Source organism: Mauremys reevesii, unplaced genomic scaffold (genome assembly GCF_016161935.1).
Source record: "Mauremys reevesii isolate NIE-2019 unplaced genomic scaffold, ASM1616193v1 Contig115, whole genome shotgun sequence".
NCBI lineage: Eukaryota > Metazoa > Chordata > Testudines > Geoemydidae > Mauremys > Mauremys reevesii.
Window position 1 is genome coordinate 161014 of NW_024100733.1, and position 72089 is coordinate 233102.

A 72089-nucleotide genomic window follows, 5' to 3' on the forward strand; every position below is an offset into this window, starting at 1 on the left:
CGGAGCCTTGAAGATTGAGTTTTGCTGACCACATCCTCCTCCTTAATTCAGATTGGTATTGGGCTTGAGGGTGGGAAAGGATCCTGAAAGTATGTGGTTCTGAGTGAAAGTGCCTTTTGCTTTGCATTGCATGAGACTCACAGATGCAGACCACACTACTGTTTTTCATTAGCTGATGAACATTATGAATATATTTATTAGGGAGCTCTCCACTGATATTCTATGCACCTTAGCTAATAAAAATAGCAGACTTCAAGGCAGAACAACGCAACAATACACTGTATTGCAGGACTTCAGAAAAAAATAGCATTCTTAGAAGCAACTCTTTTATGGAAAAGTCCTTTAGAATTTAATAGAAATAACCTTTCTAGGCTTTTTGAACTATCCCAAAGTTGCTGAATAAAAAATTCTCTCTCTGGTGTATATTTCTATGGGATGTTAATAAGAAAAAATCTATAGAAAAACATTCTGTTAAATTCCATAGGATTTTTCTATGAAAGAGGATAGGATTGTATAGAATTTCTCTTTGAAAGTTTAACTTGATCATCATATGGCAATAGAAGACATTAATTTTTTTTTAAATTAGGTCCAGTTTTCCATTACTCCTTTGACTAGTTAAAAATAATACCTTGTGTTCATTGTTAGAGGCCTGATCCTGCTCTCACTGAGATTAGGAAACTAGGTTTTTGTCATAGTTTGTCATGTACTAATTATGCCGGTCAGTTGTGTAATCAGAGCTATAAAATATACTGCAATTAAACAAGTGCAATGTTACCGTGTCTGGGAGTGGGAAACGCACTTTAGTCTGCTCTTACAGTTGGTACATGAAAAGCTGCCTTGTGTCACTAAATGAGCTGTTGTAGTTGTTTTTTGAGTTTTAATAGCTAGAAAGTGATTAATGATTTTAAACTACAGGAGAGCAAATATAGAGATCTTGTGTATAAAAGAATCTGAATCCTCCCCACTAACTCAAAAATAACTGATTTGTAATAATTCCTAGCCAATAGCATAGATTAAAGTCTTTGAATTTTAGTTGTTTAGGCCCAGCTTCTGCAAACACACATGAGGTTAACTTTCAGCATGTGAGCTATCCCACTGTGGGACTACTTGTGTTCAAAGTTGAACACATGAATAAGCGCACGCAGGATCAGAGCCTTAGTAAGAGCATCCTGTGAATCTGAGGCCAAAGTTTGTAGGTTGGGGAATAAAGGGGCCAAATTCTGATGGTATTTTCAGGAGTGAAGATGAAAATGGGAGAGAACACAGCTGATTCCTTCATCCTGAACTGATATTAAGGCCCCAGTCCTGCAATCAGATCAGCATGGGGAGACCCTTGAAGTCAAGGTGCTCCATGTGGGCCCAGTACCCTGTCTACATGGATGTGAATAGAAGCTACTAGTTCCAGTGTAACCATGTTGCTCAGGTAATTCTATCTGTCAATCACCATAGTATGTAAATATCTTCCACATACAATCAATAGCAATGTGCCTCATGGACTTCATGGAACATCTGGCATTTCTCTGGTTTTGGCATCAAAACTTGGGTCAGAGTAGGGGGGTTGTTTTGGTATTTTAGATTTTATTAAATAACTATTTTTAAAAGTTGATTTCATAGAATTGTAGGACTGGGAGGGACCTCGAGAGGTCATCTAGTCCAGTCCCCTACACTCATGGCAAGGCTAAGTATTATCTAGACCAGGGGTGTCCAAACTACGGCCCGCGGGCCAACTGCGGCCCGCGGGTCAGTTTTTATTGGCCCGCAGCAAATTCTGAAAATATAATTGAATATGGCCCGCACATGGCGCTTGAGCTCAACTCTGTTGCACTTCTCAGTTTCAACACTAGATGGAGCCAGTCACAGAAAAGGTGCTTCTCCACTAAACAACATTAAGCAAAGAAAAATAGTTACCACAAGTCACCAGAAATGGCAGCACCGAAGAAACGCAAGATAGCAAGTGAGTGTAGAACAGGGGTGGGCAAACTATGGCCTGCAGGCCACATCCGACCCGCGGGACCGTCCTGCTGAGCCCCCGAGCTTCTAGCCCGAGACGCTGCCCAGGCCCCTCCACTGTTCCCCGCCCACAGCCTCAGCTCGCTCGCTCGCTCCACTGCGGAGCCGGCACAAGGGAGCAGGGTGGGTTGGATAGAGGGCAGGAGAGTCCGGGTGGTGGTCAGGGGCGGGGTGTGGATAGGGGTTGGGGAACAGGGGTTGAATGGGGCTGGGGTCCCGGGGGATAGTCAGGAAGGAGGGGGTTGGATGGGGTGGCAGGGGGCAGTGAGGGGCAGGGGTTCTGGGGGCAGTCGGGGACAGGGAGAAGGGGTGGGTGGATGGGGCAGGGGGGGGGGGGTAGTCAGGAAGGAGGGGGGGGTGGGGTGGCAGGGGGCAGGGGCCAGGGGGCAGGGGTTCTGGGGCAGTCGGGGACAGGGGTGTGGGGTGTGGATGGGGCAGGGGTCCAGGGGACAGGGAGCAGGTGTGTGTGGATGGGGCAGCAGTCCCAGAGGGACCATCAGGAATGGGGTGGTAGATGGGGAGGTGTGGGGCTGGGCCGGGCCCAGAGGTGGGCTGGGCCATGACCCCCTCCCCTAACCGGCCCTCCATACAATTTACGAAACCCGATGCGGCCCTCAGGCCAAAAAGTTTGCCCGCCCCTGATCTAGACCATCCCTGACAGGTGTTTTTCTAACCTGCTCTTAAAAATCTCCTATGATGGCGATTCCATTTATTTTAGGGTGTGGTGTTTTTGTTTTTGTTTTCTTTGGGTTGGTTGGGGTTTTAAGGCAGAAGGGGTGTCAGTGCTGGGCATGTCATTCCGATGGTGGAAAGGCCTTCCTTACATGCATTCCTTTATCATTTAAGGAGATGGAGAGAGAGATCACATGGAAGCCACAATCACAGGCGTACAGTAGATTCATTCATTCAACACATTCCTTCCTTTAGCAGATCTGCAGAACTGCTTCCGTGTCCAAACTGAATACACTGTCAGGATTGCCTTGTGACGTTTGCTTTAACTGAACAAGTTTACTCCTTGTTCACATAAGCCCTGTATTTGGTTTTAATGGTGCAAGTCTGTTCTCCCCGCGTGTGTAATTCCCTTTCTTGTTAATGGGAACTGAGAAGGTACATGGTACGCAGAAGCCAGTTTACAGGTTCACTGGTGCATCAGAAATAGACTGGAAAGTGGATTTACCCGTACAGATCAGAAAAGGTTACTATCTGTTCTTATAGCTGTACTTATTGCAAAGCTCTTGTGCTGCTGACACTGCCAGACCCTGTGATCCCTCGGAGGAGCAGGGTGCGGATTCACAGAACACACAGCAGGAGTTAATGCTGCTTCAGGCTGCATGAGGTTTACACATGTTTCTGTCCATTATGCCATTGTCTTAGGGAGCAGGAGGAAGGGGGTAATCTATTTGTCTCAGCAACTCACCCCTGCCTGGCCTGGCCCAACCCATTATTTCTGCACAAGGGAAATGCATGTATTCAAAGGGGTGGGGGAGTCAGCATCTCACCGAATAATTCAAGCCCCTCAGCAAAGCTCCATGGGGCTGTACCCAGTGGATTTGCTCCTCTGCACACACTGTACAGTATAGGGAGTGTAGAGACCAAAGAAAGTAACAGAAAGTGAAACAAATCTCTTCTTCCGCAAACGGGCGATTGGAAGGCTTGTCTACCTCCTTCAATGGGGAGCAATAGCTTGATCAGCTTTGTCCCTTTCATAGCTGCTGTTTGGAACAATAAAGCGTCTATTCAGGCATAAACATCTGCCTTAGTTTGCATCCGTTGATAATGCAGAAGATATGGTTAAACGTCACTCATTGACCTGTATTGATTGGTTCTTATTATAGCATTTTAGAAACCTTTGGAGTAACACTAGTCTTTACCCTCCATGGCATATCTCATCTGATAATTCTTTTTTTCTTTAAGTGAAAGAACATTGCGTTTGTATATGCTTTGTTGGGCTATAATTTCCAGGTGTTTTGCAGGCCATTTCTCCCCAAAAACTCTTTGTAGCTTTTCAGTCATGCTTGTAAAAGGCAGTGCATGTTATATGAAACTAAAACTTGAAAGGGAAATGAATTGTGATTCTAACAAGATACATTGCAAATCTAGCATTTTTATTTAATTAGTGTGTCTGTTTTACCATGTAAAATATTGTTTAGTTTTGACTCTCTACACACAGCCCAAAAATCTGAGCATCCAAAGATTTTGCTTTACATAAAATAAACATTTATGCCCATTTCAGACCGAAGGAAAATGGCTGTAAAGACAGCAAGAACCCTCAGTTATGTATTATCCTGTAATTTGTCTTACTGAGCTGGGCTTGTCAAAGTGAAAATCAAGGAAGATTTCGCTCATGTCTCCATTTCATCCTGAGAAATCCCTTAGGTCTCAACTTTCCATGTGTTCGCCCTTTCCAGTATTGTCTTCCTACTGGAATGTTTGCTTGCATTTCCTTTTACCATTTTTCACAGTGAAATTGGTGCTCCTAATGTCACTTCTCTCTCTCATGTCAGGGAAGATGCTGAGAGATTAATAATGGAGAGCAGCGTTACTTTGATTTCTGCTGGCAAAGGTTCTGAGTGGGGAGGAAGTATGCAGCAAGCATGAAAAATAGAATATGGATGCTAACACCCCTATTACAGGCAGGGGCGGCTCTAACATTTGCGCTGCCCCAAGCACGGCGGCACGCTGTGGGGGGGGCGCTCTGGCGGTCACCAGTCCCACAGCTCTGGTGGACCTCCTGCAGACGTGCCTGCGGAGGGTCCGCTGGTCCTGCGGCTCGGGTGCCCCTCCCGCAGCCACGCCTGCGGATGCTCCACCGGAGCTGCGGGACCAGCGGACCCTCCGCAGGCACGTCTGCGGGAGGTCCACCGGAGCCACCTGCCGCCCTCACGTGGGACGCCGCCCCAAGCACGCGCTTGGCGCGCTGGGGTCTGGAGCCGGCCCTGATTACAGGTCTTGTTTTAATTTGACTTTAGCTCTTCCAGATCTGTTAATTGTAATCTCCCCTATTGGAGCCAGACAGTTCTGTTTACTGGCATGAATTCCATAATGATACAGTATATTTAATACAAAATGTGAAGCCATGTTATGAAAGATCCTATTTCAGTGACTTTCCCAAAGTGAAAGGATGATAGTTAATGCACCCGTGTTATTCCCATATCTCTGCATATTAGACACTCTGCACATGTTATACACATTTATGCACATGCAAGTCATTCTTCTAAAATCATATGAGAGAGACAGTTATAAGTAGGGTGACCAGACATCCCATTTTTACGGGGACAGTCCTATATTTAGGCCTTTCTGCAGGTGTCCCAACTTTTTATTAAAAATAGGCAAATTGTCCTGTATTTTCTGTCTCTCCCCACCCCTCTACTGGCAGGTCCTGCTGCTGGCCAGATCCCTGCTTGCCAGCTGCCCACCCACCAGCGGCAGGAGGAGGAGGGGTCAGTGGCTGTCAGTGGGGGTGGGTATGCAATGCTGGTGGTGGGGTGAAGATGAAGTGCATGGGGCCAGCTGCTCCCCCTGCTGATCTGTGAGTGCAGCCCACACTGCGTGCCGGCTCTTGGCCAGCAGGGTCCCAACCTCCATCCCACTTCCAGACGGTACTGGCTGCGCACTGTGAGCTGCAGTGGCTGATGAGTATGGGCAGGCGCCAGGCAGTGGCTGGTTACATGTCGCCTTTGCTGCCCACCCATTGGCCCTTCATGTGTTCCCCCTCTCGCTGTCCTCTCCCTCCTCGCCCCTTCACCCCTGCAGCCCTGCTGCTCCTCCATATCCCCCCCACCCGGGTGGGGCGTGTCCCACTCCCAGTGATGTGCGGAGAACCAGCCCCTGGTCAGAGTGCTCAACTCGCCAGCAGCCTGGCTGGCAGGCTCCTTCCTTCCCCCACTGCCTCTGGCTGGGCCGGTGCCCTGGGAAAGCCCAAGACCATCTAGCCCGGGGCGCTGGCCAAAAGGAGCCGAGCCCTGAATGTGCCAAAGCACCACACAGCGCTGGCACAAGAAAGCCTCCCCGCCCCTCAGCTAAGCTCTGGAGTGGTGGTGGGGGGGGATGGGGAGGGAAGTGATTTCCAGCCTGTTCATGCCCTGAGTCTTCAGGCTCCACAGCAGCCCCCGGGGCAGGGGGGCTTAGCACTCTCTTCACCTCTTCCCCTGCCACCCCCCACTGGATCCTGCCTCAGGGAGCTCCCCTAGGCACCCTCCCCTGCTGAGCCACCTCTCTGGCTGGGTTCGCTGAAGCCCCTGCAGTCAGGTGCCTGGGTCCTGGTGCACAATGACTCTTTAGGGCTGAACCACTTCCTGCCTGTGCTGTAGCCGGGGAACAGGAGGTGGCTGGGTTATGTCCTTGGCTAGCAGCAGCCTGGAGGTGTTAGCTGCCTTTTGACGCGGTGCAGGCAGGAAGGGACAAGCTGCTTCAAGCCACCTGGGGCAGGGGAGAAGAGATGAGCTCTGCAAAGACACGGGCCAGGTCATCCCTTTCTCCTCCCCTGCCCCCAACACTGCTCTTGTGGCTAGAAGTAGCTCATATCCCTTCCCTCCTGCACAGTGCCAAAAGGCTGCTGTTGGCCACATTCTGGTGTGAACCCTGGCAGAAATCTGGAGAGCAGGGGCATGTCTTCCCCCCAGGAAGACACAGCACTAAGTACCAGGAGAGGTGGGTCTCTCCTGGGGGCCCAGCCAGGCATGGAGGGCAGAAGTGCTGGGCAAGGAGGTGAGGGTTGGTCGATTGGTCACCCCTCCTGTGTGAGAGAGGTGCATGGGAGTGTGTGTGTTTGTGTGTCACCTCTCCCTGTGAGTGTATGTGGGGGGTAGGGGTGTGTGTGTCACCAGGGCCGGCTTTAGGAAGTGCGGGGCCTGATTCGAACAGTTTCGACGGGGCCCCGGCAGGGATGACTAAAAAAAACACGTGGGGCTTGTACTCACCGAGTGGTGCTCCGAGTCTTCGGCGGTGGGTCCTTCACTCGCTCCGGGTCTTCAGAAGCACTGAAGGACCTGCCACCGAAGACCCGGAGCAAGTGAAGGACCTGCCGCCGAAGACCTGGAGCGCTGCCGGGTGAGTAAAAAATTAAAAAGGAGCCTCTAGCCAGGGAAGGGATTCTCAGCCACTTGCACCCCCCTCTCGCGGTGGCCCTGCCACTGGGCGTGGGGCCCTCTTAGGCGCGGGGCCCGATTCAGGGGAATTGGTGGAATTGGCCTAAAGCCGGCCCTGTGTGTCACCCCTCCCCACGTGAACCCTAAAGATAAGAAGGTAAATAAAAGGAATCCAACTACACGGGATTTCTTTTTAACAGGGGTCAGTCAACCTGATGTTAATTTGAATGTTTGTATTGCATAGTTCTGATTGTTTGCCGTTGAACTCACTTGAATATGAGTAATTTTACCAGGTGTCCCGCATTCAGCATAGGGAAATATGGTCACTCTAGTTGTAAGGGGAAGGAAGAAACAGGCAGACGCATCCTTCAGTTTTCCTTTGCCAGAAATAATTAGGACAAGGCCAAGAACCCAGACAATTAACCCCTACACACACACACACACACACACACACACACACACACACACACACACACACACACACACACACCCTCTTTGCACAGTGAGGATATTCAAGCTTAGCTAATAATACAGATGTGCAACGTGAATGTATATAATGCCTATGTTTATATTATTACAGAGAACATTAAGCCTGCTGAATAATATTTTCAAAAGTTCTAGGTGTTTAAATCAATTTTTAAAATAGGTCTTAGGCTCTTAAGTAACTTAGGTGCTTTTGAAATTTTGACCTCATAACTTGTCCCAGCTGGAAGAGCAATGTTGATACTATCTTTTTGCATTTTGGAAAGTGGAGCTAACGATCAGTCTGTATTCTGTTTCTTTAACTGAGATAGAAGAGTTAACTACACATGTGATCTAAATATTAGAGTTGATTAATGTATGCAGTTCAGCTATTGGGATACTTTTTTGCTCAGCTTGCTTCCTGAAAAAATCAGTCTATATTTGAAGTTGAAATTGGGGAAGTTACTGAGTTAATGATTCACTCCAACAAAAATAAAAAAAATTTAAGAGAGCGTTTTGAATGAAAGGTGTCAAGTATCAGAGGGGTAGCCGTGTTAGTCTGGTTCTGTAGAAGCAGCAAAGAATCCTGTGGCACCTTATAGACTAACAGATGTTTTGCAGCATGAGCTTTCGTGGGTGAATACCCACTTCTTCGGATGCAAGCAGAAGAAGTGGGTATTCACCCACGAAAGCTCATGCTGCAAAACATCTGTTAGTCTATAAGGTGCCACAGGATTCTTTGCTGCTTGAATGAAAGGGTTTTAGTACCTTAAACTATTTTTGACAGATAGTGATGATAGTGGAACATCCAGAGAAATTAAAAGCTGTGGAAATGCTGTAAATAATAATGCGCTGCATTGTACTGCATACTGTGCAAAGAAATGAGTACAACATTGGCTTCTGCCTTGTCTCACTTTTTCAGTGTCACTCTTTCTTTCACAATCCGAGTTCTTATGGACACTGTGCACATTAGGCCCCTAATGTGGTGTGTAATGTTCCCTTCTTGATTTTTGTCCCCCAGATACATCTTTGCAATTTTTTTACATAATCTTTTTGTTGTATTGCTCTGTCCAGCAACAGATTTACCCAACTGGTACCCAATACTGGATCAATATCTATCTCAATAGCAAGCGATCCATTTATAGAGAATGAGGCTTCTGACCCAAGTAAGGAAGACACTGTCTGACTTCAGATGTGAACAAAGCCTCCCATTTAGGCTGTATTTGTAGCAGATTATGGCTGGATCTATGAATCTGGGCTCTGCACTCAAAAGATCTCCATCACACAACATTTCCATTATGGACATATCATGATAAACAAAACAACACAATGTTAATCAACATAAGAACGGCCCTACTGGGTCAGACCAAAGGTCCATTTAGCCCAGGATTCTGTCTTCTGACAGTGGCCAGTGCAACATACTAAGGGTACGTCTACACTACGGGATTATTCTGAATTTGCATAAACCGGTTTTGTAAAACAGATTGTATAAAATCGAGTGCGCGCGGCCACGCTAAACACATTAAATCGGTGGAGTGCGTCCATGGTCCGAGGCTAGCATCGATTTCTGGAGCATTGCACTATGGGTAGCTATTCCGTAGCTATCCCATAGTTCCCGCAGCCTCCCCTGCCCCTTGGAATTTCCGGGTTGAGATCCCAGTGCCTGATGGGGCAAAAATCATTGTCGCGGGTGGTTCTGGGTAAATGTCGTCAGTCACTCCTTCCTCTGGGAAAGCAACGGCAGACAAGCATTTCGCGCCTTTTTTCCCTGGATTGCCCTGGCAGATGCCATAGCATGGCAATCATGGAGCCTGTTTTGCCTTTTGTGACTGTCACCTTATGTGTACTAGATGCCGCTCACAGAGGCGATTCAGCAGTGCTACACAGCAGCATGCTTTTGCTTTTGCATGACAGCAGAGATGGTTACCAGCAATACTGCACCATCTACCAATCCATAAATTGGTAAAAAGATGATCATGGCTACCAGTCCTTTTGCACTGCACCATTTGCTGCTGTCATAACTGCCCCTGGCTGCTCTTAGCCAGGGGCGCAAAAGCCAAAATTGGGAATGACTCCCAGAGTCAATCCCTCCTTTTTGGTATCTAAAAATAGAATCAGTCCTGCCTAGAATATGGGCAAGTGTACTAGAGAACCACTGTATCAGAGAGCACAGCTGCTCTGTGTCAGATCCTGCAGAAATTATGAGCTGTATGCTATTCACAGGGAGTGCTCCTGCAACAACCCCACCTGTTGATTCTGTTCTTCCCCCAGCCTTCCTGGGCTACTGTAGCATTGTTTCCCCACTTGTGTGATGAAGTAATAAAGAATGCAGGAATAAGACACACTGACTTTTTAGTGAGAAATGAGTGGAGGGCAGCCTCCAGCTGCTATGATAGTCCAAACAGGACAGTAAGGAGTGTGGAGGAGAGGAGCCCAGCATCCCTCTGCTAGTCCAGGGGCAATTGAATCTTTTTTTTACACATGAAGGGTGGGGGCTGACAGAGCTCAGCCCCCTGTTGCTATGACGACGATGGTTATCAGCCATACTGCACCATCTACCAGGAAAAATTAGGGCCAGGCACCCTTGATAGACCTCACCGATGCTAGTATGCATGGTTACCAGTCCTTTTGCACTGCCCCATGTCCCAATAGGCTGATGACGAGGACGGATACCAGTCATATTGCACCATCAGCCACCCATGGCGGGGGGGAGCAAGGATGTTGGTGTTGAGTGCTGCAGCATCGGGTCTATCTGCAGCATTCAGTAAAGATAGGGTGACATGTTAAAGAGTCAAGAGAGGATTGTTTTCCCTTTCACTTCTGGGGGTGGGTGGGGGGGTGCGTAAATTGCCGAGCTATGCCCTGACCCACCGCGGACACTGTGTTTGACCCTAGAAGCATTTGGAGCTCAGCCAAGAATGCAAATACTTTTCAGAGACTGCAGGAACTGTGCGATAGCTTGAGTCCTCCAGTCCATGAGCGTCCATTTGATTCTTTGGCTTTCCGTTATGTTTGTCATGCAGTAGTGCGCTGAGCCCCTGCTATGGCGTCTGTCTGGAGATTTTTTAAAAATGATTTTGAATTTCGTCTTCTGTAACGGAGCGCTGATAGAACAGATTTGCCTGCCCTTACAGCGATCACGTCCGCATCGTCCATGCGGGAGCTCTTTCTTTATTTTGATTTTTAACTGCATCACCACACGCGCTGATTGGAGCTCCACGCTGGGCAAACAGGAAATATTCAAAAGTTCGCGGGGCTTTTCCTGTCTACCTGGCCACTGCATCCGAGTTCAGATTGCTGTCCAGAGCGGTCAGTGGTGCACTGTGGGATACCGCCCGGAGGCCAATACCGTCGATCTGCGGCCACACTAACCCCAATCCGATATGGTAATACCGATATTAGCGCTACTCCTCTCGTTAGGGAGGAGTACAGAAACCGGTTTAAAGAGCCCTTTATACCGATATAAAGGGCCTCTTAGTGTGGACGGGTGTGGCGTTAAATCGGTTTTACGCTCCTAAAACCGGTTTAAACGCCTAGTGTAGACCAGGCCTTAGAAGCCAGACCATTCCTGGGTTTTACTATTGCTGTTGGTACATTATTGTGTCTTTCGCCACTTCAGCTCAGACAACAATGACATTGGTTGTTTCCAGAAATAGCACTTTTTGTGCCTTTTCCAAGTTAATGTTTTTAGCTTAATTTCCTGTAGGAAAAGAGAGTTTTCCATCAGCAATTCTTGCACTAATGCTATCGTGGCATGTGCAATGCTGGGATGACATCTGCAGTCCCATACATCCTATCAGGTTTTCTATCTGCTCTGAGTAGTTTCCCTCTAAAAGGATGGAGGTAGCAGTGGCTAGTTCTTAGAACAGCAGATGGGAAGTCAGGAATACTGACTTGATGATATAACATTGGGGAAGTCATGTCCCTCTTCAAGCCATCACTTCTCCTCAACAAAAAAAGTATAATAATATTAACAACCTACCTCACAGTTACCAGGAGGCTGAATAAATTGACTTTTATAAAGCAGATTAGCTCCTCAGATAAAAGGCACTGTATAATAGAAACATTATTATAATCTTTATCTTTGTTAATAAACTTATGGCTGATTTCACTATAAATATAGCTCAGTGCTGTGGTGTTGTACAAGAACAGATCCTGGGTTGAATCAGTCAAGCTGTCCACTTAGCAAGCCTGGTATTTCTGTGAGTAGCCCGTGATGGGCTGGATATCACAGGGGGACGTTTGAAAGAGGCTCAGGGAATGGGGTGCACCTATTGTGAATTTGCAAAGTGAGGGCTAGCATTGCCCTGAGGAGAGTGTTTGGGTGGCTGACAGGCTGGTGGTGCTGCCAGGGAGCTGACACCCAGTTAAACACCAGCAAGTCTCTCTCTCTCTCTCTTTCTCGCTCCAGCAGTGAGTCAACAAGGTGATTATGAGGCCTGAGTGCCCCAAGAAAGCATCACACCATCCTGTCCTCTATCAAAACTCATGAAAAACACATTATAAGCCATAGCTTGCCAGCCCCTAACCCTTTCGTTTATTTAAAGGGCTGATCCAAAACACATTGATGTCTATGGAAAGATTGCCATTGGCATCAATGGGCTTTGATCAGCCCCTAAAAGATGCATTCAAACAAAAATCATAGAGCTAACAAGATATAGGCTTAGCTTGTATTGTGAGAGTTCAGGCTTAAAGTGTGCTGGCCAAGGACTTGCTTTTTCACTTGATTTTTTTTTAATAATAAGCTTAAATTAACTCTGCAAAGGAAATCATTCACTTCTTAGTCCATCAGACGGTGACTTGGCAAGAATTACTGTCTATGATTGCTCAGTAGGATTTTTTTTTTTAAAAGAAAAGAAATCAGGCATCATTTCCTGTAAAGTAATAAACTAATTATTAATAGGGGGTCATAAATCCCTCATTAACAAACTGCTAATTAAAAATGTTAGCATAACCTTGTACATAGTTTAAAGTCAAAATATTTTAGCGGAGACGGTGATGGTTATCTACTAATAAACTGAGTATGTCTATAAAGCCACTCTCCACTCCAAGTTCCCTTTTGTTCTGTTCTAATTTGTATCAGTTTGTGCCCATGGATTATATGCTCTTTGCACAGGGACTTTTACTCAGCATATTTTACTAACACTAAAATGCTGTATGTATCTCTGGCCTTACAGAAGTGAAAAATAATAACTAGAGTGGAGATTTTTCCAAGTCACACAATCAGATGCCTATCTTACACTGACTTTCAGTGGGAGTTAGGTATCTAGCTGCTACTTGTTCCTCTGAAAATCTCCCCCATAACACTTTTCATCCAAAGATTTCAGTATTTTATAATGTCTGAAACTTCACAATACTCCTGTGAGGGAGTTAAAATATTCCTCTCTCAAAGATGGGGAAATGTCAACATAACAGTTAAATCCTGGTTCTATTGAAGTCAAGGGAAGTTTTGCCACTGACTTCAAGAGGGCCAACATTTCACCCAGAGGATTTAAGTCACTTGCCCAAGGACACACAGTAAGCCTGTGGTGTGAATTCTGGGAACCCAACCCAGATCTCTTGACTCCCATTCTGTTTTTTATATCAGTTTAACAGGACATACCGTAAATAACGTTAGCACAGGGTCATACTTAAAAAGTTTGACGTAGACTTCCCAGTTCCTTTGGGCTGGAAATGTAATGAGCACTCCAGTTCTACATTTCTTTGCCAGTGAGGAGAGTTGTTGTTTCCTGGTTTGGGTTGAGATCAGAATCAGAAATACTGCAGGAAGTGCAGAAGGGCATAAAAACCTCTGCTACTATTTTAATGTGACATTAGCAATTGGGAAAAGTACCAGACTGACAGCCTTGGAGACTGATTCCTATTTATCTACAGAACTAGCATTCTTCTCCCCACTGCCCTAGCACTGTCTCAGCCCTGACCTGGAGGGACATCTTACTGAGAAAGCTAGCTGAGTCTTCATGCTTATTCAGGCCTTGTGATATGAATTCCTGCATGCTTGGAATCTGGACCAAGAACATCCAACTCTAAGCACCAACACCATCAAAGAGCCATCAGCTTGTAGCAACTAGCGGTCACTGTTGACCTGTTTTGAATTATGCTTCTCGTGGTAGCATGTTGCTTCTTCCAATGGGAGATGCAAGTTTAAAGCCACCCTGCTTGGTGAGTGCCACCTCTAAGTGAGGAAGTATAGATAGTGTGGGCTGAGCATGATGGGAAAGGCAAAGAACCTCTACTGTGTCACATTGGCCCATCCCACTTTTTAAATAGGCTTTGAAGTACAAAGGGTTTTAGGTAACAGCTCTTAAATTAGGTAAGACATGGATACTTACCCCAGTGAATAGGTCACTCCATTGGGACTTTGGAATAGAACCCTAGTCTCCTAGGTGATATTGGAAACATCACTTTAACCTTCTATACCTCAGTTTCTTCATCTGTAAAATGAGGATAATAAAGTTTACTCTCTATTGTATAGTTCTTTGAGATCTACGAATGAAAATCATCATGCAATGACAAAATACACTGTCCTTGGGAGCCAAAAAATCTTACTGTGTTATAAGAAAAACCGTGTTCTATTGATCTGGCTTTGATCCACCGGAGTGCGCAGCCCCGCCCCCCTGGAGCACTGCTTTACCACGTTATATCCAAATTCGTGTTATATATGGTCGCGTTATATCGAGGTAGCAGTGTATTATGATTATTACAAAGATGACATTCAATAAATGCCAGGATTGAATCAATATCTCATAGGATATAGATGTTCATAATGTACTTAAATTCCTGCAGCTTCACACACAATATGATTTCTCACAGAATGAGTCAGGGTTGTACACTAGCTATTTCAACATTTGCACAACTGTATTTTATTTGTATATGTGATGCTGGCAGGCCAGGTGCCAGCTCATGCCATGGTCCCCATGTCTCAATTGGACACTAACAAATAAATAGCTGGAATGTGTCTGGCTCACTTGCGAGTTAAATAGTGATAAAATAGGTATTAGAATTATAAGAAAGCATTTAGTATTTAGACTCTATTGAATGCTTGTGAGTTGCTGCTTGCATTAATCTTACTTGTAATATCAGTGTTCCTCATTGTAATGTCATATCTGAGCGGTTGTATTGTAAACCTCCGTGACTGTGTGACTCGCCATACAGGAAAAGGACATCAATTAGTGTGAAGAGCTGCTCTTCTACAGAAATTGTTACACTCCCTCCCAAAAAGAGGAGACCCATCAATACCAGAAAGGATATGGATGGATCTTATAACCGGAAACTCCCCACATCTGGATTGAGAAACCATCAACAACAGGACTAAAGACTCTTATTGTTCTGCTCTCTTCCTGGTGATGATGAGTCATGCAAGTGGACTTCTCTCATCAGCTGAATTTGAAGCTCACAGCACACGGTAGGAGGGCGATAAAAACCCCAAATGAAAGGAAGTAGGTATCTCTACTCTGCTTGGACCTTGAGAGGTGTTTCTAGGCATGAGCAAGAGATCCCTAGCTGCTTAGCTTGGATTAGACCTAAAGATCAAATATAGCTTGGTGATTGTAGAAGCCCATATTAACTTTGAAACCTAAGATTGTAACTTCTCATGTGTCTATTTGCTTGCTTTAACCTTGTAAATAACTCTCCAATTTCCTTTTCCTATTTAATAAATCTTCATATAGTTTACTATAGGAATGACTACAAACATTGTCTTTGGTGTGAAACCTAAAACACAATTTTAGGGCAAGTGACTGGTCCTTTGGGATCAGGAGTAACTTGAATATTGCTGCTGTTCTTGGTGTAAGGGGCTGTTTATCACAGAGATATACGCAACTGGGTGGCAAGATTGAACGAAGTACTCAAGGGGACTGTCTGTGACTCCGTGTAAAGGCTGTTAAAGTTCCTGATGAGTTTGCACTTGGTGCAGTTGGTTGGTGAAATCTAAGTTTAGAATTTGCAGCCAGTAAAGGGATTGTGCTCTGGTTTTTAATGCTCTGCTCTGAGGTTGATACTAATGCTCTTACTTCCCTTTTCGGAGTGTCATAGTATTTTACTCTATTTTAATGTTATATTACACTATCTGGATTCTTGTCTAGTAGCTTGGCACAATATTTGGTCTTATTTTAATTAAGTTTCTAATTGCAATAAGACTGTGTGTGTTATCGTGACATTACAGTGAAACACAAACTGGGCACATAAGGGACAAAGTACAGGATTACTGCAATATGCTGACCATTTGATGAGAAGTATCTGTACTGCAGCTGACAGATTATAACAAAAACAGTGCACAAGCCAGGATGAAAAACTGTAACTGTGAGGCAGAGGCAATACAGAAGCTTTATATTTGAGTAACAGGTCTCACAGGTAGGTTGGATTGTAACACAAATGACTGTGATACAATATTTCACAAATGCAAGTGTTCTGGTAATTGTTATACAGGGTGATTAAATGCCCACAAAAATAATAGAAGAATGAAATGTACCACATTTACATTCAAAATATTTTAGTGTTTTGTCTATAATTGAACATTTATTGAATTTTCAAGAATAGAGAAAATAAACATGGTCAAGAATAAGAAAAGAAATAGATTTAAGTCAACCAGTTGCTACTCTAGCTTCTGATCTATATACAGTTTGACAGCACAGCGGTAGAAGGCAACAATGGCAGAGAGCTGGGTGGAGTCAGAAAGGTGATGTTTGGTGTGGGGGGAGGAAGTCAGTGACCCAGCAGAGAGAATAGAATGGCCCAGCTTGTGGATATTTTGAATAGGCTGCAATGGGAGGATCCAAGAGGCCATAGAGGATGTTACAGTCAAGGCAAAACAAGGCATTTCCATTCCCTTTCATCTGAGAAGCGGAGTGGACCTGACCAAATTCAGATACTCCCTCAAAGAATGATCCAGCATTATGGGAAATGTATCACATAGGTGACAAAAAGGGAGGCTGGGCTCTAAAAGACTGACCCTGCGGGGGGCTGGGGGGTGGTGGCGGGGGAAGAGAACACATACACATATGGGAAAAGTAAAATGGAACGGTCTAGTTATAAAATGCAACCAGTGCAATGTCTCTATTGAAACAATGAACATTGAATTGTGAGAGCAAAGAATTGCACTAGCTTTTCTTACCAAATGAACCAATCTGTGGGTGAAGAACCATATTGAGGACTGTGGATCAAGGAATTGGAAGAGTAGGGAGAAGAAAGAGGTCTAATTTACTAAAGATTAAAAAGGAAAAGATAGAACAAGAACCTAAGCAAACAAAGATACAGAGGTGAAGAATGAAGGGAGAACAACAGTACTGAATGGGACAGACTCCACGATGGAAAGAATGGTTGTGAAGGAAAAGCAAAAAGGAGAAGGCAGAAAGAACAATACAAGAGGGGCTATGGGGGAAAAAAACTAGGCTAAAGGTCATACATAGTAAAATATAATTTAATCTCCCATATTTTTTCTAAGCTTGGGCCATAATTTTGGATTGTACCTGGATGAAATAACTCAATGAAATTGTTTTCTTGATGCCTTTTGTCATAGAGCAGGTTCAAATAAGCTTAGAGCAGGGGCCCCACAAATGGACTAAGATACTTAAGTCCCATTTTTAGGACTAAGTCCCTTCTAAGCACCAATGTGATCCACAAAATTCCCACTCAGCTGCTACCTAACCATGTAGATGCCTAAAGTTGCTTGGCGTCTAAGTTTTGCAGTAGAAGTTCCATAGGCACCTACCTTTCTGTCTCTGAGCATATGCGCTGCTGCCTCTAGGCTCCCACACCCCTATCACCTACCTAAGCCCCAGAGCAATATATGAACCAAGAGGAAGGTAGATGTTTGGCTGCCTAACTTGAACCAGGGGTCTCCCATATCCCAGATGAGTGTCCTAATCACTGAGCTAAAGGTTATAAGGGAGGTTCTCCTCTCCATCCCCCCACTACCCCAGCTGTATATGACTTAGCCATCTGAATGCCTATCTTTCCTGGGCTCATGACGCCTTGCAGCCCAGATTTAGGTGCCCTAATTCCAAGAGAAGGGTGGGACTTAGCACACAGCTCTTGTGCCAGCATCTCCCATTGACTGTCTTAGGTGACTCCCTGCCCAGCATGCTGGCTTTGGGAATCACATTCTAAGGTGCTTCTCTCTCCCCATTCATTGTACAGGGAGTCTAAGGGTACGTTCATACTACCTGCCCGGGTCGGCGGGTAGCGATCGACTTCTCGGAGTTCGATATATCGCGTCTCATCTAGACGCGATATATCAAACTCTGAACGCGCTCCCATCGACTCCGGAACTCCACCACCGCGAACGGCGGTGGCAGAGTTGACGGGGGAGCCGCGGACTTCGATCCCGCGCCGTCAGGACAGGTAAGTAGTTCAAACTAAGGTAGTTTGAGTTCAGCTATGCTATTCGCGTAGCTGAACTTGCGTACCTTAGTTCGAACCCCTCCCTAGTGTAGACCAGGCCTAAGTGCCTAACTCAGCTTTATGGATTGCAGTGTTGTTCCTGTGATGCTCTAGGCACCACAAAGTGACATTCCACTCATGTCCTTTGCGTGGATCCCAGGCTGGAATGCCTCTCTGAGGACTTTAATCCCTGGAAAAAGATCGCTGTGTTTATAAATACCAGATGCCACTAGTTTAATTACGTTGATCAGAAATGATAAATGTACTTAGTCTTCTTTAAATATAGAGAAATGATCTACAAATCAGTTGAAATGTGCTCCTTTCCCCTCGAAAGGCCAAATATTCTCTTCACAAACTGCCTGCTCTCCAGGATCACTGCATCCCATGAGAAACCCCACAGCCTGACCAATGAGATGAGGAATTATTAATGTCCATTTGCTTCCCAGTGAATGGAACCACTCATCCTGCCACAGCTGGTGTTTAGAAAAGGAAGGCCAGGGCATTTATTGTTTAGTCAGCTATTTGCTCCATGCAGAAATGGCCCTTTCAGCGCTTTTTATGCAACCTCTAAATGTTGTCAATTTCAGAAAAAAATCATTACAAATAACTTTTTATGTTTAAAGATTTGCTGTGCCTCATATTGTGATTAGTTAATAATAACGAGATGGGCTTTTGAGAAAGCAACCAGGAAATATCACGGGTCTGAGGAAGTACCTGGTGCTTATACTTGCCTTTCTATACAAAGGAGAAGATACTTGTCCCAGATACTTGGGGATAAATTTGGAAGCTAAAGACACACCCGTAGTAGTGAGAATGATGAGTATTGTAAGTGTAATTGGTTTATTCTGAAATCCTTTACAAAACTCATTACATTTATGTGACACTGCACCAATGAGAGGGAGTGGCTGCTCTAGAGAAACACGAGTACATTGGCCAAACTGGACAATCTCTATGCAAAAGAATAAATGGACACAAATCAAATGTCGAGAATTATAACATTCAAAAACCAGTCGGAGAACCCTTCAACCTCCCTGGACACTCAATTACAGACCTAAAAGTGTCAATTCTTCAACAAAAAAACCTTGAAAAACAGACTCCAACGAGAAACTGCAGAACTAGAATTAATTTGCAAACTGGACACCATCAAATTAGGCCTGCATAAAGACTGGGAGTGGATGGGTCACTACAAACACTGAAAGCTAATTTCCCCTGCTAATTTCCCCCTACTGTTACTCACACCTTCTTCTCAACTGTTTGAAATGGGCCACCCTGATTACCACTACAAAAGTGATTCTTCCTCCTGTTGATACTAGCCCACTTTAACTGAATTGTCTTGTCAGAACTGACCCCCCACTTGAAAGGCAATTCCCATCTTTTCATGTATATATATCTTCCTACTTTATTTTCTACTCCATGCATCTGATGAAGTGGGTTTTAGCCCACAAAATCTTATGCCCAAATAAATTTGTTAGTCTCTAAGGTGCCACAAATGCTCCTCCTTGTTTTAAAGAAACACTGACATTCTTGTATTACTTTAACTGATTCAGTAACTTTGCTGAAGTTAAACTAGAAAGACAGGATCGGCAAAGTAATATCTTTTATTGGACCAACTTTTTTATTGGTTAAATTATACAGACAAAAGAGAATGTTTTAGTGGTGACATTTATCTTTGCTCTTGAGAAAACAGCTAACGTTATTGGTATTGTTGCTCAGGATTTTGCAGACCTGCATGAACACAAACTATCGTAAGTTGTACACTGTTCATAGGACACTCAACTCGAATATGGCCCAAAATTTAGATCTGGTTTAATAAAACCAAATGAGCTGATTAAAGCCTAAGACCAAACTAAACAGTTTTATGAATCTTTTAAATTTCAAGAAAAACAGTTGTTCTTGAGCAAATAAACACTTCCCTGTGCCAGTGAAAGTCTGAAAGTGAAAAGTACTAAATTAATTTTAATGTCCAGAATGTGTAAAATGCAACCCCTCTTCCCTCCCCCAAAAAAATGAGAGAGAGAGAGATCAATTCAGATTAAATAGTGAGAACAGTATTGTCAATGCCAAGCATTTAAAACTTGAATCAGACCTCCAAAATGATGACTTTTTTCAAATAAGTTTTGGGTTCTTTCTATTGTCTTGTGGGTATGAAGTATTTAAGGTTTATATTGTCAAGCTTCCTCGCTACAGTCGTGAGGGCTAGGAACTTTTATTTTTAAAACCCTGAAAGCAGAAATTTTCATCTAATCATCTGACTCCAGGAGGCTTTAAGAAAAACACCAAATATTGTGAGAACATCTTGAGATTTGGCAAGACCCTGTACGTTACATAAGACGTTAACAGTTCTGTTTTCAGTCTCTGAGGCATTGGTGATGGAAGGAAAGAAATGTGCCCAGATTGCACCTGCTGACCCACATGCATTGCTCCCACCATGTGCAGATCTCGTTTGCACGAGGAAGCAGGGATGGGGAATAAGCTCTGTAATGTCTTGGGCCCAGGTTGCCCCAAGGTCATCTGCTTATATAGCAGTTTGTATATATAGTGTCTGGGGAGAGTGTCACATTATTTTCCTGGGACACTGAGCGTTCACTGTGGTATTCAGGATCCTCATGTGAAGAGGGTGCTCTTGGGAGCACACATTGTCCCCCAATCCCCACCAACCCAGTGAGGAATCTGTTCAGGAGTTAGTACAACCCATGGCTGCACAAACACCCAGGCAAGACATTCATGTAATGGACATGAATGGTGCTCCATTGGCCCTGTGTCCCCTCCTCAGGGTAGCTACAGGGATGTGAGTCACTGGCAGCTTAGCCCCACCATGCTTTCAGGGGATCTGCTTGAAGCTATGTTGCTCTTAAAAGATCCAAGAGGTTTGGGGAATGAGAATTTGCTTATGCGGAGGGAAAACACCATCATTGTAGGAGAATTCAGAGAGTTTCTGCCCCATGGGAAAATGTGTGGTAAGGCACAATCTGGTCCGTGTGACAAAATACAATTTGAAACAAATATGAAAATAGGGCAGTAAATAATCCTCTCATGGAAATGATCACAATTACAGCATCATCAAATATATTCCTGTCCTTATTCAGAACCTGGCTCTAAGTGGCTGTGTATTCTCTTATGCAGGTGGAGAAAGGGACATTTTCTCCTGTGGAGTACAGACACCTGGATTTAGCTTCCCAAAGAGTTTGTTCAGTAATTCATACTGGAGCCTAAAACTTCAGAGCTTCACACCCCACCTTTAGAGTGGTGACAATGAAATGATTAGCAAACTGGCTGTGGTCCAAATATTTTCCTAGAGGAAAGAGGTGTCTGGAGATATTCGGGTTTTAATTAGTTATTTATGCAACCACCGATCCCATTAACACTGCAAGTTCAAATTGATTGAAAAGTTAACACAGCCAGCTGAGACTGTAATGGCCAATCTGTGCCATTAGCCACGAGGCTAGTTGTCTCTGTTTCCAACAGAAGGCTATGGCTGCTGAGTCCCATCTTTAATTAAATAGATTCTTGAAGCACAGCAAGATGTCTGTGTCACTAGCTTGACCTCTTTGCATTTGCAGAGATGCGAAACATTCTTCGTAGCTTAGACACCGTGGTTTCAGTATTGCCAACCTCAACTGTTCAAAAACAATGAGTCAGGCCCCCAAAATCTTAAAAAATAATTGATGTTTGGTTTTTATTTGCCTTTTGGTTTTTGAGTGAATGCAGGTAATGTTTTCAACTCTGCAGCCATGGGGTCTAGAAACTTACTTTATTTTTATTTAAGCTGAGATTTTTCACCTAATCTTTTGACTCCAGGTGCTGGCGCTTTAAGAAGAATATTAACTATTGTGAGATTTGTGATAAATTGGCAACACTGATACATTTTTTTAGTCTTGATCACGCTGTCATGGTACTTTATGGAGATAGGCAGGACAGCAGGGGAGCCCAGCCCATTATGTGCAGTATGTAAATACACTCAGCTGCATTACAGGTTTCAGAGTAGCAGCCGTGTTAGTCTGTATCTGCAAAAAGAACAGGAGTACTTGTGGCACCTTAAAGACTAACAAATTTATTTTAGCATGAGCTTTCGTGAGCTGCAGCTCACTTCTTCGGATGCATAGAATGGAACACACAGACAGGAGATATTTATACATACAGAGAACATGAAAAGGTGGAAGTATGCATACCAACAGGAAGAGTCTAATCAATTGAGATGAGCTATCATCAGCAGGAGGAAAAAAAACTTTTTGAAGTGATAATTAAGATGGCCCATAGAAGGTGTGAGGAGAACTTAACATAGGGAAATAGATTCAATTAGTGTAATGACCCAAAGATTCCCAGTCTCTGTTTAGGCCACAGTTAATTGTATCTAGTTTGCATATTAATTCGAGTTCAGCAGTTTCTCTTTGGAGTCTGTTTTTGAAGTTTTTTTGTTGCAAAATTGCCACCTTCAAGTCTGTCACTGAGTGGTTAGAGAGGTTGAAGTGTTCTCCCACTGGTTTTTGAATGTTAACCCAGGAACCTATCCTTGCAACAAAGCCTGATGCCAGCTCTGTCCACATATCCATTCAAGTGACACCATCATAGGACCTAATCACATCAGACATGCCATCAGGGGCTCATACACCTGCACATCTACCAACGTGATATATGCCATCATGTGCCAGCAATGCCACTCTGCCATGTACATTGGCCAAACCGGACAGTCTCTATGCAAAAGAATAAATGGACACAAATCTGACATCAGGAATCATAACATTAAAAAACCAGTGGGAGAACACTTCAACCTCTCTAACCACTCAGTGACAGACTTGAAGGTGGCAATTTTGCAACAAAAAAACTTCAAAAACAGACTCCAAAGAGAAACTGCTGAACTGGAATTAATATGCAAACTAGATACAATTAACTGTGGCCTAAACAGAGACTGGGAATCTTTGGGTCATTACACTAATTGAATCTATTTCCCTATGTTAAGTTCTCCTCACACCTTCTATGGGCCATCTTAATTATCACTTCAAAAAGTTTTTTTTCCTCCTGCTGATGATAGCTCATCTCAATTGATTAGACTCTGCCTGTTGGTATGCATACTTCCACCTTTTCATGTTCTCTGTATGTATAAATATCTCCTGTCTGTGTGTTCCATTCTATGCATGCGAAGAAGTGAGCTGCAGCTCATGAAAGCTCATGCTAAAATAAATTTGTTAGTCTTTAAGCTGCATTACAGAAATTCTTACCGGCATTTTGCTGAAGAAAAAGTGCTATTTGCTCTTAGGGAATGCTGCTTCTCGGGATTTGAGGTAGGCCCTCTTTTTTTACTCTTTAATTCTGTGCCACAGGGATATTTACCATTGGAAATGACCAGAACAACAAACTTGCTAGAAGCCAGGTTCCAAAGTACAATCCCCTTGCAGCCTCCCTGATCAGAAAGGGCTTCAGAGCAGCAAGGGATGATGAATGGGGCTATTGGAATTATGATTAGTCACTGAGCGAACTGCTGTTGTGCAGTAAAACTCCCTAACAGTTTATGGTTATGTGGAACACTGGAACTTCCCCTGAAGAGCTTATTAAATGGAGAACTAAATTTAGATGGTGTTGCTTGAGTAATACTGTATGTAACAGCATATTCAATGTCTCCATGTGCACTCCTTGGACCAAATTCACCCCTAGTGTAACTCCATTGAAGTCAGAGTACCTCAGGAATAAATTGGCCCTTGTTGCTTTAAGGAGAATGTGTGCTCCAGCATGGGACTGAGTGATGTCAGCCACGCATGGCAGCACGAGAATGCCATTTGAACGCCTCTGTGTGTCTAACTAGAGCAGGAAGCACCCATGACGTTTATATACATTGCAGTTTGTATGTCACAATTGCTGAAAAGAGTAGTTGAGTAATTGTGTTTAATCAATGGAGTGAAGAAATGAGTTAGCAGCTTTCATTTTTAAATCGCAGGGTAACTGCCAAGCAGTCCCAAATGTCAGGTTTAGACATGGTTATGTACAGTGATTCATTGGTGCCTCTGGGGAGAACAGAGTTTCTGCCTGGGAGGCATAGCAGGGTGATTTGTGGTTTCAATGCGAGTTTCCAGCAACACAGAAAATAGGCAGCAAGAATATGAACATATAGTTTCAGGAATGAACAATTCAAGCTCTAGAGTATAGGAGTCCTGTAGGCTATCAAAAGGCAAATTATGGTTGCTAGCACACTCATTTTGGAGGGCCAGGTGACTGAACGCCATTAGTCTAAATGTTTTTCCACCTTTCCTACTTATCCTCACATCCATTTTTTTTTCTGTCAAGCTCTGTCACTTCTCACTCTTCCTTCCATACATGCTTTCTTGTCCACCCAGGAAATATTAAAGGCTAGAACTTCCCAAAACACTGCCTAGGGCAGAATAAAAAACGTGGAAGCTGATATTCTAATTCTGTGTGTGTGCATGAGGGAGAGAGAGAGAGCTCTACTATTCTCTATATCTTTCTGGACAAGAATTTGAGAACTTACCTTGTGGGGCAGTCCCAGGATGGGACATCTGCCAGATGAGTTATATGTTTAACATAGAGAAGATTATTCAAGGGATTGTATTAGGCTGAAAAGGCTGGTCAATCTAAATCAATCCTATTTGATTTTGCAAATAGTCTGTGTATGCTTCAGCTAGATGCATTTTTTAATAAACTGAAATAAATGAAATGAAAATCTGAAATGTCGCAGAGTGAAAATACTGTAACCTGCAGTCCTGAAGGATACAATATTTTTTGTCACCAATACCAGAAATGGGAGAATGTGGTTGTTTATATGATAAACCTTTGATCTGGGATGCTTGGAAAATACTCAGCCAGTATAGCTGATGGAACTGGGAATCATAGGATTTTAGGGCTAATGCAAAAATGTATGGACAAATTATCTAATGTTCTCTGCCATCACCCCATCTTGCTCTGTAATCCCTAAGAAAGGTCAGTTGGTTACCAGGGAGACTGCCTCTTTCCCCATGTTTTACTACCATAGTTTCAGCTAGGTGAGGCATCCAGCCAGGAGCTCTCTCAGGTTAGGCCTAAGGGGGCTGCTGGCAGGGAATCTTTCATGAAGGCCCCTGGCAGGGCCGGCTTTAGCAAGTGCGGGGCCCAATTCGAACTGTTTCAATGGGGCCCTGGCAGGGATGACTATATATATAAAAAAAAAAATGTAAAAAACACATGGGGCTTGTACTCACCGGACAGTGCTCTGAGTCTTCGGCGGCGGGTCCTTCACTCGCTCCAGGTCTTCGGTGGCACTGAAGGACCCGCCGCCAAAGTGCCGCTGAAGACCCAGAGCAAGCGAAGGACCCACTGCCAAAGTGTCGCCGAAGACCCGGACCGCTGCCAGGTGAGTAAAAATTTAAAAGGTGCCTCTAGCCAAGGAAGAAATTCTCACTGGGTGCGGGGCCCTTTTAGGCGCGGGGCCCGATTCGGGGGAATTGGTGGAATTGGCCTAAAGCCGGCCCTGGCCCCTGGATTAGAATATGCTACCTTCCTTCCTCTGGTATAACCCAGATTTGTTAGCCTTCAGGATGTCCTGCAAAACCCAAACTTTTGGGATGGGGTAATTTGATTGCTGTGGGGAGTTTATTCATGGAGAATATGATCATCTCAGTGGGGTGTTAATGGACAATTTATTTGGTTTTGTTCTTCAAGGATTTTAAGGTTTGTGTAGGTTTTAGTTCTTACTCGTGGGCTATGATAGGTGCATAAAATGGAAAATAATAGAAGAAAGCATATCTAGGAACTGGAGGAAATGGTGTTGGTAATTCAGGCACTGGAATTTCCCCCCAGAGTCAGCATTGAACCAGTGCCCCATATACAGGTGACTGTATTCAGGAGGCAGCCATGCTGGTCCCTTCTTTGTTACATAGTACTTGTTACACAAGTCAAGTAGCATTGTTACCCTTAGAGGGAGTTTTTTTTTAACCTTGATTGAACATTACTTTATGCTATTTATTATATACCTACGCCTCGAAAATCAAAACAGCTAAGGTGGCAATCTCCCTCTCCCTACTAACGCTGTATGCTTGGGGGGGTTCTCCTAATTACATAAACCATTGGGTTCAACATATTACAGCACATCAGAATGGTCTTTTCACCTCTCACATCAACCATCCCTTTGTTGTGGTGCAGAGAGTGATGCTTTCCCAGTGTGCCCAGGGTTGCAAGGTACCTCGCTTTCACCTGCCCTTAGCATGCAGAAGCCTTGTCTGTGTCTGCTGGGTGTCAGCTCCCTGGTTCCCCAGGTCTGATGTCCCTCTGCAGGTTAGTGATAGGCACGCTCCAACCCTGAACCCTCTAAGCATCCCCCCGCACCTGTCGCACTGGACACTCACAGAATTCACAGATCCACTGCTCCCAAAGGAACAGTGTCCACCCTGCTTACCACCTATACCTTAGATCTCTGCGCCTCTTAATGCACGGCACTTAGAGATGTTCATAGGGAAAAACATGTAAAACAAAGTATAGAGATTTGAGGAGTAGCAAGTACAAAATTCTGAAAAACAAATGATAACACAAAAAAATAAATTATAACACATTCTAGAGCCTTGACTTAATTAACAAGATACTTCCCTGTCTAATGAAGTGTAGCTCACCCAAATGTTTTGCAGTGTTTTCCAGCCAGGTTGGCTGTGATCCTTTCGTAAGAAAGAACACACTGGCAGTTCATCTCCTCCATGAAGGATCCAGGATATGCTCAGTGCTCCCAGTTATACCCCAGAAATCTATTGTCTTTACTCATAAACAGGTGCCCCACCCCAGGTGGTTTGTTTTTTCCTGCCGCTTTCCCCATTCTGTAGTTTCTCACTCCTTTGATTAGCATCAGTCTCAGTGCAAACAGGACTCCATTGTGATACATACAATGCACAATAGATTCTTGACCACACACAGAGAGATAAGTCTCCTACCCCCTGTTGGAAGAGAACCTGTCCAAGGCCTGTTACCCCCTGGTGATGTGCTTTAATTTTAAGAACATCATTTCCAGTATAGATACATAATTTCTTAAATATTACCCGTGCATACATTTCACAATGACGATGATGACCAGTAAGCCACTGGCTTTTGGGAGAGGCCTTACAGGCCACCATTTGGTGAATTATTATGCATATTCCTTCCCCAGGGGATGCGTGTAAAACTGCATGCATCCAATCTATTGGCATCAAGAGGTCCCTGGGTCACCCAGTATTCATATAACTGCATTCCACTTGAAACGGTGACATTTTAGCTTATCTCTGAGGCCTACGATTTTTAAACTGCTTGTAGTTCAGGTGATTATGTGCACAAATGGCCAGTTAGACAAGTAAGAGGGAAATGATGAAGAGATTGCTTCATTCTTCACTCTCAGTTCCTTTCTCCTTTCTGTGCGTCAAAGTGGAGTAGGAGATATCAAATAAGGTCCCACAAGACTGTGAGATGTGGAAATAACTTAAAATGTGATCCTAAAGTGGCTTTTATAGTGTGACAGTGTAATCCACTGGTCAGTGTGTCTTATGCCCTTTTGCCCCATCCACAGAGGATGTAAATCTGTTACAGCTCTCAGCCTGAGAACCTGCCTCTTTGGCTCAAGCTGTGAAGACTCCTACTTTCACCTCTGGAAGGCTTCAGTTACAGTATCAGCCAAGATGGCAGCCACTACAACAGTGTCTTACAACATATCCCAGGACTGGGAGAATGCACCTCGGCTGGAGATATTTTTCATTACTAGAGAAGATGCAAATTCCAGTTTCCACTCAGAGTTTGGAGCATTTCCCCCCATTGTGTAAGGTAAGAGCTGTGAAGACACTTTTTTTCAGATAGCCTGGCACAGGGTCATCCACGAGAAGGACTCGGAGACATTATGGGGAATAAGGCCATGTAACTACTGACTTGGCTGGCTGGATAGATAGAAGGCCAAGGAGGCAGTGTTTGAAAGAATGTATGTTGGAATAGTTCACGCTGAGCACCTTGACAATTAACTTCTTGATACTTGCTTTGGTTTGAAGCCTAAATGCTAAGGAAATGATTTTAGTAATTTTTTCAATCAATTAAAGTGTTGACCATTCATTGTTTGTTTGCATGACAGACCTGTTCTTCTGAACTTTGGACCCATGTGCAGGCTACTTACAGCCTTTATAAAACCCTGAAGCAATTGTTGGTTGGGCACATCATTGTATGAAGTATATAAAAGGAACAAATGAATACCAAAGTATTTTAACTTTGTTACATTTGATGACGTAGCAAACATTCTCCTCTTGAGTGGCAGTGGAATGTTTCACAGCGTGTAGGTGATTAAAGCTGGTGCTGAGTCACAGGAAGGTGTGGCTAAAGTACAGTTTTAAGTAATGGCTGACAGCTGGGATCAACAATCATATCCAAACCACCCCCAGAGCAAATCAAATATGCCTTGGACACACAGGAAGTCTTATCTTGCAGATTTTAAGCACCTTAAATTCTAAGCCGGCTATACAATTCCCCTGGGGAAAGACCCACTAAGATCTTGCCAACTTAATCTGGTTAGGACAAAAATAAGTTTTTAAATTCAAATCCTTTCACCTACTGCAAAATAAGAAGTGGATCATGAGCTGTTGGACTGGAATCAGAGAGGCAGTGTTCCTGGACAGACTGTTATTGACAAGACACCAGTAGAACAGAGAACTTGGGGGAGTTTGGCTGAGTTGCTCTCAGACTGTGCAGAGAGAGCAGTCCACAAATTTAATACAGTCTCACTGGTTCAACTTAACCTGCATTCAGCTTCACTCACTGCAAATGAAACAAAGCCCTTTGTTAGGAATGGGGAAATGAGCACATACCTTAATCTACAAATTTGCTGGGTTGTACCAATAAGAATTAGTACAAATAGGTAACCCATTTGTATTTTAAATTACTTTGAAAAAGTCTCAATAGTGTGATGTACAGCACATGTCTGCTAACTTCTTTCTGATCACAACACAGGGCACAGTTAAAAGCACCCTTGTGACTGGTGATTGGCTAAGATTGAAACATAGCAGCTGCTGTATTGACCAAAGGCCCAACACCCTAAACAAGTTCTATAAGAAATATGTAACTCCTAACATGGGTATACCTGCCTATTGAAAATCTGCTATCACTGGGTTGCTCTGATTACATAGAGAAATCCAGTGATTACAAAGCTGTGGAGATGTCAGCAAATTGCAATAAGTACCACAGGGCTACAAATGTGTGAGAAAGTGTAATAGATATGTACTGGCCCTTTGATCTTAAGGGAACCCTCCTCTGAGCTAATCCCAGGGAAGAAAATTCAGTACTTTGGCTTTCACTACAGTGGAGCATCCAGCTGGGCCTTGTTAATTTGTCAGTTAGGGTTTTTGTGGGTGTGGCTGGAAAGGAAACTCAGAGACCAGCTAGGCAGCTCCCAAGAAAGGCTTCTCGTGTAGAAAATTAGGAAGAGAACTCCTGAGGTGTGTTTTGAACTATTTATGTTTTTTATGGTGATTACAGGTGCTAAAGATTATAACCAGTAGCAGCCCAATAATTGAGATAGAAAGGCCCAGAGTGGGTTTTATGTTTTGTAGGGTTTGTTTTAATGATAGTCAGGCCAACCCTAGGACAGCTCAAGAATCAACACAGAGGAGGGACAAGGATCCATAACAGTTGTTTGCACTGAATCAGGTGAATTCATAGTAAGACTATTCTCTGCCCAAGTTTTGCAGGTTGAAGGGTGTAGCTATTCAGGTTAAACTCCCAAATTGCACAAAATGCTGTCATCTAGATAGCTAGTGACTATGCATCGCCATGCAGGTAATCCATGTTCAGTCCTGAGCTCAGCTTATCAATTGTAAGATGGTAGAAGTGTGGGATGTTGTACTATGCCTGGTGGTTTAATATATGATGAAATGTTTGATTTCAAACCAAGCAAAGCCAACAGAGTGAACGAGGAGGCTAACATTCTAGCCTTATTTCACATTCTTGTGGGAAAATATAAGGCATATCACTACAAGTGAAGGACAAAGTGCAACACTCTCAGCCAGTCACCCTCATTAGCTTGTGTTGGGTGAGGTTGTGGGTCAATATTTTATAAGCATTCACCTTTGCAATTCGATTTTACATGTGCATGATATATCCTGTGAGATAAGTATAAGTAAAAAATGAACTCTGCTCGGAAGTAGATGCAGCACAGTGTTGGGAGGGTGGGTGTGATATTTTGGTTTGGCCAAGGGATATTTTTCAAAACATAATGTATTGTTTTGAGTAAACAGGATATAAAGCAAATGGTTTAAAATATGTCACTGAAATATCCATGGAGTCAAATTTAACCTGTGTATGGCAAAGCCAGTTCTCAAAATAAAACAACACATCTCCTTGTCTCTAAATGTTTCTTATGAATTGAAAGTAAAATTCAGCCCTGTGCAGAGAGACTTCGCCTGACTTCTGCACCATGCCAGCTAGTGGGACTTAAGTGCTGTCCAAAGCCTTGTGCAGTAAGTCTGCCAAGAGTGGAACTCACCCTGAGGCCCTAAAGCATTTCAGGCACCATATAGATATACAAACAAGTACAGTGCCTGCCCCAGAGAGCTTACAATCTAAACAATGGAATAAAGGAAGGGCAGGGCCGGCTCCAGACCCCAGCTCGCCAAGTGCGCGCTTGGGGCGGCATTTTGCCGGCAGCAGCGGCAGGCGGCTCCGGCGGACCTTCCGCAGTCATGCCTGCGGGAGGTCCACCGGAACCGCGGGACCAGCGGACCTCCCGCAGGCATGACTGCGGACGGTGCACTGGTCCCATGGCTCGGGTGGACCTCCCGCGGGACCAGCACGCCCTCCGCAGGCACGTCTGCAAGAGGTCCCCTGGAGCCGCGGGACCGGTGACCGGCAGTGCGCCCCCTGCGGCGTGCCGCCCTGCTTGGGGTGGCCAAATTCCTAGAGCCGCCCCTGAGGAAGGGCACAGCAGTGAGATGATGCAGTTATTCAGTAAAGGTCTGTGTGCAGCACAGTTGGATATTTGAAAATGACAAATAAAAGAGAGCTCCTGGAATTGCGTTTGTTGATTCACATTTTGTGAGCATCCTGATAGAAGTGGGTCTTAAGTAGGAATTTGGATGTGGGTGGTGACTAGCTGAATCAGTTCACAGAGGCTGATGGAAAAGGCACAGAGACATTTGTGAGAGAAGCAGACAAAGTGCCGGCAAGGCTGGCATTACTAGTGGAATAGAGGTGTGAGAAGCAATAGTGAAATAAGAGTAAGTCAGATTAGCAGGGCCCGGAGGAAAAGGTGCTGGAATTTGATGCAACGGAGAAGGTTTCAAAGAGTGGAGTGATGTTGCCAGATTGACAGGCAAAGATGATGATCTTGCCAGCAACAACTGTATGGACTGAAGGGGAGCAAGATGGGTGTAAGGAAGGCCAAAGAGAAGGAGGGTGCAGTAGTCATGAGGGGAAATGACTTTAAAATCCTATTTCTTGAGAGCGAAGGCTGCGTTTAATCCCTGTGGTATTGTCCCATTGTGCTGTTACTGCCCCTAAAGACTATTTACCTCCTGCCTCCCCCCTGACCCTGCCTACCTCCCCAATTATCCAAACCTGGCCTATGTCACTCTTGCATGGTTCTCCTAAAATCTCTGAATTTTTAATGATTATTTTGTTTACATTTTAAATACAATTGTATGGGGCCTTTCACATAGAGTGCAGGATTCTTGTACATTCACAGTTTGGCATAGGATACCCATTCCTCAGTATCCTGCCTGCTCACAAGAATGGAGGTGTGATAGATAACACAATGACAGGTGCTTTAGGAATGCAGAGGATGATATTGTGCATGAGGCCTAGGCATCACTTAAGTACCGGTTAAACTCTCAACATAAGAACAGCCATACTGGGTCAGACCAAAGGTCCATCTAGCCCAGTATCCTGTCTACCGACAGTGGCCAATGCCAGGTGCGCCAGAGGGAATGAAAAGAACAGGTAATCTTCAAGTGATCCATCCCCTGTTGCCCATTCCCAGCTTCTGGCAAACAGAGGCTAGGGGCACCATCCCTGCCCATTCTGGCTAATAGACGTTGATGAACCTATCCTCCATGAATTTAGGAGGGCTAAATAGGGCTTATGTGTGACTTGTTCATCAACCGTGTGCTGGCCATCTGCACAGGGGTGAATTTCACTGAGATAGAGTGAAAGGCTACTGACGTACATATGAGTACCTACTGCTGCTCTTAGAACAAAGCTAGCTCTAATTTTAGCCCAGCTACCTTTGAATGTTTCCCTTTAGTGTTAACCAGTGATGGATTGCTTTGATATTTTAGCACGTCTAGCATAGAAAGTAAAATGTTACATAGCTTTTTAGAAGGGCAAAGAACTGCCTTTGTGTTAGCAAGGACCTACCTTCAAGAAAACAGAACAGGAGTACTTGTGGCACCGTAGAGACTTAATGTATTTCAGGGCCGCCCAGAGGATTCCGGGGGCCCGGGGTCTTCGGCGGCGGGGGGCCCTTCCATTCCTGGACCCGCCGCCGAAGTGCCCCGAAGACCCGCGGCGGGAGCCCCCCGCTGCCGAATTACCTCCGAAGCAGGACCCGCCGCCGACGTGCAGCCCGGTCTTCAGCGGTAATTCGGCGGCGGGGGGCCCCCCGGCCGTGGGTCTTTGGGGCACTTTGGCGGCAGGTCCCGGAACGGAAGGGCCCCCCGCCGCCGAATTACCGCCGAAGACCGGGCTGCACGTCGGCGGCGGGTCCCGCTTCGGCGGTAATTCGCCAGTGGGGGGTCCTTCCGCCCCGGAGCAGAAGGACCGCCCGCCGGCGAAGACCGGGAGCGAAGAAGCTCCTGCACCCTCTTGCCCCGCCCCCTCTGGGTAGCCCTGACCCTAGCCACCCCCCCCAGACCACCCCCAAGCCACACCCCCCCATTCCCTGCCCCCTCCCCCCACCTCTGCCCTGACTGTCTCCAGGGCTCCCTGCCCTTTAGCCAACCCCCCCGGCCCTAGCCTCTTACCCCCAGCTCCCTCCTCACGCGCAGCCTCAGCGCCTCGGCTGAACAGCTGCAGCGTGTCTCCGGCGGGGCCTGAGTTCCGTCCCGCTCAGAGCCGCGTGGTGAGGGGGCGGGGCTGGGAGCTCCGGGCCCAGCGGAGGGAGCAGAGCTCAGGCCGGAGCTCCCAGCCCCGCCCCCTCCCCACGCGGTGCGGGGCGGGGCTCAGGGGCCCCAGCGGAGACACGCCGCTTGATGTGCTAAGGCTCCAGGAGAGGGGTGGAGGCGGGAGCCTCCGCTGTTCTCTTGGGGGCCCCTGCGGAGCCCGGGGCAAATTGCCCCCTTTGCCCCCCCCTCTGGGCGGCCCTGATGTATTTGAGCATAAGCGTTCGTGGGCTACAGCCCACTTCATCGGATGCATGTAGTGGAAAATACAGTAGGAAGATGTTCTCTGTGTGTATATATATCTTCCTACTCTATTTTCCACTACATGCATCCAATGAAGTGGGCTGTAGCTCACGAACGCTTATGCTCAAATAAATTTGTTAGTCTCTAAGGTGCCACAAGTACTCCTGTTCTTTTTGCGGATACAGACTAACATGACTGCTACTCTGAAACCTGCCTTCAAGAGATTTGTTTGAACTTTTAGAAGAACAAATCTACTGAGCATGAAACTTTAAAAATGCAATTTTTTTCTGTTAGTTTTTTTTATTCTTTTGTTTAATGTTCATATTTGTTACTGGAGGAAGGACAAAATGGAAACCCTGTGACTGAAGCTGCTCACTGCACAACCTTTGGCATGATACATGGGTTTGGGCTGCTCATTTCTGCCATATATCAATGCATAATACCTAGTTTGGAGCCTGCCAGCAAGACTGTACTTTCCCTAGCAACTCTGCTTCCAGCCTGAGATATACTGTAGATGTTCCCTTCTCTTAAGAGGTGCATTTGCCCTTCAATTGCACACACTGGTTTTCTGATAACTGGAGTTAAATCCATGGACTGAGAGGATATTAAACTCTTCTAAGAGCAGAAGGGACTGGAAAACATTTGAAAGCAGTTCATTTCCACACTACAGCCAAAATTAAGACAAGTAGGGGAACTGTATTAAAATGGTTGCTAAGGAAAAAGACAGTCTTTTCTCTTGGAGCTCTGGCAACTCCAAGTTTACCTGTTGAGTTGATATAGCTAGGATTAAAGCAACCCGTTTTCCTCAAGATTATATACAGGAGATTCAGAACTATCAACCAGGGGTTTCTTATTAAGCTCATAAGAGCTTATTATATAAAGCTATTTGAGGTGAGGGGAAAAAAAGGGGAATATCTTCCACATTAATATATGGGACTATTTTTTAATTCTAAATCTGAGTGCTAATTCATCTCTGAACCAATACATCAATTTAATTTCAATGGGCTTTTCTCTGGTGGTTAATGCACTTTGTTGCAATTAACAGCAAACTATTGTGCCAATGCCTAAGGAACTACTTTGATACCATTAGTCTGTGCTATGCTGTGTCAGTGGCTGCTGCTTGAGCCACCAGAACCTTTCCACAGCTTTCTTGTAATGGACAGTTATTTTATTTATGTCTGTAATATATTAAGCCTGGGATTTTCAAAGGCGCCTAAAGAAATTGGTGCTCATATCTCATTGAAATTCCCTGGGAATTGGGCACCTGACTCTCTCATGCCCTGGTCCAGCAAACAGTTATGCAAGTGATTAACTTTGCTACTGTGAGCAGTTCCCACTGAAATCAATGGGATCACTCATGATAGTAAAGTTAAGAATAGGCGTAACTGTTCACAGGATTGGGGCCTCAGGCGCCTTTGAAAATCCCAGCCTAAATGCTTATGGCCAGATATGAGTAGTAGCTATTATGTTATAAATCTTCTATCACAGTGAGTCATCCTGGGTTGACACTTGATGAATATGCGATCCTTGTGTAAATGTGGGAGCCTGATGCTTGCAAACGAGCCAAATATAATTTGAAATACGCCCCAGTTTCTGCAAACCAAGCAGTAATAATGAACACTGTGAACATGATTACCAGAATCTGAGACTGCCTAGGGCACTCCCTAATTTAGGCCATGTCCGGACTCAGCAAATAGGTTGTATATTAAAACAAGTTAGCTAACACAAATTAACAAACAAAATGCTAAATAGGACTTTGCACCTAGACAGTGCAAGTTGTGCTTAAAAAAATGTTAACTGGTCATGGTTAACTCTAGGCTCTCCACCACCAATCAGCTAACATATTGTTTCAAAACCACTTTTGCCCTGTGTAAACTCCATCTATATGGGGTGCAAAGTCCTGCATTAAAATGTGTTAGCTAACTTGACCTGTTTTGCTAGTTTAGACATGGCTGTGGAGTCTAATACATCTGGGCCTGTATGTTCCCAATGCAGGGCCTTCCATGCTGGCACTCGCTTCCCCATTGGTTCAACGGAACCTGAATTTGTTGACCTTCAGAGTCCGTTATAAGGACGGGTCTCTGCCTGAGATGAAGTTGATGGAGGATTTCTAAGGAGCCGTCTTCCAGAAAGTAAGGCTAATTTATGTGTAGTCTAACTATGTCTACCTTATTCGCTGTACCTGCACACAGAGCAGGTGATGAGCACATTTCACAAGTCTAAGGGATGGTGTCCCTAGTCTCTGTTTGCTAGAAGGTGGGAATGGGTGACTGGATGGATCACTTGACGATTACCTGTTCTGTTCATTCCCTCTGAAGCATTGTCATTGGCTACTGTCAGAAGACAGGATACTGGATTAGATGGAACATTGGTCTGACTCAGTATGGGCGTTCTTAAGAATAAACTCAGGAAATCTCAGTAAACTGACAACCCAAAGATTTGCTGAGGGACTCCAGTGAATAGACTTATTGTTTGCTGAAAAGGGAAGTATTTTTTTCTTCTTCAGCAAAGCCACAGTTTGCACAGTTTTAGCCTCCCCCAAAATAGCCAAAATGAAGCCCATGATTTCTATATTAGTTTGATTGGTGATCTTGGATGTGTGCCTCATAGGCTTCCTGACTCCCTGCCGCCATCTACCCTCCATTAACCAAATAACAACACTTCCTTCTAGGCGAGGTTTCCGGTTTCTCTGGGTTTATTATTTTTAAAATAAAGTGGACTTTTGATTTGGCAACCAAGATCTGCTCTTATTTATTTTTCATTTTAGTTTTACCTAGGGGCCCTCACATAAAGTTACATGTGTCAATTGCTTGATCCTTTGTTGCACTGAAAAGGAGGATGGGATATGTTGACAACTAGGAATATGGAAACCTATCCTCAAACTGGGAAGGAGAAGAGTACTGCTTGGGCTTTTAGAACTAAACTGACTGCTAAAGGTGACCTGCAGAGGAATTAAAATAGGTGTATGCTCACTTTTGCTGCTTTATGACACATGAAGAGCTGTTGTTTTCTCTTTATAAAAAAAAATCTGCTTTTTTTCCCATTAGGTGATAGGGTTTTGTCTGCCCAGTAATTCTGTGTAGAAATTATAACATAACAAGATGAAATCTGAGCAACTGAGAACAGATGAGATTTTTGGTTGGACTGTTTAAAACATTTTGGTTTTTGTTAGCACCTATTAAGCTCCAATGCTTTAAAACACTTGGGAGAAAGAGAGCCTTTGTTAAAGATGCAATAGTCCTACCCCTGCAGCTAAGGGGTAAAATAGCTGCCAGTCTATAGCTGAGACTTCCTGCAGGCTCTTTAGGTAAAACAGGGGTGACCAGAGAAAATTCATGATGTTTCTGTAATAAAAATCAAGCAGAAAAAGTAATAATTCCTTTAATGTTTTTATATATCACCAGAGGGCACAAATCCAATTTGTTAAAATCCCTTCCCTGCACTGTTCCCTGCTTGCCCCTTGGCTGAGAGGGAGGAGATGACCACACATCCAAGCATATTCATGAAAACACCTGGTTTCTCTCAAACTTACTGTGGTACCAGGAAGTCTGTTCACCCTAAGCCAGGTTTAACAGAGGCCAATCGTGGCCTGCACAATGTGTGAGAAGAAAACAACCCAGTTTGACTTTCAGTTCACAGGCTGAGTTTGCAGGACTGGCAATTGGAAGAAAATTTACTTGTAAATTGAGTGAGCAGGAGCTCTTTGGGAGACAAACGTGGGACCTCGTGCCACCATTTTCACAGATTCACTTTACTTTGAGTTGACCCTTCCATTTGCAGCTGAAATTATCCTGTTAATATCATCTAACATAATATTATTATTTAGTAAGCACCAATAATGTGTTTGATATTTTAGAATACACAAAATAAAGACAGTTCCTGCTTGGAAGTGCTTATTATCTATTCTAGACTCTATATTCCTTTCCTGGAGGGAAAAACTGTCCATAACCAGAGCAAATGCTGACTATGCTCATTGTGCCATATTGATTGTGCAGCAGAGACACAGGGCTCTGCAGATACATTTTCTTGGCACATATCTTGGTGGTATTAGTTTAATGAAAAAATGTTTTCAGACAGTATTCTACAGCTCCTTTTAGTTCAGCCTCAACAATCTGTCAGTATAAGGCATCAGTGTATATGCCTGGGTCAACACAATCTAAAATAAGGGTATGATGTATAGTAATATTATACATGACTCAGGCACCACATTTCTGTGCACCCTGCACAGTGCCCAGAACAGTGAGGTGGCCAATCCAAAAATAATTCTATCCTCGGTGTCAAATCCTGATGAAAATGAAGAAAAATGCACAGCAGCAGGGTTCCACCTCCCTGCCAGAGTCTCCGGATTGCTTTTACAAGGGCTGGTACTTCTTATACCTTGCAGTGGGAGTCTAGGTGCACAAGAAAATCAAGATCAGATATTATTGGCTTGCAGCCCTCTTTGATACAACTAAGGACGCAGTCCTGCTGAACACGTGAACCTTTCCTCAACTTTAGTGGGAGATGAGGGTTCTCAACAACTCTCAGGATCAAGCTTAAGGTCATCCGATGAAGTGGGTATTCACCCACGAAAGCTCATGCTCCAATACGTTTGTTAATCTATAAGGTGCCACAGGACTCTTTGCTGCTTAAGGTCTTGTCTACACAGGGGAGTTTTTGAAATCTTTCCCACCGTTGTTAACACCAGTTTAGCTGAACCAGTGTTAGCAAAGTTGGAACTCTACAATATTGTGTTGATTAGACCTGCTTTCAGCAAACTAACTGACATGGTGTTGATAAGGGCCAGCTATGCTATGCTCCAATGCTATGAAGAACTGGTTTGTTAACAATAGTGGATAACTTTTCAAACACATCCCTAGTAAAGACAAGGCCCAGGACCATGCTTGGTGAAAGTTAAAGGGTGGAGAATAGTTTAGATAAATTCTTCTGGTAGCAAAACCTTAATCCTAAATCTGAACTGAACTTGAATGAATCTGTCACTGTGGTTTGGCGATGTTGGGCGGACTATTTTACACACTTCCTGTTTCCAGCTTATCACAAGTTGGTTCTTGTTGTACTTCCATCTTGACTGGAAGTCAAAGATTCCAGAAATCTAATGAGACAGCTGGGTCTTATGAGATTTCCACCTCGGTCTTCCCTCCGACCTTGGGGGTGCCTGTCTGTAGCAAGATAAACCTTTAGAGGTTTTCCCGTCATCAGTAAAAATAGGGCAAATCTCAGAGCTGAGAAGCAGAGGATAGTAGGAAGTTGTCAAATGATCAGAGTGGCACAGAAAAGCTGAAAGAAAATGAGTGATGCACAGGGGACCTGCACAAGGATTTTGGAGACACTCACTCACTTTTCGGTGTTAATGTATTGTTCTGATGATAATGATTGCATGTATAGAAGATCTGTGTAGACAATAGCAGTGTTCATTATGGATGATGTGAATTTATTTTCCTTTCTTTTTATAAAGAAGATGTTGTAATTATCACTAGAACAGTTTCATATAATTAGAAAAGAGAAACTAGGACAAGGAAGGCCATTTATTTGTTAGTAGGGTGACCAGACAGCAAGTGTGACAGATCGGGACAGGGGATGGGGGGGGGGGGGGTAATAGGCGCCTGTATAAGACAAAGCCCCAACTATCTGGACTGTCCGTATAAAATCAGGACATCTGGTCACCCTATTTGTTAGAAATAACCCTTTTCCCAAAAATAGCTATCCCTTTCTATAATGAAACCAGGTTTTTGTGACATGTACAAATGCATCTGATACCCACTCTAGAAGTAGTGTGGTCCTGTGAATAAGGCACTGAGCTGAATGTCAGAAGAGCTGGGTTCTCTTCCTGTTTTTCCCCCACTAACTTGAACATATCGCTTGAGCACCCTGGGGTTTATTTTCTTCATCTGTAAAATGAGAACAATGATGCCTAACCTCTTCCTAAAGTGTTCTGAGGTCCTCCGGGACTTGTGCACATGTTTAATTTTATGCACTGAGAGTAAGGCTACGTGTCTGTCACAGATTCCATCACTTTCCGTGACTTTTACAGCAGCCAATGTGGCCGGCTCAGAGGCTGCTTGAACACTCGGGCAGCCCCTGGGCCAGCAGCAGCAGTTTGGGTGTGTGGGAGAGGGCTCTGGGCTGGGTCAGGGGGTTGGGGTACAGGGTGGCGCTTACCTGGGGAGGCCTCCCCAGAAGTGGCTGGTATGTCCCTGTGGCTCCTAGGAGGAGGGGCCAGGGGACTCTGTGCACTGTCCCTGCTTGCAGGAAGTGCCCCCGCAGCTCCCATTGGCTGTGGTTCCTGGCCAATGGGAGCTTCAGAGACAGTGCTTGTGGCAGGAGCAGTGCACAGAGCTCCCCTGGCCTTCCCTCCCCCTAGAAACTGCAGGGACATGCTGCTCAGAGCCAGGTAGGGAGCCTGCCAACCCCCACTCCCAGCACTAGCAGGGGTCCCAAACCACCCACCCAGCACCTGTGGTGCCCCCAGGCTACCCCCAGAGCACCTGTGGCCCCCCGGCCCCAGTTTTAGTCAGGGGTATATAGTAGAAGTCATGGACAGGTCACGGGTCCGTGAATTTTTGTTTACTGCATGTGACCTATCCATGACTTTTACCAAAAATACCTGTGACTAAAATGTAGCCTTAACTATGACTATGAGTAATCCCATTTAATGCATGCATAAAGTTAAGCATGTGCATGGGTCTTTGCAGGGTTGAGGCCTATATAACTATTAGGGCTGGCTGAACATTTTCTGTTTTTAAAATTGTTTTTTTACTGGAAAATTGGATTTTCAAAGAAATGCAATTTTCAAAAAAAACCCAAAACCCGGCAAATCAAAATATTTTTATTGGATATGCTTCAGGAGTGCCTCATGGGAGTTGTAGTTCAGTTGTCTCATAGACCCATTTTTTTCCATGGTCCAGGTTCCTCCGCTGGGCTAATTTAATAATGAACTGCCTCCCCTTTCCAAGAGGTGAGACCAAGTGCCATTTGGGAGATGTAGTCCAACCAGGGATCCCAGGCTATACAAGAGAATGGAAGCACAAAGCACCCAAACTACAGCTTCCATGATGCACAGGGTAACACTTTTGAATCAGAATATTTTGGATTTTGGCTAAAATATTTCAGAATTAAATTTTTTGCCAAATAATCAAACTTTTCTGTTTAAACTTTTTTTTTACATTTAGAGAGAAAAGCCCACTTTCCTATCGGTTCTAGTAATTATTATGTTTACTCCAGCCATTAAGTTAAATACAATGGCAGGTCTCCACCCTCTAACATACCCAAAGAAAGTTGAATAACATTCTGCAAATGATTAAATGGAGAAAAATACGGTGTAGAGTGATCTGCAAAATTATGCTAAAGAGCTGCATTACTTTTGAAAACAAGGACCACATGCATTTAGAGATTAAAGGCCTCCCCGTTGTCCCTTTCTGACAAAGCTGAAAGAGTTATCTAATGATAGTCAGATGATACAAGTATATTTGGATAGCTATAGTATGCCTTGGTTCAGGACTTCAGCAATGGTAATGCATTAGCAATTGCACTGAATGCCCTTTTCGATGTAATCCCTCTTCATTTCCAAGCCATTTCTGCACCATATATGTCAGTTATGTTGTATTAATGAGCTCCCCTCCCAGCCATCAGTTTAAAGGGCTCCTCTAACAAGAAAATAAACTAATGTGAGTAAGCGAGATGGTGCCATTACAACTCTGTCTCTCATGCAGTATTGCTCCATGCTCAGCTTTCTTACAAGGGGTATAACTGTGTTCATATGTGCCTCAAAGAACAAATTCATTGGAGCCTCTCCTTCTCCGTGTCCTCCTGCCCCTTTTGCCACATGCTCAGAATGTCCTCCTCAACCCACACCATCCTCACCTTATCCTCCATGCTTGTCCTCAATACCTCTCTATCCTCTCCTCCTCCTCCTCCAACCCCTAAATCCTTGATGACTCTCTCTTCTCCTCTCCTTTGTGACATAATCTGATTAAAATATGACCATGTAGATCATTGTTGCTGCCACTATTACATAATTGCAACAAATCTCATACAAAGAATGTCAAGTAAGGTGTCAATATAAACGTTATGAGTTGCTGAATATGATTATGCTATTTGTATACATGTATCATTTTTGTATCTGAAGTTATGAATACTAATTATGTACCTGTATTTCAAATGTTTGCTCATGTGGTAACACCCACAAGGTATTTAGCCTGCACATCTTGAGGGACTATTCAAGGTTAATGGCTCATCAAGGAACACTTAACTCACAATGATCATGGAAGACGCTCATCCACACCTGATGGACTTGCCTGTGAACCTTCTAACTAGAATATGGGTGATGGCTTCTACTATGACTAAGCAAAGCATGCATGGACATGTGACTTGCCCATGTGACTCCCAACACCATCTTGTTCCCTGTAACTTTCCACAGTGAGAACAATGGGTTTCCTTTCACTTGACAGAGGCTATAAAAGGCCCTGGGAACAGCTCCATTTTGCCTCTTTCCTGCTCAAACCTCTGGACTCTGGATTTATACTAACGGGAGCATTCTGACCAAAGGACTGAGGACTTCTAATGCTTTTGAAGCAACCAGAGACTTGACTTTATTCCGTCACTACTACAAGCCTGATCCCAGAACTTTGCAATTGTTGTATGTATTTGATTCCTTAACCAATTTTAACTCTCACCTTTTTTCTTTTAATAAATAAACCTTTAGATTTTCGATACTAAAGGACTGGCAACAGCGTGATTATTGGGTAAGATCTGAGTTATATATTGACCTGGGTATGTGGCTGGTCCTTTGGGATCAGAAGAACCTTTTGTTTGATGAAATTGGTATTAAATAAACACTCATCATTATGTCTAGTGTCTGGGTGCTGAATCCAGGACTGGAATACCTAAGAAGGCTGCATTTCTGACTTTGTTAGCCAGTGTGGTGAGACAGAAGTTTAATTTTGTTGCTAGTTTGGTATATCTCATAGAAGAATAACCACCAGTTTTGGGGGGTTGTCTGCCCTTTTTCTCAGCAGCTTGTCCTGAATTTGTTATTCTCAGTTGTGACCTACGGTGGCATGGTGACATCCTTACTATCATCTCTGGTGGCACTGCTCACTTTAACTGGTAGCAGTATCCTCCTGCCAACCATTTCTTGCCTCGAGAGGGTGGCTACCCTTCTGTATGCACTACTTCCAACATCAGCCAGCAGGGAGATGGGCAAGGCCTTTGTTTAATTTTAAGCACATGCGTAAGTCCCATTGAAGTTAATAAGACTTAAGCGCGTACCGAAGTGCTTTGCTGAATCAGGGCCTAAAAGAGCTGGCTTTTGGAGCCTGACTCACTCCTACACCAACAGTAGCTCCTGCAAGGCCCCCAGGACTCATGGACTCCCAACACTGTTGGGTTTACACAAATATTTCTGACTCTTCCCCTCTCCTTTATATTTCTATCTATTTTGATGCCCTTCTTGCCTGGAGAGAGAGGGTGTCAGTGAACAATTTGTATTCCCCAAAATTGATAATAGCAGGGCAGGGTTATTTGATTTTAATTTCCTCTGCCTTCCATATCTTCATTAGCAATTTATCTGTCTGTCTGTACATGGACCTTTCCTCCACTTCTGTCTCCCAAATTATCATGTGATAATGAGACTCGAGGGAGGGCAACCAGCTTCCAGCTTTCCTGGGTGCTGTCTCTCTCCAAATACATTGTCTGACCTTTTCAGTGATGCTTTGCCACCAGTGTGTTTACTGTCTCTTCTCTGTTGCAGGATGCGTTTGAGTCCCTGCTGGGTAGAGGGAATTGTGGTTTTGCCTCTCAAAGAAGTGTCTTGGAGAAGTGAAGAGTGATTTCAGGGAAGTGCTCTACATCTTCTTATTAAAAACCAGTTGCCTTAGCTAGTTAAATAATAATACTTACCACTTAGAGTGCTTTTCATCTGCAGTGCTTTATGCTCATTAAGCCTTGCTACACCCCTGAAGAATAGGTGCAGTAGCTATCACTGTTCTCATTTGACAGATGTGAAAATGGAGACAGAGCAGTTAAATGACTTACCCAAGCCTTTGGATGGAGATGGTACCAGGGATCATAACTAAGAAGTTCCTGGCTGCCACATCTGTGCTCAGACCACGGGGAGGACCCTGATTGCAGATCTCCATGAAGCTGTGTGGGTGAGTATTGTTTCTTCCTTTCTCAGACATCAGTTATTTTTAATATGGAAGGTTGTATTGCTATGTGAGGGTATGGGTCAGGATTGTGCCCTTCAGTTTGCTTGCAGGGTTCAACTGGTAATGGTAAGTGGCACCACAGCAAATAGCCTCCTTCTTCGTTAATAATTACCTGCCATATTGAGGGGATATTGGCTTCTCTGTGAATACGTGGCTGTGAAGTTTTATCTGTGCTTTCCTTAGGCTGATGAGCTATCTTTTCCATTATTCTGTTCTTCCTTGCCAGGTTTTGTACCTACAGTTCCATGTGCATTTTAGATGGTGTTGTTTCTGGAGAAGTATAACATGGAGTGGGAATCCAGAGGAAGGGCCCCATATGGTAAATCAGGGCTGTGATTTTTACATGAGCAATTAGTTCTTGTTCAAGCTCGGAGGAGAGGCGGAGGCAAAAGGGTTTGAAAGAATCTGGGCTTTGAAGACATCTGTAGGTTTGTTTTGTTTGTTTGAGGAATAAAACAGCTGAGAATACCTAGACAATGATGTTATTTCTGTTCACTTGTTGTTCCCCGCTTCACCCTCTACCCCCAACTACCCCCCCCCAAAAAAAACCCCTTAGCCAAATCCAAACTCTGACAAAACAAAATGGAGTGGGAGAAAGGAAATCAAACTGATTTAGATCAGGATTCTGGACTGGAGTGAGACCTGCCAAACAAAGGTCCAGACCATCAGCTCATATAAGTCAGTGCGGTCAATACTGCTATAAAGATTTTTAGTCCAGCTGAGGCTCTGACCCAGCTGTGTAAGAGAGAAGTGGGGATCTGGCTCTGAAGAGGGTAGGTCTAGGAGAACAGAGCCACCTTGGTTCCTTTATAATTCCTTTAAATTCATTCTGAGGTTATTTTTCAGAATCCATTAAAAGTGATGGCTGCTGAGAAAACTGGGAAAAACATCAAAGCTTAACTTAAAGTTGCATAGGAACTTTATATCCATTTAAATATCACAGCTAAAATGCCTGAGCCAAACACTTGTCAGTTGGAAGCTGTGTTTTTTCTGGGGCTTTTTAAATGTACTTATGAAATGTAAATACTACATCAAGCTGGCAAAATGCCCAACATGCAACTTGAAATCCTTACAGTGAACAATAACAGTAAGGGAGGGATTGTTTGCCAGTGGTTAGAGATCAGGACAGGGAGCTGCTGCTGCCTCGATACTCCAGTGATGGGAAATCCTCTAAATGTCTCAAAGAGGATCTGGTTCTATTGCTAGTTGTGACACTGACTGCCTATATGGCTTTACACAATCATTTAATTTCTTTGTGCCTCAACTTCCCCGTCTGCAAAATGGGAATAATATCAAGTACCTACCTCACTGGTGTTTTTTGAGTCTTAAGTAATCTTTGTAAAGTACTTTGGTATAAAACTCCCATTATAATAATAAATGATTAATTGAGCCTTACTCTGAGAACTTACATTTTAGCAAAAAGTTACCAGACCTGGAAAAAATTGATGAATAAACTTTGATTCAGATCCTGCAAACTGTTCAGAATGGGCAGACTCTTGCACCTACACAGACCAGCTGATGGGATTGGGTTAAAGACACTTCTGTCACTGAAATGGTGCCATCATGAAGGTGAACACAGTGCCTGTTGAACAGCATACAGCTACACTGCACAATGAATAGGGCAAGGATCAAATAATGTGTTTATAAGACTCTCTATTACCATGTCTGCCTTCTGTGCCTGAGTGTTATGGACCAGGATGTAGGCAGTCTGGCCTAGTAGTCAGAGCAGGAGTCATATCTAGTGGGCAGAGCAGCCATCCTGGTTGGGAATAAAGCCCAGGGTCAGCACCAGAGTCAACTGCCAATTACCGGAGCCCAGGGTCAGACCAGAGGCAGAGTAAGGAATCAAAACTGAGGGTCAGATATCAAATGCCAGGGCCAAAGGTCAAGCCAGAGTCCGAGTCGGAGGCCAGGGTCAGAGCCAGGACTGGTAACTGATGGTGGAGCGAGGTAAGGGCAGGAACTGGAGGAGAATCAGGGGTCAAGGATGGAACAGGAGCAAAGGCAGAGGTGAGGTGGGAGCCAGGAGCAGAGCTGAATCAAGAACAGGGTTGGGTGCAGGAGGCAGCGCAAGCAGGGTCCAATGCAGCCATGACAGGAAATCACTTTGTTGCTCAGCAACTTTCTGTGCCGCCTCCTGGCTTAAACAGTGTCGTTGGACCAAACAGTGGAGCCTCGGCGATCCTCCAATCAGGGCTCCAGGGAATGGTGCTTTGGCTGAGGCTTGAGTCCTATTAGTTGCTTGGCCCACTAGGTTTCAGCAGACATTGGGCAGAGGTGAGGATGTGGTGGCTGTCTGCAAATTCCTAGGCCTGGGTTCAAGACCTGGGACATGACATTGAGCTGCAGTAGGAAATAAAATGGGATGCTACTAGGGAATAGCTTCATTGAAAGGAACCAAGAGAGGCCAAATAGCAACCTCCATGGACTGAGCTACCCTCAACGTCTCCTTGCAGGTGGTGATGATTCCATATTTCAGCCAACAAATGTTGATCAGAAGGACCTGTGTGTGGAATCTGACTTGTGTTGATGAGCCATTTCTCAAGGAACTCCTTGTGTGAATCAGCTCAGCTCATTAAAGTGTGTAAGGTTGTCACACTCAGGCCCACAATGTCTCTCTTTCGGACAATTCCCTGATGCCTTTCAGCCATCAGACATGGCAAAGGAAACATGGCATACATTTCAGTATTACAAGTGCTGTATAGTATTAGGAGCTGTGCAGCATAAGCAGACACTACTCTGGGAGCTTGCTGCCATTTTTACTTTAGAGACGATACTAAAAAATGTTAACTGTGAACCTGCTATGGATAGCAGCCAAAACAGGTGAGCTTAAAATAGGCTCCAACATAACAGAAAATGTGTCATTGACAAGTGAGATTTACAGCAACAGCTGAACCTCTGAGGGTTTTCTCACTGCAGCGGGAAGTTGGATATGCATGCAAATGAAGCTATTGTAAAGATAAGCAGGACCTAAAATTAAGAATATATTCAATGTTACTGATTCACACAGTGAGTGTGGGAGGAAAAGGCAGTTAAAAGTGTTTATTCTGAAACCATTTATGACTGTTCCATAGGTCGCCAGTAAGATTATCTCTTCAAACCAGGAGTGATGTCTGTATAAGCACAATCACAAATATAAAGGTCAAGTCTGGCAAACATTTCCAAAACTGGGAATAGCTCTAGCATCAAAACCATCCAAGTGTACAGTTTGCAGTGGGAGGAATATTCCATTTATTACTGAAACATGAATTGTGAGCTTCCACAGTAATACAAGACAATCATTAGACTGGGGGGCTTTCATTATGAAGGCAGAACAATTTCTCCCATCTGGATCCAGAATTTAACAGCATTTATTTTGTTAAATGTCTCTTGCTTTTCAACATTCACTTTAGTTATTTACTCAGTCTAGAGATCATGTTTAAGGTCCAGGACTTGCTATCCTGCTGCTGTTGAAACCAATGGTAAAGCTCCCACTAACTTCAGTGGAAATATCCCTCTATCTCCTTAATGCTGAATAGGATGCTGTTACATGCAAGGTCTTGAAATCATATTATCTAACACCAGTTGGCTATATCAGTCAAATATTTGGCTGCTAGTGATAGTGCTGTGATGAAGGTGGCAAATACTTTTAACTGCTAAACTCAGGAAGATGTTCTGTCTGTTGGGTGAGGAACAATCCAGGCACTCTGACTGGAGAGAACAAGCCATGTGCCCCGTCATAGAGCCTTAATAATTCCCCCAGGACCGCATTCTGAAATGTATGGGGCTTAGTGTCCTTTAGGAGCCTTCCTAGAGACTCCATTCCCACCTGCAAAGGGAGTCATAGTGACTCTTCTAATTAGCAAAGAGGAGCTGGATGTTGGCAACAGGGAAGTGGGGAAACTTTTTCTTCCCTGCCTCAGTGGTTTGAACTTAAACAAATATAACCTGTGTTTAATAACGTCTCAGGTTGCGAGATGCTTGTCCATTGGCTTTCCTTCCTACCACACCTATCTCGAACCATTGTGACAGAGTGGTCCAGAAACAGTAAAATTTAACATTTTAGAAAACTAAATGGCACTATTGTCCTTAATATACGTGCAGAATAAGCGGTTAAGGTTCAGAGTAAGGGAAGCGAGTTTTATTCTTGGCTCTGCAATACACTTTCTGTGTGAGCTTAGGCAAGTAACTTAAGCCCTCCCTGCCTCCATTTCCCCACCAGCAAATAATAATACTTACTTTGTAGGATTGTTGTGGGGCTTGATTCATTTCTTTGTTGTGGTAGCAACAGGAGCCCATCATGGACCAAGACACCATTATACTAAGGCAGTGTACAAACAGAGAACAAAGATGTGCTACCTGTCCTAAAGCTCATATGTGTAAAGTGTTTTGAGATACTCCAGTGGAAGGTGCAATAGAAATACAAAGTATCATTATTGCATATTGAGGAATGTATTGGAATTTCAGCTATCAATCACTTGAAGAGTATGTGAGTGCGGGGGCGGTTTCCTGGTTCTGCTTGCAGGCTGTGGGGCTCTGTACTGAAGTGCGCAATCTGGAGAGCAGCAATCAGTCTGGAAAAAGCCAGCCTAGAACAAGGTGGGGTGGGTTGTGCCTCTCTTTATTTGGAAGCAGCCTGCTTTATCTCTCTCTATTTTTGGTGACTGTTATCATTCTGAGTTCTAAGAATGAAAATAGTGTTCTTACGTTTTTTATAATCTTTTTAGAAGGTTGTAACATAACACTATCTGTTTGTATGCCATGAACATGACAGTTATTACCTAAGGGAAAGCATCAAAGATGGTCAGTTTGATATGGAAGCATGGATATAGTAGTCATTTTATGAAAAGGTAGGTAGGGAGTGGTTCAGAATCATGCCACTCCAGTGGCAGTACTGGAAGGAATTGTGCCTAAGTGAGAGCAATATACAGACTACATGGCCTTCCTCCTCCTTTCCCTTCTGCCGCTCTTTAGGGTGATAGTGCTCTGCTCCCGAGGGCACATCTAGGAAGCAGTCTCTGCATCCCTGCTGAGCACGTGGATGAGCAATGGGCTATGGGGGAAAGGCTTCTTATGCCTCCCTCATGTGCGTGGGTCAGGAGCAACCAGCCTTCCATTTGTCCAGCACTCCCTGCATACTGTCCATGCCAGACAATATGGTGCCATGTGATGTAACAGGAGCCTGAGACAGTTCTCATATATTTGATCTCCACTTGATTTAATTTGCCCAGACACAGAGCCCATCCAGTCCCTCTGAAAAAAGTTTGAATGTTTTGAGTCAGTTGCAACATCATATCCCTTAAATGTTGATAAACATGCTGAAAATCACATTACTAACACACATCCTCTAAACACCTTCAGCATGTTGGCTTTGCCTGAACAGAAAATGTAAAGGAAAAAACTCTTCTTCCATGGTAGTACTAAAAACTGGGGCTGGTGTTGTATATGAAAGACAGAGAAGGCTGGTGGGTTTGACATTGTCTACCCAGATCTCTTCTCAATATGCAACATGGATATATTTTTCTCTTAGAACGCTGCAGTCACTCAGAGAAATATTACTTGGCTTTAAAATTGCCAGGTGAAACATGGGAATTGGAGAAGAGAACGCGGTTTGGTGTGTGGGTTTTTTTTTAAAATTTGCGAGTAGACAAAACTATTAGTTTTATCTTATGCTGCAACCAGTCTCCTTTGTTGCTGGTTTCAGTTACACATTACATTCAGTTCTGTATTTGTGGTGGGGGAGCACTCAGATCACTCTGTGTTCATCATGGTGTAACAGGTCAGCAGCAGATATTCCTAAAATATGCATATTTTTATAGAGATTTATAAAAAGATAAATATGAGCAAAACCTGCAGATCTAGAATTCTGTAAGACATTTTCCAGTTGTATCTTGCTAATGTGCCAATATGTGCATGACATTGCATCTAAAGAATCATTGGAAAACTGAAACTAAAGCTCAGATTTCGTAGCTGTAGCAACCTGAACTGACCTATAGAGTTAACTAGATATTCTACTTTCAAGGACATCACTTTAAAGGTAAAAAAAGTAGAAGATACATTTGCTTCAACTGTGGCAAATTTGTTTCTGTTATGATTAATCATCATTGTTAATATCATATGTAAGTAAAACAAAATGCAAATGCTCACATGCTTATTTTTACATGAGTAGTGCCACTGAACTCAAAGCTACGGGTGTGTGAGCTAGGGTATACAAACCACACACTGAGCAATAAATGGTTAAGGAGCTGCTCTGGGCTCAGCCATCCCCACCACACCTGCAAGAGATGCACAAACTGGAGACGGAGTTAAAAGGGAGCAGACCAGGTCACTTGGGGGCAGACCAGGGGAGAGAAAGGACCTCTATCTTGTAGCTCCTGGAGAAGGCAGGATGTCTCCCTTAAAGGGCTGAGGGAAGGGAGGACCCTTCTTCTGTTTATACCTGGAAAGGGAGGAGTCTCCCACTCTCTCATACTAACCTAGTTTATTTGTGTGGATTCCCCATGTTCTGTTTATGGGCTACCCCTGAAGGGGAGAGCCTGGGAACTGACCTGGCAGGAGGGCCAAGGCATAAGAGGAGGCAGCCACTGCCCCAAGAGGGCGAGAGCTGTCACACTGTGCTGACCTGCGAGGAGGTGCCAGGTGGTGAACAGCCCCCCTTCACAGACTCCCGTGATAGATTGCAAACTTTGGACAACAGGGAGGTGGTAGGAAGTGGCCCAGGGAGGGCAGCCTTAAGGTGCTCCTGAGTGTCAGACCATTGTGTCGCCCTCACGGGGCCCTGGCCCAGAGCCTGGTGAGGTAGGAGGGCCCGCACTCCCCAACCAAAACCCCGCTCTCCATGTTGAAGTACCTGATCCCTGACCACTAGGCAACGCTCCCTGTGAGTAAAGACCATCACAGTGTGTTTATAGGATTGCAACCTATGCTATTCCTTTTCCTATGATGCCAAGGGGAACAAGTTTTGAATTATTTCATATAATTATTATGGATAATCTAAAAATAATGGAAAACTAGAACCTTTGTGCCCTGCACCAATTCTCTCATACATGGCACTCCAACTTAGCTAAGGAATTCAGTAAGTGTATTTACTACACACAGGACTTGGCCTGTCAGATCAAACCATTGATCTGTGCAACAAAATACTTAATCCTCTTCTGAGTTAGTGAGAGTTCTGTCATTGTTACGGGTACAGGAGCTACATTACTGGCACATGTGTCACAGCTGGCAAACCATTGATTCTTCAGTAATACTGCACATGGCATCAAGGGATTAGTATTGAACTGGAAATACAGGGGGCGACAGGCACTTGTTTTTGCATTTTCAGGATCTAATGAATGCCATTACGTTTCCAAAGCAGGGAAGGAAGACTTGCCAGCTGCTATTGTTTTCTAGGAAAACAATGGCATCTGCTTACCATTCACCATGCAAATGTCCTTGTGGTGTTTAAATGTTACTCTGTAATCTTGCAGAGCACAGTACATCAATATGTATGTACTCTAACCATTTAAAAGGGCTCTTTTATTACACATTTCTAAATAGCAATTTTTTTTTCAATCTACTCTTCCTTTTGCTTGTCATCCTGTCCGTAGCAATGGTATCTTTATTGCCAGCTGAGCTACGACTCTGATCTCTAAGTTCTTCTCTGCCGCGGTCAGTCATAGATCTAATTTCAGCAAAGTAGCCAGCTCAGTAGTCTCTCTCCTGCCTATTATTTCTTTCAGTCTTGGCATCTCTTCAAAGGAGCCTTGGTCCACCTGAAATTTTAAAATGATCAAACTTACAACTTCAATGCAGTATCTACTCTAGGCTTCCAGCCACTGGCATTGCAATTCTAACTTATAGTCTGAGTATTCAACGTGTATTTTTTGTGATGTCTAAAACACACGTGCCATCAAATATCTATTGATAATACATCTCATGGACAGGTTTTATTACAGTATTATAAATGAACTATAGGCTAAAGATGCACTTTTGTTGCAATGAAGTCAGCAAACCATTACTCTGACAGCAGACAGGGCAATTTTACTAAAGGTGCCTTTTATATTTTGCTTACACATGGTGTCACCATTGAAGAAGATTAATCAGACCTGAAGCATTTGCCGTACCACTGAATGTATCTGCTACTCTTGTTTTCACTGTAAAATGTAAATGAGCAAAATTATTCACCAAGCCAGTAGTCCTGAGAAGTACTTATTTTCATGTAGTCTGCCTTAGGCACAGAAACGGAACCAAAATGCCACATTGAGATGCATCGCTTGGGGTGTCCACAAGTGAGTGCCCGTGTGTTACTCCTCTCGCTTCAGCAAGTGAGCTTGGCTGCTGCTAAGCTGTGTGTCAGTTCCTGACACACCAGCTTGTCTGCCTTGCCAGCCAGCTCTTCAGGACTCTGAATGTCCAACACTCACCTTGCAGGTACCAACGAGTAAATCCCAGTTCCTGAGTACCCCAGAGAGATGTCATCTGCAATGTCTAGTCCCCCTCACTGGACACTCAGAGAAATTATTAAGTTCACTGCTTTCAAAGAGACAAAGTACACACCAATCTGTTAGGATAGCTGAGGACTCACCCTCCAGTTTAATACACAGCACTGAGGTGGTTCTGTAATAAAAGTACAAATGTATTAATAAAGAACAGCGATTTAAGTGATACTGACCAAGAAAAAAAAGCCAAGTATGGTTACAAACAAAACTCACTTTCTAGAGAATAAAACTTAATTTCTGCAAGTTACAATCTTTGTCTAAGCAGGTTTCTCAAGTCTTCAGCAACTCTTGCTGGACAGGCCAAGAAGATCTAGCTTTCATAGGCTCAAAGGGTGCTGTACCATATCGGCCCCTAAACAAAGGATAACTAACATGCATTTTTTTCTCTCCTTATATTACCTAAAGTCTATTGTCTTTGTTTCAAGCCCCAGAAGGGCTTACTGGGGTGAAGTTTCAGTCCCCTGGCATTATTGTTAAACCGTCTTCTCCCCCACTTGTTTAGCTTGATGGCTTTGTTTACTGTGTATGGAAATGTACTGCCATTGTTCTCTGCCTATAAGCAAGCCATCCAGGTAGGTAAATACACATTCCTTTGTCTAGGGCAGGCTGGATTCATGCTCTGCCTCCCAAACACATTTTAAGAACATATTTCCAGCACACATCTATATCTTTTTGCACACAACCAATACATACATGACACAATGAATTTTAGAACCGGTGTGTCACCAGTTTATATACGATACCTTACAGGACACCTGTGAGATCTCTACTCTGACAACAATGTGTTGAGGCAATGACTCTGTCAGGACTGATGTGAGTTACAGTATCGGGGGAGATCCCTCTGCCAATTGGCATTGATTGAAATTATGCCTTTGTGGTCTATTTATTTCCAAAGATAAATCAATTGTATTAAAAGATCAGAACTGCTAAAAGGTCATAATCAGACATGCCAAACCTGTGGAAAAAACGCAGAAATTGGGCTTGGTTTTGGCTTAATTGGCTTGTGAGTTGCTTGATGGCTAATTTCTGGCTTGTAGCTTGTTGCTGCATTTTTTTTTTTTGTATCGGCTCCTGGCAAGCAGGGACAAGGGGAGGCAATGGGCAATCAGGGGCAAGGTGGGGAGAGAGTCAGGGGTGCACAGCGGGCCCACCACAGTCCCAGACTGCACGCCGGGGGGATCTAGTCACATAGAGTGTTGAGTGTTCCAAGGGATTGGCTTGTTTGGCCTTGTTTTGAAATGGGATTAGCTTGATTTTTGGCTTATAGTGAAAGTCGGGGTATTTATTTCCCACATGACAGTTGGCAACTGTGGTCATAATGCATTTCAAACAGCTTTTAAAATGTGGGTTTTAAAGACTTAAATAAAATTATTCATGTTCTTGGGTTTCTTTATTTTCTCAGTTCATTTTAATGGTTAAAATTCAAGTTTTTCCTCTAATCCAATAATAATAATTAATAACACTGGACTTCTCAGCAGGCAAAGTAGAAATTAAAGGGCAGTGTATTTAGAACCAATACAAAGAAATGTTCTTTTCACAGCATATTGTCACTCTCTGAGATTTACTTATGCAGAAGATTGATACAAATACTTTGGCTAGAATTAAAAGAAAAACTTTGGCTGGATCATTTTATGTCCATTAATAACATCTGTTGTTATGCAGGCTCCAGCCAGTTATATATGGGTAATCAAATACCATACTTCGGGATAGGCAACACTGCACAATTAGCTAGAGACATTATGAGAGGACAGGGTTTATGACTTTCTCTGAAGTATCAGAGAAGCGGGACACTGGGCTAGATGACAGACCACTGGTTTGATCTTTGATGGCCACTCCTCTGTTGTTCAACAGTGCAAAAATTTGAGGAATTAGTAACTTCGTGCTTGAGTGAAGAATTTCCAGGAACATTTGTACATGTTTTGGGTAAAACTTTCAAAAGCACCTATATGACATAGGAGATTTAATTTCATTTTTATTTGTGACTTACATTCAGCTTCTTAAAAGTAATTAGGGGCCTAACTCCCATTGTGGGAAGTAGTCACCTAAGTACCTTTGAGGATCTAGGCCTTGGGAGCCTAAATCTCATTGAAAGTCAATAGGAATGAGGTTCCTAAGTGACTTGGCTGCTTCTGAAAACTTCACTCTTTCTTTTAAAGTTAATTTAGAAAAGTCCAAGTATCTACAGTGAATATGCCCCTGAGCATCTGTGACAGGTTGCAAGGCTCTAAGGCCTGCATGGTAATGGAGGCCTGTTTGGTGACTCATCCTGGCAGGTGGGTCTCGTTAGCCCCAATTCAGAGAAGGTGGATCGTCTGAGAGGCAAGAGATGAGACAAGGTCTTGCAGGGAAAAGCCCTAGAAACAGCTGGTTCAGGTGGAAACTTGCATTAAGGTTGGTTTGTTGTTTTTAACACTAAGCAGCATATATGCTGTACAAAGACTTGGGTGTGGATTCCCCTCGTCCACAGCAACAAATAGACTAAAGGATAATCAAATCAGTCATTCAGACTTTACAACGTATGGGTGTGACTAAAGCTATTCTGTCCAAGGGTTTTCCTACAGGTAGCTTTTAGAATTAGTCATTCTTCTAGATGTGTTGCCCACATTCAATCCACTTCAGATGTGTGTGCGCCCAGTGCATTAGTGACAGAGACTTCCCTTAGCAGTACCTGTCGGGGCAGCACACGTGCCCTCTGCTGCCTCGTGCTGCTGCGTAATTGTATAAAGGGCAGAGCTATCTTCAACCTCCTTCCATTCTTTCTTCCCACCCCTGATGGTGGTTGGAGCATACTAATTTGCTACTGCAAGTGTTTCCCTTTTCTTAGTCTTTTCTATTGTGTATATAGTTGGTACACATTACTAGCTAATAGGCTTAGTGTCGGTTTTACTAATAGGTTTCCTTGTTTACTAGTGTACTTAGTGTACACTTTGGTTCCTGCCTGTTCTGGGTACCAATGCCTTGTGCTGGGGCATGCCTTACTTCAAAACCTCTGATGGATGCAAGAAGCTGATGCCAGTCAGCAACCCACACTCCGGATGCCTGAAGTGCCTTGGAGAAACTAACATCAAAAACTGGTGCCAAATCTACAGGGACTTTAAACCAAGAACAAAAAGGACAGGAGGTCAGACTAAAGTGGTGGTTCTCAACCAGGGGCATGTGTATCCCTGGGGGTACTCTGAGGTCTTCAGGGGGTACATCAACTCATCTAGATATTACCCTAAGGTTTTGCAACAGGCTACATAGAAAGCGCTATTGAAGTCAGTACAAATTAAAATTTCATACAGACAGTGACATGTGTATACTATATACTATACACTGAAATGTAAGTACAATATTTGTATTCCAATTGATTTATAATTATATGGTAAAAATGAGAAAGTGAGCAATTTTTTCAGTAATAGTGTGGCTGGGACACTTTTGTATTTTTAGGTCTGATTTTGTAAGCAAGTAGTTTTTAAGTGAGATGAAACTTGAGATATGCAAGACAAATCAGACTCCTGAAAGAGGGACAGTAGTCTGGAAAGGTTGAGAACCACTGGACTAAAGCACCTCCTTATGGAGGCAGCCCTGCATCCATTCTTGGAGCCTTCCTGTTCAGGGTGGGCATCAAGCACCCCTATGACATGGAGACACTCCTCCTGACATGGCATAGTCTCAATGCTGATCTCCTTCTCCGGTACGGACGATTGCATTGAGGGACCTGCTATCGAGGAGATCAAGGTTGCCAGTACCGATGTCCAGCAAACAACCTGGGAAGGAGGGCAGAGTGTGCTCAGTGCCAAGGCACTCCCCAGTGCGGATAGCACCTGAAGTGGGGTCATCGACTCCAATACTGGTACCAGTGCCATTGAGATCAATCTGTAAGGGAGCATCCAATTTGTTCTCACTGCGTTCCTGAGGAAATCAGGAGTTCGAGTGTTTCCCTACCTGGATGACTGCCTGGTGAGAGGACAATCAAAGAGCCAGGTGCTATCAAGAGTGGCCAAGATCCAGTTCACCTTTGGCCCACTGGGATTGCTGATCAATGTGGAGAAATCAATTCTCTCACCAGTTTGGAAAACAGAGTTTAGGAGTGGCCTTGCATTCTAGGGAAGCCAAAGCATTCCTCCTGCAAACCAGATTCCAGACAATGCTGGCCATTTCATTAGACCTGAAGGCCCATCCTACCACAACAGCATGGAATTGCCTCAGCCTTCTGTGGCACATGGCCTCGTGCTTACCTGGTTTGGCATGACAGCCTGCACAGCTGGCTGAGCTCAGTGTACTCCCCAATTTGTCATCCACTGGACATGTTAGTTTGAGTGCCCACAGATGTCTTAGCCTCTTAAGACTGGTGGATGGACTCAGCCAACATGTGGGAGTTCCTTTCGTTCCCCCATAATCTACTTTGATTCTAGTTGACACGCTTCTGCCCTGGGTTGAAGATCTCTGGTCTCGGCAGGAGTTAGCTCTTCATATAAATGTAAGAGTCGAGAGACATTCATTGAGCTTTCCCCCATTGCTCCTCCATCAAGGGAAAGAATTTGCTAGTTCTCTCAGACAACACAGGCATTGTAATAAACAAGGAGGGGCCTGATCAACACTTCTATGCCAAGAGGCAATACTGCTTTGGGAGTTTTACATCACTAACTCAATCCACCTCAAAGCCTCCCACCTTCTGGGTGTCCAGAACAGACTGGAAGATTGATTGAGCAGATCTTTCACTAGTCACCATGAGTGGTATCTCCGTCCAGCTATAATCAGATACATTTTCCAAGTTTGGGGCATTCTCCAGATAGACCTGTTTGTGACTCAACACAACAGGAAGTGTCATCAACTTTGTTCTCAGGCAAGTCACAGTCCAGGGTCTCTGACAGATGCTTTTTCTTTCCAGGGAAATGGGAATCTCATGTATGTATACCCTTCAGTTCCACTCCTATACAGAGTGGTGCTAAAAATCAAACCAGACCATGCTTGCATGATACTCATAGCACTGGCATGACCTCATTCATTTTCCATTCTGCTGTTCCTGTCAACCAGGGCTCCATTGACACTATCGCCAGACCCAGACCTGATCTCACAAGACCACAGTTGCCTCCTGCATCCTTACCCAGATGGCCTTCATCTTACAGCCTGTGTTCTCCATGGTTAACACCACAGGCGGAGATACGCTCAAGGGATGCAAAATGTCCTCTTGAATAGCAGAAATATCTACTAGGTACGCTTACCTCCTGAAGTGGAAAAGATTCTCCTTCTGGTCTCAGCAAAAAAGAGTTTCTCTGCTCAGCGCTCCAATAGAAGATGTGCTGGATTATTTGTTATACCTGAAACAGCAAAGTCTTGCTAATAGTTCCATCAGGGTGCACCTAGCTGCTTTCTACTTTCCACTCTCCAATTGATATTTGCTCTCTTTTCTCCAATCCCATGTCACTCAGGTTTTAAGGAGTCTGGGCCAGTTATATTCCCAAATAGAGGATCCTACTCCCCCTTGGGACTTAGACTTGGTGTTGGCAAAGCTAATGGATCTGTGCTTTGAACCAATGCCTACCTGTCTATTGCTTCATTTTTCAATGAAAATAGCCTTTTTGGTGGCAATTAGCTCTTCAAAGGAGAGTAAAAGATTTAGAGCCATGGTACCAGACCTACTATATATATTTTTCTATAAGGACAAGATATACCTATAACCTCATCCAAAATTTCTCACCAAGATAGTTTCTCACTTCCACATCAATCAGGCAAAATACTTAGCAACTCTCTTCCCAAAGCCTTAAGCTAATAAGGATGAGGAGAAACTCCAAGCATTGGATGTTGGCAAAGCATTAATATTTTATTTGGATTGGACTAAACCATTTGAGTCATCCTCACAACTGTTTGTGGTAGTTGTGGACAGGATGAAGGCCTTCCTGTCTCATCCCAAAGAATCTTGTAATGGATTTCCTTCCGTATACCTTTTGTGCTACAGTATGACCAACATAACTCCACCAAACAGGATGCTAGCACATTCAACAAGTTCACATGCAGCCTATTCAGCCTTTCTAGCTCAAGTTCCTATCCTGAACATTAGTAGAGCTGCAACTTGGTCTTCAGTTTGCTTCTCATTATGCCATCTCTCAACAGTTTACAGATAATACCAGATTTGTGTGTGGTCCATCACTCATTATTCAGGTTAGCACCAGAAGTGGAATGGAAATGTGCAATCTCTTGATAAAGAAAAAGTTACTACCATATTCTTTAAGTGTTGTTCTTTGAGGCGTTGCACATGTCCATTGCATACCCACCCTCCTTTGCCTCTATATTGGAGCCTGTCTGGTAAGACAGAACTGAGGGAGTAGGTGTGACGCTGCCATCTTTACACCATTGTGCAGCAGAATGAGGAAACAGAGGGTGCATGTGCCACCCCAACGAGTTCCTATAAGGGAAAAATCTCCAATGCTAAATGCTCACAAACCTGAAGTGGAATGAACATGTGCAGTACACCTTGAAGAACCACATTTACAGAACAGGGTAGTAGCTGTTTTTCCTTGTGGAATACTCCAAGTGAACTGGTTTCACTCTTGTTTTTTTGGGGAAGAAATTGTTCAAAGTGCTACATGTCCCTTCTGTGATTGGTGGGATGTTTCAATGCTGTGTAATGAAAAATTGTCTTGTGTCACAGCCTGGCATAATCCTACTAAAAACTGTTTATCAAAATACATTCCTGGAAAAAAGTATAAATCAGATTGTCCTTCCAGTACCTCTGGCTAAATGTCTGTCAGAGAAGTGTAACTCTGACTTAATTAAATGGATGACTTAATTAACTCTTGTTTTTTTTTTTTTTCACATTCAGTTAAACTACTATAATAGAGCAGTTAGTTGAATATTTAAACAATCCAAAACAAACATACTTATGCAGGGTAATATTTGAGGTGTATCTTGTTCTTTTTAAGCACCATCTCTGACAGGAGTTTTTACAGTTTGTCAGCTGTGTGAGCTCACATATTAAAGTGACTCCTGGTTTTAAGGCAATGAAATCAACACTTCCATTTAACCCTTATATGTAATAAAATTAAAAGCTTGTTAATATTTTCTAATAGATTTTGAGGTCTTGGTACTTGGTTGTTTTTTAAGTATGATAATAAATAGAGTAAGTTTTGCAGGAATGAGTCATTTCAGCAAAAATGTCTACAATAAAAAGTCTAATGAATTGTTTCAATTTTCTTGTTTCATTTTGACAATGAACATTTTGACTATTTTGATTTCATTCTGACTTCTATATTCTATTAAAACAATTTTAATATGATAAAATAGCAAATATTTTATTTAAATATTACACATATATTATGTCAGAATGGAATTAATCAAAACAATAAAGTCAAAATGAACCAGTTTTACCTTATCAAAATAATGTGATTCTGAATTAATTCTCCCTCCTCCCCCCATTTTTCATGGTAAATTTCAGCTTTTTCTTCTGAGTCAGAAATAATTTTCTTTCCAAAATGTTGGAATTTCCCAGTACAGAAATTCTGGTTCTGGAATAGCTCTAATAATAATCCTCTGTACTGCAATTCCTCCACCCCAAGTAGTACAGCCTGATGCTAGACTTCATTGCAATTTTGAGCTGGTTTGGTATCTGCCAAGGAGAATGGAACTAAAACCACTACATTGGTTAGTGACCAACAAATATTTGGCACCTCACCAATGACCTGATCCAACACTCACTGAAGTGTGTTGGAGTCTTTCCATTGATTTAGATGGGCATTGGATTGGGCCCAAGGAGCCACTCTTAGTGATAAAAATGGTAGTCCAGCAAGAGGAAAACTAGAATCAGTATCATCCTGGTTCATTGGCACCACAATTATGCCTATTACAACTTTCTCTTAGCTAACCCACTTCCCTCACCAATGATGGCTGTCATGGCCTGTATTTCTGAATGCTGAAACTCTCACCACAGTTATGGTCCCCAGTGGTTTCTAGATGCATTGGTGATAGGCATGTCATCTAAGTAACTTGGATAGATTAGTAGAATTGAGAGTGGAGGGATTCACTAAAGTATAAAGCCTTAATGCATTAACCCAGTGCATTCTCTTGGGGAATATTTAATGTGGCAGCATATTATCCCAAGTGTCCAGGGAATATGTGAACTACTCTATGGAGCCATGTTTAAAAAATAAGTGTATTTTAGCTTGATTTTAAAAATGAGAAGAAAAATTACCTATAACTCAATTTTTTCAAATGGATGTTTGTATATTTCCCAACTATGCAGTTCTATTTGCTTGGAAAGGCAGATTTTCAGAAAGCAGAATCCTGTGAGCTGGGACCTGGCTTTTCCTCTTGAAGACCCCCCACAAAACTGAAATTAAACTAAGCTCTGACTAAGATGATGATAAAACTTCTAACAAGTTTGCAATTATTACAGGCTGGTGAGAATTTCAAACACCATAATGTTGGCATTCCTTAGAGTGTCTTGATTGCTACTTTGTTATTTCTAGATGTTACCAACCTAGATAATGAATAACTAATTTCTGTTTTAAAAAATAAAAAACAATATAAGAAAAGCAAAATATTGACTTAGTTGATGCTGCTTTTAAAGTCTACTCTTCCTTTATCTATGGGTACATTTGTCTCAAGAAAGCAAAATGTGTATGCTATAGTAGAAGGGGAGCTGCCAGTCAAAGGGTAAATTCTACTTGCCAAGGCGTGGTGGTTCTGAATCTTATCCAAACAATATGCTAAGGACGACTTCTTCTTCACACAGTGCACAGTCAACTTGTGGAGCCTCCTTGTGAAGGCTAGGACTATAACAGGGTTTAAAAGAGAACTGGATAAATTCATGGAGGTTAAGTTCATTAATGGCTATTAGCCAGGATGGGTAAGGAATGGTGTCCCTAGCCTCTGTTTGTCAGAGAGTGGAGATGGATGGCAGGAGAGAGATCACTTGATCATTGCCTGTTAAGTTCACTCCCTCTGGGGCACCAGATATTGGCCACTATTGGTAGACAGGATACTGGGCTGGATGTACTTTTGGTCTGACCTAGTACAGCCATTCTTATGTTCTTATGACTGATGAAGCAGATAGGGTTTGGGGAATGTAGAAGAGTTTGGCTGGGGCTCGTCTCTCCCCGGGGCAGTGGGGAACCACACCACACCGCCTCGCTATGTCCATTCAGTTGGGTCGGGGAACTAGTCTGGCCACAGGGTCCCATGCCACGGCAGCGATAGAGGCACAACAAACAGTTTTTTGCCACCAGGTAGGCAGGTAGTAGCGAGTTCCATGCTCAGGCCCTCAGACAGGGGCTGAGCAAACAGTGAAATAACAGGTCCAGGCCCTGGGTCAGAGTGGGTGGCAAAGAGTCAGTGGCTCAGGCCCTTAGGCAGGGGCTGAGCAAACAGTTCAATAACAGGTCCAGGCCCTGGCTCCGAAGGGTCTGGGAGACGGGGAGACTGCCACCCACTCCACTGCATCCCAGCCTGGGGCCCTGGCAGCGGCAGAAGACCCGCTGCTGAGTCAGTGGGGATCCTGGCCACAACACACTGACATAGGCTTTGGCAGTGCTGCAGCCAGACTAGGGTTGGCTGCCCCCGGGCTACTTCTGGACTCCCCCTCTAGAGGTACCTGTGTCCGGACTGTGTCCTCCAAGGGGTCAAGCACCATGGGTTCCTCAGGGTAACTGGTGAGCGGTAGGCGAGACAGCTCCTCTGGGTAACTTGTGAGGGTCAGGCTTGACTGCTTCTCCAGGCTCTGGTCGGCCTCAGGCATCGGCTGGTATGGCCAGTCCTCAGGTCAGCCCCTGATTGCCGGGGTCTCCCAACTGGGAACTGGCATCTCCAGTGGCCACGTCTCTAATGAGCTCTGGGGTTGGGCTTTTATACTTCCTGTCCTGTACCTTGACCTCTGGGGGGCGGGTGCAGGGTTCACTGGCTCCACCCACTTTGGTGTCTGGAGAGGCTCATCCCTCCCTGGGGCGGTGGGGACCATACCGCCTCGCTACAGGGAAACATTCTCTGTATACTGAAAAACTGATCTAAACCTGAGTCTTGAATCAACCCTGAACTCTTCTAAAGGTTTGAATAAAGGATCTGGGGCACAATATAAGTGCTGCTTAGCAGAGGAGCACTGTTGAAGAAGTAAGTTTTACACATGGACCAGAATTGGTGAGGTTTGTTGTTCTAAGTTCTTGCAGTACAGTCTGTCCAGGACCTTCCTGTAGAGTGAATGGGCTGAATGGGGAAGGAAGTGTAAGATGGTCTTGGACTTGGGCTTAATATCAAGTTCTCTGTACTACAAGAAGCCTTCCTGTATGCAGATGATATTCACATTTCAGAAGGATGAAAGCAGCAAATGGTGGATTCTGCTGTAGGCTTTCAACACTCAGAGCTAAGGAAGCAGTTTATTATTTGGGTGTGTTTTGGTGGCTGCTATTGAGATGATGAAGAAGGATCTCTTGGTCTGTAATACAGCCTCAGGTGATACCTGTAGAAATTCTTTGTGTTTCAATCTGCTTCATCCTGCGTTTTCTGAAACTAGTGCTCAAGTTTTCATCCATCACTTTTTGTCAGATGCAGAGCATTTTGAGAACTATGATGTTTTGTGTCAGTAGTGGTGGTGGTGGTGGTGGTGGTGGTGGAGGAGGGTGCGGGGGAGAGGGGAAGAAAGGGACCGTATTGGAGCCAGTGTGTCAATGTTGTTGGCTTCTGTGCATAGCCAAAATGATGCATCAGTTCCTTGTCCATGCTGGTAGCTACAATCTTGAGTTCAATAGTTCAATAGTGTCCATGATCCTTTGGTGCTGACCAGCTTTTCATGGTCCTCATGATGTCTAGAGGCAGGGAGAGCCTATATGCGATGGTCAGCCCAAGACATGAGCTGGACCGTAATATTCTCTGTGTCACCATCTCACCAAAGGACCAGGTCTAAGGTGTAGCTGACAGTTTGGTTTGGACTTGAAATAACTTCAGAGGATCCTAGCATGGAGAGAGGATGTTAATTCCAGGACTTTTGCCTCTGAGGCCTTGTTAATGGGGATCTTGAAGTCTTCCAGGATAATGAGTCAGGGGCTCCTACCCACCAGTGGCTCAGTCAGCTCCTCTAGGAAATCTTTGGCCTCTAGGGATCTGTAGATAAGTGGAATATCTGTGATGCTTGGGCTCTGGTTTCCATGTTGAATGGCAAAATTCATAGGATTTTGTGTTTCTTGAGGTGCTGTGTTCAGATGAGAAAATGTTTATTTCTAATGTGCTCGCCTCTGAGGTATTTACTGCCGAGGAGTCATTATGCTCAATTCAATCTGCAGCAAGTCTTATGCCCACCCACCTGGGGGAAAAATATATTTTCCCTCCAAATTCTGTTCTGCTCTTGTGCTGTGTATTTCCCTTATATTTTACTTTGAAAGTAGCTGAATTGAAAATTATACTTTCTGCACAGAGAAACTTTTTTGAATATTCCTCTTTCAATGAGGTAACTTATTTGTTACAGAAGAAGAAAAAATTTGCTGTTTTTTTTTCTATAACCCAGTCTGTTCCCTGTTCAGTTGTAAAAGCTTTTGAATGGTACATAACAAATTAAAGCCTTTTATGTCTCACCCTGCATGACACATTGAAACAATTTCTTTTAAAAGGAAATGGAAGAGAAACCAAAACAAATATGAATTCCCAGTCCTTGGTCCTTTTTATTTTTTTTATATCAAATATGCAGAAAATGTACCACAACAGAAAAATATCAAAAGAAGAGTAATGCCCTTAAAGGTTTTTTTGAGGTAATGCAGGCAAGTGGGGTCCACAGAAACCATTGCCAACCAAGCTGTTAAATCATTTTCTTCAGTGCAGATACAGTTTAAGAAGGTAAATATGACAGTGACTCATTGGCTTCAATATTAATGAAAATGTCCCAGGTAATGCACGAGTTACAATGAGTTGTATTGGCTTCATTGTTGTAAACTGGACTGATACACTCAAGGGGCCAAATTCAAAGTTACCTGTATATGGGGAGGTAAGTTATCCAAATGGTAAGTTGGTGCAAATGAGTCGTATTGACTCCAGTGGAGTTCCATTCACTTACACCAAGGCTCAGTTTGATCTAAAGAATGTATGTTGGTAATTGTAGGACTGCTTTATCATACACCTTCCTATTTATTTTCTTTTCCTACTTCATTCTGCCTGCCTTCTCATCATGCAAGTTACATCAACTTATATTCAGGCAAGATGTATTGGTATGTAACTTCCACCACAATTTACAACACTTTTAAATTTAACCTAAGGAGCCTTTGTATGTCAGTGGAAAGAGACCTTTTTGTTTTATAGTTCAGTACCTCTGAGCACGTAGAGATCCAGATCCCCTGCTGTGAACAAGCAGTTGCGGAGATTACTTTAAACCACCGTTATGTCTCATCCATCTTTGTGATTTGGGGCCATCCTGTCAACAAGCTAGTCCCAGGTGTACATTAGAGCAGCCTCAGGGCTGCTTCATTTTATACTGACTGCGAATGGCCGTAACGAGCTGTCCTGACAACTGGAGCTCAGTGACATAAAAGGATGCCCCTGGTTGCTCCTTTTCTATGGCTATGGTAGCTCCTAAGCCACCTACTCAGAGAGAATTCTTAAGTGGCTAGTCAAGCTAGCTTTCAGAGCAGCACAAAGCATTCTTACTGGCCAAGTCTTTGTATATGGCAAAAATATGTGGGAAAAAAAAGGTAGCCAGGTGCAAAGGTCAAACTGCAAAACTGCTTTAGCGCAAAGTCTTTCCCCATATTAATAACAATGCTAGCTTGGTATCCTCTTCGGTGAGGAGACTGCTCTGTGTAACACTTCTCAAGCTGTCCTTCCCCATTTTTTCCCCTCAGACAAGCATTTACTTACTTAAGCAATTGAAATTAATGTTTACCAAATGTTGGTTGATTGCTCCAAGGATTTCTTGAACTGATTATTTCTCTAATGAGTCTGTGAAAACTCAGACAGGCTAGTATCTCTTATGGCTCTTGACCTCATAATACTAGGAAAGTCAGTGCATAGGCTTGACACAACTACAATAGGCTATGATGGGGCACAAGGAGAAGGAAGTCAGTATTGGGGAGTGATATGATGCCCACAACACTCCATTCAGATAATAAATAGTGTTTGGCACACAGAGAAATAGTGAAGAGAGCTGTAAAGGCCGAGCAAGCAGCAGATACAATTCAGACTCAGGGAAGAGCGAAGTAGGCTGTAAGAACCAAGGGAATGGTGGAGAGGATGAGATATATGGCAGAGAAATTTCAATCTCCTGTGAGGTGTCTGGAGGCAATAGGAATAATATATAGGCGTATGCTGCAACAGTCATACTGAAAAGCATTTTATATTGTGACCATGTCTAAACAGATAAGGATCTAGACAGGGAGACAGATAAATGAATGCACCTGTACAATTATGTACATAAAATCTTATGTGGCCCTCATTGCTGCAGTCTCTGACCACCAGATATTTTGTATGTATGTTCATACATATAGTGAATATAACCTACCCTGTGACCCTTACATCAGGATTGAAAGATTAGGCCATTATTTTTATTCACATTGTTATAGAGCCTGATTCTCCACTGTCTGAAGTGGATGTTTGCACATATGTACACAGTGGATGTAAAATGCTATCATTCTTCTTTGCATTCACAGTGCAGGGGTGCAAATAATGGCAGAAAGTGTGAGGCAATGGAGAATCAAGTCCCTACAGTGCAGGCTTGGTCCTGCACAAGCAGGTGGACTGATGACATATTGGCACAGTGTGAAAAGTGATGAGTCAAAATGGGAATCTGATCCAGCAATAAAAGACCCTGCTGTGTGGCCACCAACTTACTTGAGCCAAATAAGGCAGCGTGTACCTGTTTACCTTATTTACATGTGGAAAATCATGCTCATATCTATATTGCTTCAAACACACCCATAGTGTGTCCATTCTCCACCCTTTTTCACCCTGACCTCTTAAGAGTAAGGAAGTTGGTATGCAAAAATCTGGATACTTACTTCCACCCAGGGCAGAATACTGCACTCCTTGTGCTCTACCATGCCTAATGGGTACAACTCTATGCTCCCTGCCACATACTAGGCAAGAATATGCAAGATGAAGGCCCACATATTAACTCTGATAAGACCATATACAACTTGTCTTAAATATTTCCCTTTACCTGAAGAACTCCTCATGCCTGCACTATCATTGCTGACTTTATTTTCAGGGTTTAAAGAGAATGGGTAGCCTACCTAATAAAGATCCCTCTTTCTTATACCCTAATCCTGATTAGCACAGTGAACACTTCTAAGACCAGACATGCCAAACCCACGAACAAAAAAATGCAGAAATTGGGGTTGTTTTTGGCTTAATTGGCTTGTGAGTGGCTTGATGGCTAGTTTTTTGGCTTGTAGCTTGTTTCTTGTTTGGATGGAAGCTTGTTGCTTCTTTGTTTGATCAGCTCGGAGCTAAGGGGGGTCAAGCAGGGATAAGGGGGAGCAAGCAGGGGAGAGAGTTGGGGGTGCACTGCGGGCCCACCACAGTCCCAGACTGCACACCGGGGGGATCTAGTCACATAGAGTGTGGGGGTTCTTAGGGATTGGCTTGTTTTGGCCTTGTTTTGAAATGGGATTAGCTTGATTTTTGGCTTATTGTGAAAGTTGGGGTGCTTATTTACCACATAAAAGTTGGCAACTGTGTCTAAAACCTCAGCTGTAATACATGCATTAGTTTCTCTTAAGAAAATCATCAAGTGACTGTGTATTAAGGGGTTAGATGATGATGAATATTACAATATCCAGAATGGAGGATTAAAGACTCTGAAAATTGTGGTTGGAGGAGTCAGAAAGAAGATGCTGAGGAAGTCCAGAGACACAACAGGAGAACTGAGAAATGCAGGCCAAGGGTCATGAAGATGCTGAGAAACACATTGGTGGGAGGCTTCTGGGTCCGACAAACAGATGGCCTAAGGTAAATAGCACAGGAGCTGAGAGATTCTGGCTTCAGCTTCTGAGACAGACACGGGGCAATAAAGAACACAAGCCTGGGTCTGTCCTGAGGAGCTGTGATATTATGGCTGATGTAGCAGGTAGAACATGGTGTAGGTAGATGAGCGACAGGAGCTGAACAAAATTATTAGACGGTCATAACGGAGGAGTTGGGAAACATAGATGGGGTTAGCACAGGCGGGGGGGGGGGCAGGGTATTTGAAAAAGACAGGCAGCAAAAGTTATAAGTCAAGGAGGAGGATGGATCAGTGTGAAACAGGCAAAAGAAGTCAATTGAGAAATGACCTACCCTGCCTCTTTCTGAATGCTGGCTAGGAAAACTGTTAACCCTGAAGAGTCTGGAAAACCACAACTTTCTTCGGTTTGTTGGATGGGAGGAATTAAAGTTTGAGACGTGGAGGCGCCAACGGGCAGTGCAGCCTGTACATTTTAATAAGCACTGTCAGCGCTAATCCACCTCTGTTTTGATGTGAAGTAATTAAAATAGATAAAGGGAGCTCTTGGCTCTGTCCTTTCTAGTACTAGAATAGAGGTTTCATGTCACAGTGTAAAACAGCTGTTGCCATGAGATTATTAAAGAAGCCTGCTTTATATTTCCATAGGAAATTCCTCTTTCTGCAGAGTCAATTCATTCTCATGGGCTCATTTACACTTCAGACACACACACATTCCAGCTAAGGATGACATTAATGACGATAGTTTGAATGCAGCTATAAGACTGAAATCCATTCCTTCCCACACACCCTTATAAACCACTCTTCTAATTCAATTCATAATACAGTGCTGTGAGACTGTGGCCACGGTAAAAACAATTGTTGAGAGAAGATTTCTCTGGCACACAAATTGATGACATGCCATATCAGTCATAAAATTGTCATGTACATAGTATACTTGATTTGATTACCCTTTGATCCGAAGCAAAATGTGGCCCTGTATATCCCAGTCTCCAAGCAACCCAACTGAAGTCCATGTGCAAACCTTCAGAAGGAAGGGAAGGGTGAAATATGGTTTCCCAAGGGTGTAGGTTTGGGTGGGGGAGGTTGCCTCTCCATTTCTCCCTTCTACTGACATAACCCCTCAGATCAATTTCTCCTCTTGCCAGTCACAGCAGTAGGAAGGGAGAACAATGCTAAATGTGTACACAGTGTTATCAGTGGGAAGGGAAGTGCTATGTGTTGGTTCAATATATTGTTTCCTACTCTCTTGTGGACAGGACTGATGCCATATGAGGGAGTCGATAGTACTGGGACCAGCTGGCAGAAAATCGGGAGAGATGCTCGTTGAGGGTTTTGCGGGAATCCGGGGTCATCTAGGTTAGTCATCCCCAGTTCCTATCTTTGTTCACACAAGTGGCTTCAGGCCAGCTAAAAATTCCCACTCATCCTCCAAAGCATTTTAAAGTACTTGGGAGGAGGTTTTTGTCACCCACAAACTGTGGGTGAGTTAATAGCCTTGCAGAATATCGCTTTGAGAGTCTACAGGAACTACAGGTCAGAGCCTTGTCTCATCCAAACTTTTCAAAAAGTGTAAATAGCATGTCTTCTCACAGTTAATTTCTAACAGCTAAATGGTTATAATAGCTCAGGGAAAACCAGCAAAATTGCAGGCGAAAGACAAGATGGGAGTTAATGGCTTCCATACATCTCTTGGATTCATCTAGTTGTTTCTCATTTTTGCCAATTACTCATGCTATTTCCTCTGACCCTCTATCCTCCCCTCCAAACATTCTCCCAGCATCACTTTCCATTCAGAAAGGCTGTGAATTTTGTTACCTTCAAAGTTCTTCTTTAATCCACTTGTGGCAGATATTCTACACTCAGTCCCTCTGGAGCTAAAGGGCAGAGTTGGGCTAAACTAGATGATGGTGAAAAGCACCAGCAACTGGTCTACACTAACAGTCCCACTATTGCTACGTTGAGTGGGGATGCACCAGTGCCAATACAACAGTGGGAGATGTAAAAAAAAATGCCAGTATAAAACTGCCACAAGCGACTGTAGTACTGTTGAGATTGATACTACAAGAGACGAGACTGAAAGCTGTCCAGAGACAGAGATTCTTAGTCATTGTTACAAACACACAAACCTCCCAAAGTTGGTTTTGTGTGCATTTTATGATAACACCTATTTAACTCCCAAGTCTAATGAAAAGGATGTCTTTGTTAATGTTTCAACATTTCACCTGTTCAATTAAAGTGTGTGAAAGCTCACAGTAAATTGTTCTGAAGCTTCCAAGAAATCCTACTTGAGAAAAGACAAGGATGATCAGACTTGACAGTCTTGATATTCCTAAAGTAAAAATATGTAGGGCAAGATACCACTTTTTTTTAATAAAAAAACATTCTTGCTTTCCATGTACTTCAAAAAGAAACAAAATAAAAAGCACAAACTCAACTTATTTAAACAGAATTTGCAGGTCCCCTTTAATGGTTACAACCAATAGTTGCTTGTTTGTTTTAAAGGCACTCTCGTTTTACAGACTGTAAAAATTGAGGTGTAACTTCCTCAATTCTTTTTTTCCTGTAGAATCTACTTATCCATCTTAATATATAAAAACTCAAAATGCCTGCATAACACTTTATTCATGCTTCCTGCTTTTTATCACAGGCAACCAGGGAGGGACTGACTCTTATTTCACTTAGAGATTTTTGTAAATAAAAAGTAGGCTTGACAAATTCAGTAAACTTTCATTATGGCTAGAGTCCAACTCAGCCCTGCCCTAAACTGTCAAACTAAAATAAACACAACTAAAATTATACTGTCACCCATATAGTTGATTTCTTAGAACTAAATGGCATTTTAAAAGCACATTACATAGCAATATAATTGCTGTAGATTATGCTGAATATTATGAAATTTTCTAAATTAAAAGTACTGTTGGCTTCAGACAATGAAATGCTCTTAGTCCTTCTACCCAGGAAACTTGCACTGTTTCAGTTTGTGTGTTCAGCTGGTCTCAAAGAGTAGAAAGTGGATGGAAGATTAAAACCTACATTAGAGGAATGGCCTGATAGTGCTCTCTTCTGTCACGCAGCAGGCCGAGGTTTGATTTGCCTGTGCTCCTTAGGAAGAGACTGACCTGAAAGTCCACAGATTGACTTTAGTGGGACCAGGATTTCATCTCATGTCTACAAAGTGAAGACCCCTTTGGATTAAACTAATTTAAAATAACACTGCTCTAATCTCAAATGATCTCGGCACACATTAAGCAGAGAGATGATCTCTAGGTAACCAGGACCCAGCTCCTTTAGGGGCTAGCTTTCTTTTTCTGCTCTAGTCTGTGCAAATCCCTCCCAGAATCTTGTGCAGCTAAAATGCCACACAACATTTTCAGTACTTCTGTTTTTGTACAGAGTAGTCAAGTGTGCCTGCAGGGTGCTCTGCTTTGAAGGTATGAGGAATGCTGCTGTGTGTCAGAGTATCAATATCCCTCTGTGTATGTTGCCAAAAAAACTTGTGCTAAATAGACCAGCAGTGCCGTTGATTTCCCCACCTCCCTGCCCCAAAAGGCCCAACTTCTCATAAAGTTCTTCACAAACTTCTTGCTGAAATCATGGTCAGCTAGTGTATTCCAGTCTTGATTCTATCCTTGAATACACTAAGTTCTAGGAGACAGAGATTCTACTGGAATAAAGTTCACAGTTCTCTTTGCCATTGGCTATTTTCAGATAGAGAATCATGGGAGGGCTGGAAGGGACCTCAGGAAGTCATCAGGTCCAGCCCCATGAACTGTGGCAGGACCAAGTAAACCTAGACTATTCCTGACAGGTGTTTGTCCGACTTGTTTTTAAAAGCTTCCCATGATGCGGACTCCATGACCTCCATTGAAAGCCTCTTCCAGATCTTAACTGCCCTTATAGTAAAATTTTTCCTAATATCTAGCCTACATCTCCATTGCTGCAGATTAAGCGCATTACTTCTTGTCTACCTTCAGTGGCCAAGGAGAAGGATTGATCACCATCATCTTTATAACAGCCCTTAACATATTTGAAGACTGTTTTCAGGTCACTCCTCAGTCTTCTTTTCTCAAGACTAAACATGCCCAGTTTTTGTTGTTGATGATTTTTTTTTTAACAACCTTTCCTCATAGATCAGGTTTTCTAAACCTTTTATCATTTTTGTTGCTCTCCAGTGGACTCTTTCAATTTGTCCACATCCTACCTAAATTGTTGTGCCCAGAACTGGACATAGTACTCCAGCTGGGGCTTCACCAGTGCTGAGTTGCGTATGTGTCTTACTTACAACGCTCCTGTTAATTCAGGTCTGTTCTTGACAAGTGAAAATAACTTTTTTAAAGCTTTACAATGACCAGAGATTTTTCTTCTTCCAAGGAATAACTCCAAAACAATGGCTGCTGGGTAATCTGTTCAGATATAAATCTGTACATGAAAAAATGGGTCATTTTATCAGCTGCCGAACCCTGGCCTGAAGTTAGAACCAATGATTGGGAGTACAGACTTCTTTCACCCAGTATATAGAAGCTTTTCTAATCTGGGTGCACTTCAGTGCGGCTTTAATTGGAGCCATTGCTATTTGTCTTTGTTTTGTGAACAAAGTATTAACACAAGCCTTTAGGTCTTTAGATCTATCTTGTGCTTGTCTCATTCAAGCTGCTTTGTGGTTTTTTTCCCCAACTGTCATATTTCTTTAGTGACTTCTCAATATTACAGCTTTCTTTCATAAGTCATGATATGGTGATGCAGTTTCTTCCTGCTGTAGTTAAGGTTTTGGACAAGCATCATTTTTTATTATTGTGAAGATTTATGGGAAAGTCCCACAGAATTTAATTTATAGACTTTAAGGCCAGAAGGGACCATCATGATCATCTAGTCTGACCTCCTGCATATTGCAGTCCACAGAACCTTTCCCACTCCTGTAATAGGGTTTTGTAGAAATTAAGTGACATTATATAGAAATCAATCTGAAAACATATAAAATTTAAGAGTGATATTTTTTCCAGAAAATGTTTCAAGCATCCTATGGGATTTGATAGAGAGTTATAGCTCTGCTATAGGTGATTTTAAAACTTCTTTAGAAAGGTGGTCATTCTCTATTAAATTCTATATGGCTTTTCTATAAGGGTTGTGCATTCTTATTACCTTTTAGAGTAACAGGCCACAGTAGAGAAATTGCTGGTAATTCATTTGTTGAAAATTTCTTGCTGATACACAGCAATAACGATTAAAATAAGTATGAGGTTTGCAAAAGGACTTGGAACATTCATGAAATCATTTAAATATCTGTT

The 72089-nt window shown here is 43.5% G+C and overlaps 2 long non-coding RNA genes across 5 annotated transcripts; both read left to right on the forward strand.

The window, feature by feature from the left end:
• The first annotated feature begins 29226 nt into the window (after positions 1-29226).
• LOC120392774 lies at positions 29227-43027 on the forward strand. Of its 4 annotated transcripts, none has more exons than XR_005591787.1 (4): positions 29227-29347; positions 35243-35379; positions 41949-41988; positions 42996-43024. It is a non-coding gene; the product is annotated as an uncharacterized LOC120392774 (long non-coding RNA). The 4 variants fall into 4 exon arrangements; XR_005591790.1 differs by lacking the exon at positions 29227-29347 and adding an exon at positions 29358-29558; XR_005591789.1 differs by lacking the exon at positions 41949-41988 and having other exon boundaries at positions 42996-43027.
• A 219-nt stretch (positions 43028-43246) lies between these two features.
• On the forward strand, positions 43247-43926 carry LOC120392773. Its single transcript, XR_005591786.1, has 2 exons — positions 43247-43395; positions 43679-43926. It is a non-coding gene; the product is annotated as an uncharacterized LOC120392773 (long non-coding RNA).
• The last annotated feature ends 28163 nt before the right edge of the window (positions 43927-72089 follow it).